The 71,207-nt window shown below is 42.4% G+C and overlaps 5 protein-coding genes across 14 annotated transcripts in view; 4 read left to right on the top strand and 1 right to left on the bottom strand.

Moving 5' to 3' along the window:
* ube2d4 (ubiquitin conjugating enzyme E2 D4) overlaps positions 1-1,123 on the top strand; it is an 11,037-nt gene extending 9,914 nt beyond the window's left edge. For both annotated transcript variants that reach the window (XM_024001692.2, XM_024001693.2), the window contains one exon: positions 1-1,123. This exon is cut by the window's left edge and continues 1,663 nt beyond it. The gene's annotated coding sequence lies outside the window, so the exon portion shown is untranslated.
* Positions 1,124-8,337: 7,214 nt separating this feature from the next.
* dbnlb (drebrin-like b) lies at positions 8,338-26,535 on the top strand. 4 transcript variants are annotated; one of them, XM_024002207.2, is made up of 15 exons: positions 8,338-8,520; positions 9,365-9,420; positions 9,863-9,975; positions 10,073-10,147; positions 10,832-10,978; positions 15,096-15,173; positions 15,340-15,491; positions 15,600-15,654; positions 15,894-15,968; positions 21,865-21,982; positions 22,334-22,450; positions 24,811-24,924; positions 25,116-25,195; positions 25,409-25,493; positions 25,732-26,535. In XM_024002207.2, exons 1-15 carry the CDS (start codon positions 8,438-8,440, stop codon positions 25,866-25,868), a joined length of 1,485 nt encoding a protein of 494 aa, XP_023857975.1. In that variant the 5' UTR covers positions 8,338-8,437; the 3' UTR covers positions 25,869-26,535. The 4 variants fall into 4 exon arrangements, with proteins under 4 accessions (XP_023857975.1, XP_023857977.1, XP_023857976.1 ...); XM_024002209.2 differs by lacking the exon at positions 22,334-22,450; XM_024002208.2 differs by lacking the exon at positions 24,811-24,924.
* Positions 26,536-32,417: 5,882 nt separating this feature from the next.
* LOC111973788 (AT-rich interactive domain-containing protein 5A-like) lies at positions 32,418-43,020 on the top strand. Its single transcript, XM_024001200.2, has 7 exons — positions 32,418-32,516; positions 36,515-36,597; positions 39,648-39,813; positions 40,027-40,079; positions 40,956-41,053; positions 41,138-41,291; positions 41,436-43,020. Exons 1-7 carry the CDS (start codon positions 32,513-32,515, stop codon positions 42,657-42,659), a joined length of 1,782 nt encoding a protein of 593 aa, XP_023856968.1. The 5' UTR covers positions 32,418-32,512; the 3' UTR covers positions 42,660-43,020.
* A 309-nt stretch (positions 43,021-43,329) lies between these two features.
* On the top strand, positions 43,330-53,642 carry LOC111974687 (DNA replication complex GINS protein SLD5). Of its 3 annotated transcripts, none has more exons than XM_024002614.2 (8): positions 43,330-43,570; positions 43,729-43,815; positions 43,927-44,040; positions 44,146-44,243; positions 44,395-44,483; positions 44,630-44,720; positions 45,054-45,158; positions 53,554-53,642. In XM_024002614.2, the coding sequence occupies exons 1-7, from the start codon at positions 43,478-43,480 to the stop codon at positions 45,148-45,150; spliced, it is 669 nt and encodes a 222-aa protein (XP_023858382.1). In that variant the 5' UTR covers positions 43,330-43,477; the 3' UTR covers positions 45,151-45,158; positions 53,554-53,642. The 3 variants fall into 3 exon arrangements, with proteins under 3 accessions (XP_023858382.1, XP_023858383.1, XP_023858380.1); XM_024002615.2 differs by lacking the exon at positions 53,554-53,642 and adding an exon at positions 52,910-52,997; XM_024002612.2 differs by lacking the exon at positions 53,554-53,642 and adding an exon at positions 45,540-45,780.
* A 3,513-nt stretch (positions 53,643-57,155) lies between these two features.
* On the bottom strand, positions 57,156-65,301 carry LOC111973718 (phytanoyl-CoA hydroxylase-interacting protein). Of its 4 annotated transcripts, none has more exons than XM_024001104.2 (5): positions 64,965-65,301; positions 60,841-61,020; positions 58,988-59,162; positions 58,718-58,835; positions 57,156-58,215 (listed from the first exon to the last, which is right to left on the bottom strand). In XM_024001104.2, exons 2-5 carry the CDS (start codon positions 61,006-61,008, stop codon positions 57,672-57,674), a joined length of 1,005 nt encoding a protein of 334 aa, XP_023856872.1. In that variant the 5' UTR covers positions 61,009-61,020; positions 64,965-65,301; the 3' UTR covers positions 57,156-57,671. The 4 variants fall into 4 exon arrangements, with proteins under 4 accessions (XP_023856872.1, XP_023856873.1, XP_023856874.1 ...); XM_024001105.2 differs by having other exon boundaries at positions 60,841-61,017; XM_024001106.2 differs by having other exon boundaries at positions 65,051-65,301.
* Between the last annotated feature and the right edge of the window lie 5,906 nt (positions 65,302-71,207).

Raw genomic sequence — 71,207 nt, 5'->3', positions numbered from 1 at the left:
GTCCGCAATAGTGCACATAGGCAATACATTTGTAACCTAGTATTCTGCAAGCTTGATTGTAGTTTTTTTTTTAATGTCACTAAAATGACCACCGTTGTGATTAATCTTGCATTAGTAATATCACATTTGAAGTAAACATATAATCCAGTGGAGGTGCTGGACTAGTTAGACTGCATCTGTCTTGAGCTATAAATTGTCTGTTGCCATGGAAAGGGAATAAAAAGTATGGGGGGGGGATAATGTGAGAAATTTGGTCATCGAAACACTTAATGGATTTAGTGAAAGATCATGTAGGTTGATTGGGGTGGAAAAGAGGTTGTAGTCTAGTCTATACTATACTGTAGCCTGGTTTGATTTAGGAGCCCGATGCATACTGTCATTATGAATTACATTTAGAATTGGTCATGAGGCTATGATTGAATATCCACTGAATACAGTCAATCATCTGGCAGTCAAACCGTTTCTTAAAAAGACTGAGGCAGTGAGTAATGCCACTGGACAAAACTTATTTCTTCAGCTTGCTTTATTTTGCTCCGTATATTGCGTTGTCTGGTTATTTATTTTTGTCATCTGTCTTCCAGTTGTCCGTTTTGTGTGCAGTCAGCCTCAATCCATCAAATGTTTCTTTCAGTATGACATCCTGGTTTGATCCAAAGAGATACAAACTGAATTATCTCATTGGTCCAATGGGTTCTCAATGGAGGTCATGATAGGCAGCTTGGCATGCTTTGCACTCTGGAGAACATTTTCACAACCATTTGTCAGATATCAGGGATTTCTTTACATTTCATTTGCCTGACACCCCTGACAAAATCTTAGCCTTAACCATAATTTTGTGTATAGATACTGTAAATTGCTATCAGGGCTTGTTTCCCCTAAAGGGAAATCAATTTCATTTTATCACTAGAGACTTGCGAATAATATGTAAATTGGACAACTAATTTTTTTCGTGTACAGCCTTGCTAACTTGAAATTCAGGACCAGCCTTCATAAATAAATGCATCTCAAATTTATAGGTATGTCATTAAGACTTCCCATAACCAATTATCTCCCCTTGCATACACATGACAGAAAATAACAATTGGGTTGTCAATTAAAAAAAATAAAACTCCTTTTTGTTTTATGTTTCTGAAATTAATTCCATACTCATTTATTGACTCATCTAAAACTATTGTAAAATATACATTACCTCATCTGTGTAGTTTTCAGTGTATATTTTTTTCTCCATGTCTGGTCTGACCGGCTGTTATCAGGGTTTTATCAATTTTGTAACAAATAATGAAATATCAGAGATTAGGGAGTTCAGGTTTCTACTCCATGGTTGCCTATACGGTGCAGACAAGACGGTTAAGAAAGAGTATGGCCAAAGAGACAACCAGCTGAAGGCCATGTTGAATTGTCCATTTTTTCAGAGACAAGTCGGTGGATTTCACGAAACACAAACAGTATGAAGACTTGAAAATGTGCTTTGTGTTCTATGGAAAACAATGAATGACGTAGAACTGACCTTCCATGAAGTTGCATTGTCCAGAGAATGCATAGAGCCCCGAGCTGATTATGCCTTTTTTACGATGCCTATAATTTAACACATTTGCCACTAGAAATGTTAAACATCCACTGAATTAGTTAGCAAGTTTACTAGATACCTACAGTAATTCATTTAGCTAACCAAACCATCAGTACTTTCTTGCCATTATGAAAATCAAATTCAACAATGTGAATCTTTTCAATACGACTTTCTTTCAAAACTATTGAATTCTACCGCGCAAATATGCATTATCGGGAAAGAATGCACTCTAGAATGCCATTCAAGCCAATCAGGAACAAGTATTCAACAATGCCATGGTGTTAAGTTAATTGAGCTAGCTGACCTGTGGCATGGCAGAAGTGGGCGATACTGAGTTTCCAGAAGTCCCACTCAGAAATAGAATTCATGTTGTAGGAACGAGCGAGAAGGATGGCGAGAAGAAGCAAGACAGGAAAAACGGCACGAGGTGCGAACCCAAACCAACTGATAGACAAGCTAAGTACTTTCTCCTTGCTGAGACAAGTGCAGGAGAGAAAAATACATGTTACGTGCCTGAATGCCCTGAGCAGTCGATGGATAGTTAACTTGAAATTGATCCTGACAAAAGTGAGGAGAAAGAACCTGTGTTATCAGGTGAGGTGAAGGTTTCTGAACCTCACCGACATGATCAGGAAAATGCCAGAGAGGACTCTGACCCAGTGGGAGTAAGATTCTTGGAGAAAGTGGATCCATCCCCTTTGGCCGATCTGTTTGTTGTATCAGGCTGAGTAAAGAAGGAGTTGGGTTCTGTCAAGTCGGTCAAAGTATCCAGAGATGGACTTGTGTAGAGTTTTTGCGTATCTGCTGCTCGTTGGGAGAGGACGCTGCTCGTTTCGAGACTCGGGATGAAAGTGGTGTTATGCTTTGCTCTCCGGAGCAGAGCTCTGAAAGGAGTGATGAAGGGTGGGGTTGAGTGTTAAGGTGGATCAACTGAAGTTGGGGATCCCCGCCTTTGGTGCGACGCAGACCCAGTGCGGTGGTGAGCGCGAGACTGAGGAGAACCGTGTCTGTTCTTTTAAGTTTTGATGCAGTGTTTTGATGTGCTTGCAGGATAAATTCATGGTAGGGTATATAACATTGGAGGCTGCTGACGGGAGGACGGCTCATAATAATGTCTGGAATGGAGTCAATGGAATGGTATCAAACACGTCAAAGATGAGGTTTCGACACTTTGTAGTCCATGCCTGATGAATTGAGGCTGTTCTGAGGACAAAGGGGGGTGCAACACAATATGAGGAAGGTGTTGCTAATGTTTTCTACACTCAGTGTAGATGGAGGTGCAGTATCCTTTTTTCCCCATTTCCCTTTTGCCTTTTTCTGTGAACAGATGTGTTATGTGAACAGAGCAAGGGGAAACCCTACTTCAGGTCTCAGAAGCAAGTGACGTAACCGATTGAATGCTATTAGGCGCGTACCCGCTAACTAGCTAGCCATTTCACATCCGTTCACTCACCCCCCTTTCAACCTCCTCCTTTTCCCGCAGGCAACCAGTGATCCGGGTCAACAGCATCAATGTAACAGTATAACTTTAAACCGTCCCCTCGCCCCGACACGGGCGCACCAGACCCTCTGCACACATCGACAACAGTCACCACGAAGCGTCGTTACCCATCGCTCCACAAAAGCCGCGGCCCTTGCAGAGCAAGGTGCAACACTACTTCTAGGTTTCAGAGCAAGTGACGTAACTGATTGAAACGCTACTAGCGCGTACCCGCTAACTAGCTAGCCATTTCACATCCGTTACATATGCACTTTCAAACTGAAAGGCAGCAATACGCAACATAGCGTCTAGTCTGTCGGAAAGCTACACGAAGAAGATGGCCAGTCTGCCTTGGTCCCCATGGCCACATTCACTTCAATCCTCCAGAAGAGGGCGCATAGTCATTGTATTTTTTCTTCATCCCTAATGGGAAGAGTGGAGGATTGGAATGTTCTCTTCACGATGTGGCGAATCGATTACCGTTTTCTCAGCAGCAGGATCTTATGCTGGCTACACGATCGCAGATACAAATAATAATAAGAGTCCCCCTACATGCTAAACTTTGGGAATATGCTTTAAAGAAATACACTTTTAAGTCTTCAAAACTTAAATGGGTCTCTTGTGCTGGGCATTGGGTTTAATACAGAGGACTGGTTACTCCAACCACTCCTTTCAATGAAACGCAATACATGGTATATGGGATACTTATGGCTTTTCTACCTGTCTCAGCTAAAGTGGGGGGAAATACTCAAAAAATGTAATAAAATGTATGCACTCTACTGTAAGTCGCTCTGGATAAGAGCGTCTGCTAAATGACTAAAATGTAAAATGTAAATGTTCTCTACTGTGACTGTGTTGTACATACCCAGCAACACTCCCCCCCCCCCCTCTATAGCGCCCCAATGCAAAATATGTAATAGACTGAACATGGATACATATTGGCTTGTAGAGTCAACCACTGCCTGACCATACCCTGCTGCCTGCCCCCTCCAGTCCCTCCACCAACACCAGACCTCAGCGACCAATTCCCTACTCTCATCTTTCTGGTATGTGTTGGAAAATTGATTAAATAAATAAAAGTTCTCATCAATCTACACACAATACCCCATAATGACAAAGCGAAAACAGTTTTTTTTAAACATTTTTGGAATTACAGAAAATACCTTATGTAAATAGTATTCAGACCCTTTGCTATGAGTCTCAAAGTTTCCATTGATTATCTTTGAGATGTTGCTACAACTTGATTGAAGTCCACCTGTGGTAAATTCAATTGATTGGACATGATTTGGAAAGGCACACACCTGTCTATAGAAGGTCCCACAGTTGACAGTGCATGTCAGAGCAAAAACCAAGTCATGAATGATCGACGGAATGCGTAGAGCTCCAAGACAGGATGTGTGTCGAAGCACAGATCTGGGGAAGGCACCAAAACATTTCTGCAGCATTGAAGGACCCCAAGAACACACATCATTCTTAAATGGAAGAAGTTTAGTTCAGTGTTGGGCCAAGACTGTTCGGGTTTTGGTCACTAGATGTCCCCATTGCACCTTTTTTGTACCTTTTGTTTTTCTTGCTCTTATTATTGTTTGCACCTGTAGGTCATTCCCTTGTTAGTATTTAAACCCTGTGTGTTCCTCAGTTCCTTGCTCAGTGTTTGTAAGTTAGCACCCAGCCCCAGCCCAAGCCTTGTTTTATTCAGATATTTCTCTTGTTGGATTTTCCAGAGGTTCTCTGGTTTAGTTCTTGTGTATTATTTGAGTAGTCTTTTGAGGTTTGTTTTTCCCTGCTGTTTTTTACCACTTTGTGGAGTTTCTTTTGTATTTTGGAGGATTTCCATTTTGTGCCTRTTGGCTTTATTTTTGGACATTGTGGATTTAGTTTCTTTGCCTGAAGATTTTGTTCTTTAATTAAACCACCATCTCTAGTACTGCTGTGTCTGCCTCATCTTCTGGGTTCTGACGATTATTAGTGACTGTTTCTCGCACCGGGTCCTGACATTTGGAACCACTAAGACTCTTCCTAGAGCTGGCTGCCCGGCCAAACTGAGCAATCGGGGGAGAAGGACCTTGGTAGGGGGTGACCAAAAACCCGATGGTCACTCTGGCAGAGCTCAAAAGTTCCTCTGTGGAGATGGATGTCCTTCTAGAAGTTTTTCCCATCTCTGCAGCACTCCACCGATCAGGCCTTTATGGTAGAGTGGCCAGACGGAAGCCACTACTCAGTTAAAGGCACATGACAGCCCGCTTGGAGTTTGCCAAAAGGCACCATAAGGACTCTCAGACCATAAGAAACAAGATTCAATCAATCTATCAAATGTATTTATAAAGCCCTTTTTACATCAGCCGATGTCACAAAGTGCTACACAGAAACCCAGCCTAAAACCCCAAACAGCAAGCAATGCAGATGTAGAAGCACAGTGGCTAGGAAAAACTCCCTAGAAAGGAAGGAACCTAGGAAGAAACCTAGAGGAACCAAGCTCTGAGGGGTGGCCAGTCCTCTTCTGGCTGTGCCAGGTGGAGATTTTAAGAGTATGTGGCCATTAAGGCTAGATTGTTCTTAAAAATGTTCAAATGTTCAAAGATGACCAGCAGGGTTGTAGAGGGTGCAACAGGTCAGTACCTCAGGAGTAAATGTCATTTGGCTTTTCATAGCCAAGCATTCAGAGGTCGAGACGGCAGGTGCAGTATGGAGAGAGGGAGAGAGTTGAAAACAGCAGGTCCGGGACAAGGTAGCACGTCCGGTGAACAGATCAGGGTTCCATAGCCGCAGGCAGAACAGTTGAAAATGGAGCAGCAGCATTACCAGGTGGACTGGGGACAGCCAGGATTCATCAGACCAGGTAGTCCTGAGGCATTGTCCTAGGGTTCAGATCCTCTGGGAGGGGAGGGAGAGAGAGAGAGATAGAGAGAGAGAATTAGAGGGAGCATACTTAAATTCACACAGGACACCAGATATAACAGACTGACTCCAGCACATAGACTATTGCAGCATAGATACTGGAGACTGAGACGGGGGGTCGGGGAACACTGTGGCCCCGTCTGACGATACCCCTGGACAGGGCCAACCAGGCAGGATGTAACACACCCACTTTGCCAAAGCACAGCCCCCACACCACTAGAGCGATATCAACAGACCACCAACTTACTACCCTGAGACAAGGCTGAGTATAGCCCACGATGATCTCCTCCACAGCACAAGCCCGAGGGAACGCAAAACAAGACAGGAAGATCACGTCTGTGACTCAACCCACTGAATTGATGAACCCCTCTTACGGATGGCATGGAAGAGCACTAGTAAGCCAGTGACTCAGCCCCCATTATTGGGTCAGAGGCAGAGATTCACAGTGGAGAGGAGCTGGCCAGGCAGAGACAGCCAGGGCGGGTTGTTGCTCCAGCGCCTTGCTGTTCACCTTCGCACCCCTGGGCCAGACTAGACTCAATCATAGGACCTACTGAAGAGATGAGTCTTCAATAAAGACTTAAAGGTTGAGATTGAGTCTGCGTCTCTCACATGGATAGGCAGACCATTCCATAAAAATTGAGCTCTATAGGAGAAAGCCTTGACTCCAGCTGTTTGCTTAGAAATTCAAAGGACAATAAGGAGGCCTGCGTCTTGTTACCGTAGCGTACATGTAGGTATGCACGGCAGGACCAAATCGGAGCGATAGGTAGGGGCATGCCCATGTAATGCTTTGTAGTTTAGCAGTAAAACCTTGAAATAAGCCCTAACCTTAACAGCTATGTTTAGCACTAACTGAAGTTTATTTAGTGCTTTATCCGGGTAGCCAGAGAGTACAGCATTGCAGTAGTCTAATCTAGAAGTGATACAAGCATGGATTAGCTTTTCTGCATAATTTTTGGACAAAAAGTTTCAGATTGTCTCTGGTCTGATGTAATTATTTTGCCTGAATGCCAAGCGTCACATCTGGAGGAAGCCTGGCACCATCCCTACGGTGAAGCATGGTGGTGGCAGCATCATGCTGTGGGGATGTTTTTCAGCGGCAGGGACTGGCAGACTAGTCAGGATTGTGGGAAAGATGAACAGAGAAAAGTACAGAGAGATCCTTGATGAAAACCTGCTCCAGAGCGCACAAGACCTCAGACTGGGGCTAAGGTTCACCTTCCTACAGGTCAACGACCCTAAGCACACGGCCAAGACAAGGCAGGAGTGGCTTTGGGACCAGTCTCTGAATGTCCTTGAGTGGCCCAGTCAGAGCCGAGACTTGAACCCGATCGAACATCTCTAAAATTTCTAAACCAGTTTTTGCTTTGTCATTATGGAGTATTGTGTTAAGTTTGATGACGGGGGGACAATTTAATCAATTTTAGAATAAGGCTGTAACGTAACAAAATGTAGAAAAAGTCAAGGGGTCTGAATTCCAAATGCACTGTATAAACCACTAGCAACATGATTTTACTAGAATACTGCCTAAAAATGACTTTATTTGTCAGGCCAAGCGATTGACCTGATGCATTTTTTTAATTTTTTATACACGTTAGGCTTATTTAAATGTAAATGTGCACTATTACCATCACCATTAGGTTAATCTAGGTTGTTGAAAGGTATGCCAGTTCATCATTGTTTACATTGTGTCTTTTTGTGTACATTTCATTTCACACTGGAAGCAAACAGGGTAAGCAAAAAAAATATGTGTGTTTTGTCTTTACAACTGATATTAAACACAACAGTACAACTGATATTAAACACAACAGTACATTAATGTATTGTTTTGGAATGACTATAATGTATAGGACTAAATGCATATGTCTATAACACAGTCCCCCTCCAAAACTACACATATTTGTTAAGTAGAGACCCTACTGAGTATTTCCCACCCCACTTTAGCTGAGACAGGTAGAACAGTTTTCTCTCTACAAGCCAATATGTATCCCATGTACAGTCTATTACATAATATTGCATTGGGCGCTATAGAGTGGGCAGAGAACGAAGTGCTGCTGCGTATGTAGGACACAGTCCGCCTCCAAAACCACACATATTTGTTAAGTAGAGACCCTACTGAGTATTTCCGACCTCACTTTAGCTGAAACAGGAAGACTAGTTTTCTCTCTACAGCCAAATATTCTCAACATATCAGTGTTAACATTGCATTAATTCATTACTGGGGGTAGAAAAATGTTTTTAAAACCATATTTTTTATTTTAATATATTTAAATGAGTTATCTACATTGCAATGTTTTGAAATGTGGGCTTTTATTTGGAAACTTGCTTCATTACCGTACGAGTGACGTCATCGTTTGTGCTGCTGGAAGGCGAGCTTCCTGTGTGCTGAGATCTCAATCAGAAGTCAATTCGATTCGGTTTTACCGCCTCTCCTCTGCGAGTAGGACGGGCTTATCACGGCTATACACAACTGTTTCAGTGACTGAACGATGGCAGTGAACCTAAGCAAAAACGGCATTGCCCTGACAAATGCCTACAAAGAGGTGGTAGATGAGAAATGCAACACCAATTGGTAAGGACCGTAGCATCGCAGGAAAGCTCGCTAACGTTATCTAGCTATCTAATTGCATCGCCATAAAATGGTGCATCCGCTATTTTTAGTTAGCTAGCTACGTTAGTTCCTTAGTTAACAGCATTTAATTTCCCTTGCCTATCATGTAAGTTAGTTAGCTGGCTTGCTTGTTGTGCAATGAGAACGAATTTTGTATCAACGAAACAGTATAAATATTATTGCCATGTTTGTACAGTAGCCAATTATACAAATCGGATGACCATGTCATGTTGTCTGCCAATTTCCTTAGCGTTTTAGCTTGCTAGTTAGCTAAGTAAGGATGATGCTAGATAACATTAGTAGCTACGTTAGCTGTTTGTTTTTATTTTGTTGATTTCTTGCAATATTTAACGTTAACGTTAGGCAGCAAATTTTAGCTAAAGAAGTGTTTAAAGATCAAGATGACCTGAATTAATTAATTAACCTGGTTTACCTCTCAAGAGGTTTATCAAACCCAGAGGGTTTCAGTCTTAGCACACTTCCTGTTGCTGAATGGGGACCAGATTCTCAGATGTTTTTTTTTTTAACCATATAATTACATAGTGTACTATTATAGGATCTCAGTTGCTCACGTTAATGGTCTGTTCCAAAGTTATGCAGTTCAACCCAGTGTCATGTTTTTGTTTGATCAGGGCACATCACCTAACCAGGATGCTATTCTGCAATAACTTTTTAAGCAGTGGCTAAGTGTTACATGGATGTTAACAATGATGTTGACAGTGTGGTAGCCTAATAAGCAGTGTAAACAACAATCTACTATTTGCAATGCTAGTGTGATCCTGTAACCAGGCATTCTTCTCTGCAGGGCATTGTACACCTATGAGGGGAACACTAATGATATCCGATTGGCAGAGAAGGGAGGTGAGTGTGGTACACAGGATCTTAGAAAGGCTCCAACATTTAAATGTTTTCCGTTTGGAATCGAGTCTGCAATGTTGTCTTAGATCATCATCACCTTAACTTATGGTGTGCCACTGAATTGCTCTCAATGCACAGTAAGGCAATTTAAAAGATGAAAGCAAAGGTAGTAAGTATTTTGCAGTAGGTGCGTCTTTTATTGTTTCAATAAAATAAGAACAATTTTCATATGTGAAAAGATAGGTAGCAAACTAATCATGTATAATGCAGGAAGAATCTTCCAGCACATACCCTGTCAAAAACGGAACATGTTGAAAGTGCCTACGGCAGTATTGTTTGCCATGTAGCCATATTGTATACAAAATGTAAGCTTTACACAGTAATGTACATTACTTTGCATAGAACATACATTCTACAATGTGCCAACATTACAATACTGTTTCAGATGGTGGACTGGAGGAACTGGTGGAGGAACTTAGCAGCGGGAAAATTATGTACGCGTTCTGTCGTGTCCAGGACCCAAACTCTGGCCTGTGCAAATACGTCCTCATCAACTGGGTGAGTGCTGTGCTACGCTCCCTTTTCTTCTGAAGGTGGCACTCTTCTGTATTTTGTAATTTAAGTTGAATGATGCTCATGAGTATTTGTGTTTCAGACTGGAGAAGGTGTGAAAGATGCCAGGAAAGGACTATGTGCCAATCATGTCAGCTCCATGGCAAATTTTCTCAAGGTATTTCATTTGGCATGGTATAGACATTTTCTCCACACAGACAACTTGTGTTTAGTTAAGGAAGAAAATCGATTGGATGCAACTTTTTGTATACACTTGTAACACTGGCCTTAACAGGAAATTAAATGTATAGCTATTGCAGGGAAGGAATAGACACCCCTGTAAGTGCCAGTAGTAGCATGTTGGTGTTTAAGATAGGGAGGACAAAGTTAATGCGTGACATGTTTATTGGCGCAACATTTTTTGACGCAGTTAAGCTATTAAAACATTCTGATGTAGATAATTTTGTGTTTCCTTCTCTGACAATCAAAGCGTAGTATGCCTAACTTAATGCACTGTTTTTTAAATGGAAAAAGGCCCAGATCGTTAGGACTGAATTTGAGCAAATCCAAACATTTTAATTAATTGCGATTAATGCCATTAACTAAATTATTTTAATCGTTTGACAGCCCTAGTTTGAGTTAAGCAGCAGTTGGAGGCTGCTTTGGGTGAAGTTGTGGTTTCTAAATCAGCTCTTGAATTATCAGTTATCATGAAAGTCACCTTGCTAACTGCATGTCAACAAATCCTATGGGTGGTGGTTGTCAGATATCAAATATCCCTCCTACGGACAGCCCTTTCATGGCCTTATCTGGAATTTGTGATGCGTGTTATTTGTAGCAAAAATGTCTGCTGTAATTCCAGGGCGCACATGTCACAATAAATGCCCGTGCAGAGGAGGATGTGGAACCTGAGGCTATTATGCAAAAGGTGGGCAAGGCCTCGGGGGCCAACTATAGCTTCCACAAAGAGTCCAACAAGTTCCGAGACGCTGGTCCCCAGGGGCCTGTGGTATGTACCAAATACAGCGTCTTATCCTTTTTAGAGATTAAAACATTTTAGTTGTGCATTATGAGTTTGTTTCATCATTTTATCAGGATCTGTGCATACATTATGTTGTACAGTGAGGCAAGATGTGTTGTGGTCCGATAAAATGCCTTCATATAGCTAATTTGTTTCGGTATTAACTTCTCTGCGGACATTTTGGTTAGATTTACTGCACAAGACTGCAGATGAACAGCCTCTGGTAAGACACGTGGCGGGGGACTATGTGTATATGTAAACAACAGCTGGTGCACGATATCTAAGGAAGTCTAGGTTTTGCTCGCCTGAGGTAGAGTATCTCATGATAAGCTGTAGACCACACTATCTACCTAGAGTTTTCATCTGTATTTTTTGTAGCTGTCTACATACCATCACAGACCGATGCTGGCACTAAAACCGCACTCAATGGAGCTGTATACCGCCATAAGCAAACAGGAAAATGCTCATCCAGAGGCGGTGCTCCTAGTGACCGGGGACTTCAATGACTTCAACCTAATTTCTATCAGCATGTTAAATGTGCAACCCAGAGGGAAACAAATTCTAGACCACCTTTACTCCACACACAGAGATGTGTACAAGCTCTCCCTCTCCCTCTATTTGGCAAATCTGACCATAGTTCTATCCTCCTGATTCCTGCTTACAAGCAAAAATTTAAGCAGGAAGCACCAGTGACTCGGTCGATAGAAAAAGTGGTCAGATGAAGCAGATGCTAAACTACAGGACTGTTTTGCTAGCACAGACTGGAATATGTTCTGGGAAAATTGTGGACCTCCACAAGTCTGGTTCATCCTTGGGAGCAATTTCCAACTGTCTGAAGGTACCACGTTCATCTTTACAAACAATAGTACGCAAGTATAAACACCATGGGACCACACAGCCGTCATACCGCTCAGGAAGGAGACGCGTTGTCTCCTAGAGATTAACGTACTTTGGTGCAAGAAGTGCAAATCAATCCCAGAACAACAGCAAAGGCCCTTGTGAAGATGCTGGAGGGAACAGGTACATTTACATTTAAGTCATTTAGCYGACGCTCTTATCCAGAGCGACTTACAAATTGGTGCATTCACCTTATGATATCCAGTGGAACAACCACTTTACAATAGTGCATCTAACTCTTTTAAGGGGGGAGGGGGGGGGTTAGAAGGATTACTTTATCCTATCCTAGATATTCCTTAAAGAGGTGGGGTTTCAGGTGTCTCCGGAAGGTGGTGATTGACTCCGCTGACCTGGCGTCGTGAGGGAGTTTGTTCCACCATTGGGGTGCCAGAGCAGCGAACAGTTTTGACTGGGCTGAGCGGGAACTGTACTTCCTCAGAGGTAGGGAGGCAAGCAGGCCAGAGGTGGATGAACGCAGTGCCCTTGTTTGGGTGTAGGGCCTGATCAGAGCCTGAAGGTACGGAGGTGCCGTTCRCCTCACAGCTCCGTAGGCAAGCACCATGGTCTTGTAGCGGATGCGAGCTTCAACTGGAAGCCAGTGGAGAGAGCGGAGGAGCGGGGTGACGTGAGAGAACTTGGGAAGGTTGAACTCAGACGGGCTGCGGCGTTCTGGATGAGTTGTAGGGGTTTAATGGCACAGGCAGGGAGCCCAGCCAACAGCGAGTTGCAGTAATCCAGACGGGAGATGACAAGTGCCTGGATTAGGACCTGCGCCGCTTCCTGTGTTAGGCAGGAAGGCAGGAATAACCTGAAAGGCCGCTGAGCAAGGAAGAAGCCACTGTTCCAAAACCGCCATAAAAAAGCCAGCCTACGGTTTGCAACTACACATGGGGACAAATATCATACTTTTTGGAGAAAAGTCCTCTGGTCTGATGAAACAAAAATAGAACTGTTTGGCCATAATGACCATCGTTATGTTTGGAGGAAAAAGGGGGAGACTTGCAAGCTGAAGAACACCATCCCAACCGTGAAGCACAAGGTGGCAGCATCATGTTGTGGGGGTGCTTTGCTGCAGGAGGGGCTGCTGCACTTCACAAAATGGATGGCTTCATAAGGAAGGAAAGTTATGTGGATATATTGAAGCAACATCTCAAGACATCAGTCAGGAAGTTAAAGTTTGGTCGTAAATGGGTCTTCCAAATGGACAATGACTCCAAGCATACATCCAAAGTTGTGGCAAAATGGCTTAAGTACAACAAAGTCAAGGTATTGGAGTGGCCATCAGAAAGCCCTGACCTCAATCCTACAGAATATTTGTGGGCAGAACTGAAAAAGCGTGTGTGAGCAAGGAGGCCTACAAACCTGACTCAGTTACTCCAGCTCTGTCAGTAAGAATGTGCCAAAATTCACCCAACTTATTGTGGGAAGCTTGTGGAAGGCTACCCAAAACGCTTGACCCAAGTTAAACATTTTAAAGGCAATGCTACCAAATACTAATTGAGTGTATGTAAACTTCTGACCTACTGGGAATGTGATGAAAGAAATAAAAGCTTAAATTAAGTAATTCTTTCTACTATTATTCTGACATTTCACATTCTTAAAATAAAGTGGTGATCCTAACTGACCTAAGACAGGGAATTTGTCACTTGGATTAAACGTCAAGAATTGTGAAACTGAGTTTAAATGTATTTGGCTAAGGTGTATGTAAACTTCCGACTTCAACTGTGTTTGAGAATGCTATTCACTGACTACAACTCGGCGTTCAACACCATAGTGCCCTCAAAGCTCATCACTAAGCTTAGGACCCTGGGACTAAACACCTCCCTCTGCAACTGGTTCCTTGACTTTCTGACGGGCCGCCCCCAGGTGGTAAGGGTAGGTTACAACACATCCACCACGCTGATCCTCAACATGGGGGCCCCTCAGGGGTGCGTGCTCAGCCCCCTCCTGTACTCCCTATTCACTCATGACTGCACAGCCAGGCCCGACTCCAACACCATCATTAAGTTTGCTGATGACACAACAGTGGTAGGCCTGATCACCGACAATGATAAGACTGCCTATAGGGAGGTGGTCAGAGACCTGACCATGTGGTGCAATGACAACAACCTCTCCCTCAACGTGATCAAGACAAAGGAGATGATTGTGGACAACAGGAATAGGAGGACCGAGCACGCCCCCATTCTCATTGACGGGGTTGCAGTGGAGCAGGTTGAGAGCTTCAAGTTAGTTTGTTGGTGATGTGGACACAAAGGAACATGATCCAAGCACACCAAGACAGTCGTGAAGAGGGCACGACAAAACCTATTCCCCTTCAGGAGACTGAAAAGATTTGGCATGGGTCCTCAGATCCTCAAAAGTTTTTACAGCTGCACCATCAAGAGCATCCTGACGGGTTGCATCACTGCATCACTACGGAGGGTAGTGCATACGGCTCAGTATATCACCGAGGCCAAGCTTCCTGCCATCCAGGACCTCTATACCAGGCGGTGTCAGAGGAAGGCTCTAGAAATTCAGACTCCAGCCACCCTAGTCGTACTGTTCTCTCCTACAGCATGGCAAGCTGTACCTGAGCTCCAAGTCTATATCCAAGAGGCTTCTAAACAGCTTCTACCCCCCTTCTACGATGCTACTACTCTCTTATTATCTATGCATAGTCGCTTTAATAACTCTACCTACATGTACATATTACCTAAATTACAGCAACACCGGTGCCCCCGCACATTGACTCTGTACCGGTACCCCCTGTATATAGCCCCACTATTGTTATTTACTGCTGTTCCTTTATTTGTTATTCTTATCTTACTTTTTATTCGTTTTTTTAATTTTCTTAACTGCATTGTTGGTTAATGGCTTGTAAGTATGCATTTCACTGTTGTAGTCAGCGCATGTGACAAATCAAATTTTATTTGTCACGAGTTTTTCAGTGTGAGTTAGTTTCCAATGTGTGGGTTGTTGTGATGGTGCAGCTGGTTGTTTACAATGACTCGTCTGCAGTAGAATCCAGTGGCTTAGTTGAGGCTCATGATTGCTGGCCAGGGCTGGAGCCAGAGAGACAAGGCAGGCTGTTTAAAGCCTGTTAACTCCCCATAATCAACCAACATGCTGCGTCAGTATTGGATCTGGGTAGGGGTTGGTGTCCAGGAGTGACAACTTGTTTGGAGCATAGGAGATTTTTGTTATTATCTAACACATTTTGTTATGACAGGGCTCTGTGTATCAGAAGACCAACGCTATGTCTGAAATCAAACGCACCAATAAAGACAACTTCTGGGCGCAGACAGAGGTAAGCCAGCTTCAACACCTTTCTCCCACTAGAGGGACTCACTGATCCTCTACAGACTTGTTAGATTTGCTTGATCATAGCTCAGCGTGTTCTGGTGTCATGCGGCCGTTATGACACATTTTACATTACCCTAACCTTGTGCTCATGGCCCGCGTGTCTGTCTCAGAAAGATGAGGAGAAGCGGCGACAGGAGGAGCGCTGCAAGGCAGACGAGGAGCGCCAGAAGCTGGAGAAAGACAGGAAGGATCGAGAGGCCAAGGAGGCAACTCTCAGAGAGAAGAGAGACAAGGAAAGGGCCTCTATGATCGACCAGCAGAAGTGAGTAAAACTGGTTAGTTCACTTAGCTGTTGGTTATCTAGCTGACCTTATTGACAGACAGGTTTGCATTGTCTACTTCCCCCTTTTAACAACCATTTGTTTAACAGGAAGTACCAGCAGCAGCAGGAAGCTGAGAGCAGAGAAGATGAGAAACAACAATGGGTGAGTTTTCTGCTGGCTTACAGCAGGACTGGCCTGCAGTCTGAGGAGAATCAGTTAAAATCAGTTCCGCTATGTGGGAGGCAGTAGTTCAGTCTGCAACATGAACCCCACCTAAATTATGTTTTTAAATGTCAAAGCACAAATTTAGGACATGATAAGATTAGCACAAGAACAAACTATACAGAACCGTTAGGTGTAGCCTCTGAGGTAGTATTCAATTATGTGGGATGCACCATCAGGAGGAGCAGGAGAAGGACTTCCAGGCAACTCAGAAGAAAGGGATGAAGCGTGGTGAATCTGTGGAGAAAGCCAACGTGAGTTAAATGTGATTGTCCAAAATCTCCCTATACCCTGTGACTCAGAACTGCTTCCCTTTTCAATGACTCAATCAAATCTGTTCTTTGCTTGAATCCAAAGTCTCCACAGTTTAACTTAGTAATTTCCCTGTCTGTACATTCTTTGTATCTTCTACATTTTCTTTAGACATAATAAAGAAATTGTACATGTTTATTCATACTGTAGATCAGGGGTAAGCAACTAGTTTCAGCCGGGGGATGATTTTTGTTTGAGCAAATGATTGGGGGGATGGAAAATAATTTGTATAAGAATTTGGACACTGCACATTGATCACAACTAAGACCAACAAGATTGTATTTCAAATCAAAGTTTATTTGTCATGTGCGCCGAATACAATGGGTGTAGACTTTACAGTGAAATGCTTCCTTACAGGCTCTAACCAACAGTGCAAAAAAGGTATTAGGTGAACAATCGGTAAGTAAAGAAATAAAACGGCAGTGAAAAATAACAGTAGCAAGTCTATATACAGTAGCGAGGCTATAACAGTAGCGAGGCTACATACAGGCACCAGTTAGTCGGGCTGATTGAGGTAGTATGTACATGTAGATATGGTTAAAGTGACTATGCATATATGATAAAGAGAGAGTAGCAGCAGCAGCGTAAAACAGGGGTTGGGGGGCGGGGGCACACAATGCAAATAGTCCGGGTAGCCATTTGATTACCTGTTCAGGAATCTTATGACTTGGGGGTAAAAACTGTTGAGAAGCCTTTTTGTCTTAGACTTGGCACTCTGGTACCACTTGCCATGCGGTAGTAGATAGAACAGTCTATGGCTGGGGTCTTTGACAATTTTTAGGGCCTTCCTCTGACACCGCCTGGTGTAGAGGTCCTGGATGGCTGGCAGCTTAGCCCCAGTGATGTACTTACTGGGCCGTACGCACTACCCTCTGTAGTGCCTTGCGGTCGGAGGCCGAGCAATTGCCGTACCAGGCAGTGATGCAACCAGTCAGGATGCTCTCGATGTTGCAGCTGTAGAACCTTTTGAGGATCTGAGGACCCATGCCAAATCTTTTTAGTTTCCTGATCGGGAATAGGCTTTGTCGTGCCCTCTTCACGACTGTCTTGGTGTGTTTGGACCATTCTAGTTTGTTGGTGATGTGGACACCAAGGAACTTGACGCTCTCAACCTGCTCCGCTACAGCCCCGTCGATGAGAATGGGGGCGTGCTCAGTCCTCCTTTTCCTGTAGTCCACAATCATCTCCTTAGTCTTGGTTACGTTGAGGGATAGGTGGTTATTCTGGCATCACCCGGCCAGGTCTCTGACCTCCTCCCTGTAGGCTGTCTCGTCATTGTTGGTGATCAGGCCTACCACTGTTGTGGCGTCTGCAAACTTAATGATGGTGTTGGAGTCGTGCCTGGCCATGCAGTCGTGGGTGAACAGGGAGTACAGGAGGGGACTGAGCACGCACCCCTGGGGGGCTCCAGTGTTGAGGATCAGCGTGGCAGATGTGTTGCTACCTACCCTCACCACCTGGGGGCGGAAGTCCAGGATCCAGTTGCAGAGGGAGGTGTTTAGTCCCAGGATCCTTAGCTTAGTGATGAGCTTTGAGGGCACTATGGTGTTGACCGCTGAGCTGTAGTCAATGAATAGCGTTCTCACAGGTGTTCCTTTTCTCCAGGTGGGAAAGGGCAGTGTGGAGTGCAATAGAGATTGTATCATCTGTGGATCTGTTTGGGTGTTATGCAAATTGGAGTGGGTCTATGGTTTCTGGGATAATGGGGTTAATGTGAGCGATGACCAGCCTTTCAAAACACTTCATGGCTACAGACGTGAGTGCTACGGGTCTGTAGTCATTTAGGCAGGTTGCCTTCGTGTTCTTGGGCACAGGGACTATGGTGGTCTGCTTGAAACATGTTGGTATTACAGACTCAATCAGGGACATGTTAAAAATGTCAGTGAAGACACCTGCCAATTGGTCAGCACATGCCCGGAGCACACGTCCTGGTAATCCGTCTTGCCCCGCAGCCTTGTGAATGTTGACCTGTTTAAAGGTCTTACTCACGTCGGCTACGGAGAGCGTGATCACACAGTCGTCCGGAACAGCTGATGCTCATGCATGCCTCAGTGCTGCTTGCCTCGAAGCGAGCTTTGAAGTGATTTAGCTCGTCTGGTAGGCTCGTGTCACCGGGCAGCTCTCGGCTGTGCTTCCCTTTGTAGTCTGTAATAGTTTGCAAGCCCTGCCACATAAGACGAGCGTCGGAGCCGGTGTAGTACGACTCAATCTTAGCCCTGTATTGACGTTTTCCTGTTTGATGTTCGTCGAGGCATTGCGTATTTCTTTAAGCTTCCGGTTAGATTCCTGCATCTTGGAAACGGCAGCTCTACCCTTTAGCTCAGTGCGAATGTTGCCTGTAATCCATGGCTTCTGGTTGGGTATGTACGTACAGTCAATTTTGGGACGACGTCTCGATGCACTTATTGATAAAGCAGTGACTGGTGTGTGTGTACTCCATGTTCCGGGAAGAATCCCGGAACATGTTCCAGTCTGTGATAGCAAAACAGTCCTGTAGTTTAGCATCTGCTTCATCTGAACACTTTTATAGAACGAGTGCTCCTGTGCTTCCTGCTTTTTTATTTTAAAACAACCAATTTCATACCATGATTACATTGAGACACGATCACATACACTACATGACCAAAAGTGTGGACCATGGCTCGTCGAACATCTCATTCCAAAATCATGGCATTAATATGGAGTTGGTCCACCACTTTGCTGCTATAACAGCCTCTACTCTTCTGGGAAGACTTTCCACTAGAGTTTTAGAACATTGCTGACGGAGTTAGTGGGTACGGCACTTATGCTTTATATACCGTGCACGGGTGGTGCTGAAATAGCCAATCCACTTATTTGAACGGTGTCCACATACTTTTTGGTGTTGTTGTGTGTACATATATATATATATATATATATATATATAATATATTATATATATATATATATATAATAAAATATAAATAATAATATATATATATATAATATATATATATACTGCTCAAAAAATAAAAGACACCTAAACAACACAATGTAACTCCAAGTCAATCACACTTCTGTGAATCAAACTGTCCACTTAGGAAGCAACACTGATTGACAATAAATGTCACATGCTGTTGTGCAAATGAATAGACAACAGGTGGAATTATAGGCATTAGCAAGACAACCCCAATAAAGGAGTGGTTCTGCAGGTGTGGACACCAACCATTTCTCTTCCTATGCTCCTCTGGATGTTTTGCGGTCACTTTGAATGCTGCTGCTTTCACTAGGGTGTAGACGGAGTCTACAACCCACACAAGTGGCTCAGGTGTGCAGCTCATCCAGGATGGCACATCAATGCGAGCTGTGGCAAGAAGTGTGCTGTTCTGTCAGCGTAGTGTCCAGAGCATGGAGGCGCTACCAGGAGACGTGAGGAGGGCAACAACCCAGCAGCAGGCCGCTACTCCGCCTTTGTGCAAGGAGGAGCACTGCCAGAGCCCTGCAAAATGACCTCCAGCAGGCCACAAATGTGCATGTGTCTGCTCAAACGGTCAGAAACAGACTCCTGAGGGTGGTATGAAGGCCCGACGTCCACAGGGTGGGGTTGTGCTTACAGCCCAACACCGTGCAGGACGTTTGGCATTTGCCAGAGAACACCAAGATTGGCAAATTCGCCACTGGCGCCCTGTGCTCTTCACAAGATGAAAGCAGGTTCAAACTGAGTAAATGTGACAGAGTTTGGAGACGCCGTGGAGAACGTTCTGCTGCTGCAACATCCTCCAGCATGACAGGTTTGGCGGTGGGTCAGTCGTGGGGTGGCATTTCTTTGGGGGCGCACAGCCCTCCATGTGCTCGCCAGAGGTAGCTGACTGCCATTAGGTACCGAGATGAGTCCTCAGACCCCTTGTAGAAACATATGCTGGTGCGGTTGGCCCTGGGTCCTCCTAATGCAAGACAATGCTAGACCTCATGTGGCTGGAGTGTGTCAGCAGTTCGTGCAAGAGGAAGGCATTGATGTATGGACTGGCCCGCCCGTTCCCCAGACCTGAATCCAATTGAACATCTGGACATCATGTCTCGCTCCATCCACCAACGCCACGTTGCACACAGACTGTCCAGGAGTTGGCGGATGCTTTAGTCCAGGTCTGGAAGGAGATCCCTCAGGAGACCATCCGCCACCTCTCAGGAGCATGCCCAGGCGTTGTAGGGAGGTCATACAGGCACGTGGAGGCCACACACACTACTGAGCCTCATTTTGACTTGTTTTAAGGACATTACATCAAAGTTGGATCAGCCTGTAGTGTGGTTTTCCACTTTAATTTTGAGTGTGACTCCAAATCCAGACCTCCATCGGTTGTTAAATTTGATTTCCATTGATCATTTTTGTGTGTTTGTTGTCAGCACATTCAACTATTGTAAAGACAAAAGTATTTAATAAGAATATTTCATTCATTCAGATCTAGGATGTGTTATTTTAGTGTTCCCTTTATTTTTTTGAGCAGTGTATATATTTCACACACACACAAATCAGATTACTTCGAGGTAGAAAGGAGTTGGAGCACTCAAAAAAAAAAAAAAAAATGCAGGATTTGATTTCATTTAGCTCTCTCTAATCCATTGTACAGGATGTGAACAGGTGACTGACGTTTTGAGGTCAAGCTGAAGTCGTACTCAGTGACCTGACCTTTGCGCTTAGCTCCTATTTATAGCCTAGTGGCCCATTGAGACACAACAATGTAAGAAAATAATGAAGCTTTGGATTTTGTATTCTTTACTTGTTCTCAGGTGGTAAACTTTTTATTATTGGCTGACCAATACTTATGTTTTTTACCACCCGAGAACAGGGAAAGAATATAAAATCCAAAGCGTCATTAATTGTAGCACAACAAATGTTATATACATGCTCAAATGCGTCTGCGGTGCTGCTTATATTGGTCAAATTATATGAGCATTAAAACTCTGCATTGCAGAACATAAGGCTGACAATAGGCCGGCCCTCCATGTACTGAGTCTGACACCCCTGGGCTAAACAATTTTCACTGTCGTCGTTTCTATAATGTTCTTGTTTAGATTTTTGGGGTCGCTGTGTTTCCGGATTCACAAACAAACACATATCACCTATGTATATTTTGACATGGCCTATTTATTAACGAGACACACTATTTCTCTTATTATTAGTAGTATTTTGTGCTACAATTTGCCATTTACCTTATGTTTCAATTATAATTTTCTTACATTGTTGTCTCAATGGGCCCTGGGCTATAAATAGGAGCTAAGCGCAATGGTCAGGTCACTCTGAGGAAGACTTCAGCTTGACCTCAATGTCAGTCACCTGTTTGCGTCCTGTACAATGGATTAAAGAGAGCTAAAATAAATAAATCTTGTGCTCCAACTAATTTCTACCTAGAATTTTGGAAGTTTTCTTGGTAAGAACGTCTCATGATTTTCATCGTTGTTGAGCACCCCTCCTTTCCTTTGTTTGCTGAGGTGTGAAGGCCCACCTGAACTCATTTTTGCATGAATTCCCCCCCCTTTTTTTCTTTTTTTTTGGGGGGGGGGGGGGGGGGCCAAAGAAAATCAATTACAGGCCAGGTTTTGCTGACCGCTGCTGTAGATTATTTAGGAGATTATGCCATTTTGCTTATCAGCAGTGAATTTCACTGGGGTGTTAAACTACTAAGAGTTCTGAGCTGAGAAGTTAAAAATCTGTCCTTCTGCCGCTGAGCGATGCAGTTAACCCTGGGGTTGGGTTAAATGCCGGAGACACATTTCAGTTGAAGGCATTCAGTTGTACAACAGACTAGGTATCCCCCTTTCCCTTCCCTTTCTATAGCTGTACAGTGGCCAGTGTGCATGTCTGACTCTCACTGTGTGTTTCAGGAGGCAGCCTCTCTGATCTCCCAGCGCTCTATGAACCCCAGAGAGATGTTCAAGCGGAGAGAGAAGGGCATGGACACCCCTGCTGATGCTGCTCACGCCCCTGCCAGCCCCCAGCCAGGTAGGCTACTAATTCCAATTCAACTGTTTGCTATTAATATGCCAAGTGTAGTTACTAATGAGGACTTTAGATTATTTGGTAAAATGTTTCTGCCATGGGTGTGTCCTAAATGGACTTGCTAGCTGTCTGTCAGGTGTGGATAAGATCAGGGGATTGTCTGAGCCATGTTGAAACATGCAGGAGGAGATTCTTATTGCATTACTCTGCCTTCATCAGCTTTAACTCATTCAGACACAGACTGTCTCGTATCACATCTTGTCTCTAGACCACATCTGCTTTGTGTTGTCTGCTCTGCTGGGTAACCTCTCCGGCCAATGTGTATGTCTGTCTGCTCTGGTGTGTGTTTCTCAGGGCGTTTGCAAAGCCCTTTTCTCTCTAAGCAAACATGTGAGCCTGAGCCGTCCCGCTCGCCCCTGCGTCAAGCCTCCCCACTCTCTGCAGGCTCTGCCTCTCCTGTCCCTACTGCAGGTCTGAGCTCACTCATACCACTGACACAAACTGACACTGTCCTATCTCACATACACACAGACAGAGAGAAATACTTCACACGTGGATGACTGTGACATACAAGAGATGTTTGTTTCGGTCCAATCTCTACTTGATGCTGTTCCCTTTCAATCAATCAGTCCAAATTATTGACTTAATGCTACTCCATTTGCTCTCTTGTTACTGCAATTTAACGTCACCCTGAGGCTCATGCCCATGATTAGTCCACTGTACATCATCATGCCCACATTAGATCACTGTAACCAAGGCCTCCTGAGTGACACAGTGGTCTAAGGCACTGCATCGTATTGCTAGCTGTGTCACTAGAGATTCTGGGTTCAAGTCCAGGCTCTGTCGCAGCCGGCCGCGACCGGGAGACCCACGGGCCGGCGCACAATTGGCTCCGCGTCATCCGGGTTAGGGGAGGGTTTGGCCGGCAGGGATGTCCTTGTCCCATCGCGCTAGCGACTCCTGTGGCAGCCCGGGCGCAGTGCACGCTGACACGGTCGCCAGGTGTACGGTGGTTGTTTTGACACATTGTGTCAAGAAGCAGTGCGGCTTGGTTATGTTTCGGAGGACGCACGGATCTCGATCTTCACCTCTCCCAAGTCCATATGGGGGTTGCAGCGACGAGACAAGACTGTAACTACCAATTGGATACCACGAAATTGGGGAGAAGAAAGTAGTAAAACAATAATAAACATTCACTGTAATCATCATGCCCACATTAGATTACTGTAATCATCAATCTCATCCAGTGTGCTTGTCTTTTTCCATGAGAGTTCAGATGGTTTAGTATATATTCCAACTAGATCAGTCTCACATCAGAATTAGATGTTCATCCATGTTTCTCAAACGTCAAAAGTGTTTAAGGTTAGGCAACACTCCTTCCGTGGCCTCCAACTGCTCTTAAACGCTAGTAAAACTAAATGCATGCTTTTCAACCGTTCGCTGCCCGCACCCGCCTGCCTGACTAGCATCACTACTCTGGACGGTTCTGACTTAGAATATGTGGACAACTACAAATACCTAGGTGTCTGGCTTGACTGTAAACTCCCATATTAAACATCTCCAATCCAAAATAAAATCTAGAATCGGCTTCCTATTTTGCAACAAAGCCTCCTTCACTCACACCGCCAAACATACCCTCGTAAAACTGACTATCCTACCGATCCTTGACTTCGGCGATGTAATTTACAAAATAGCCTCCAACACTCTACTGAGCAAACTGGATGCAGTCTATCACAGTGCCATCCGTTTTGTCACCAAAGCCCCATATACCACCCACCACTGCGACCTGTATGCTCTAGTCGGCTGGCCCTCGCTACATATTAGTCGCCAGACCCACTGGCTCCAGGTCATCTATAAGTCTATGCTAGGTAAAGCTCTACCTTATCTCAGCTCACTGGTCACGATAACAACACCCACCCGTAGCACGCGCTCCAGCAGGTATATCTCACTGGTCATCCCCGAAGCCAAAACCTCCTTTGGCCGTTCTCTGCTGCCAATGACTGGAATGAATTGCAAAAATCGCTGAAGCTGGAGACTTATATTTCCCTCACTAACTTTAAACATCAGCTATCTGAGCAGCTAACCGATCGCTGCAGCTGTACGTAGCCCATCTGTAAATAGCCCACCCATTCTACCTACCTCATCCCCATATTGTTTTTATTTACTTTTCTGAGCTTTTGCACACCAGTATTTCTACTTCCACATCATCATCTGCACAGCTATCACTCCAGTGTTAATTTGCTAAATTGTAATTACTTCGCTACTATGGCCTATTTATTACCTTACCACCTCATGCCATTTGCACACACTGTATATAGACTTTTTTTTTTTTCTATTGTGTTATTGACTGTACGCTTGTTCATTCCATGTGTAACTCGGTGGTGTTTGTCGCACTGCTTTGCTTTATCTTGGCCAGGTAGCAGTTGTAAATGAGAATTTGTTCTCAACTAGCCTACCTGGTTAAATAAAAAATAAAATGAACACCGAATGGTTAAGGTTTAGAATAGGCTTAAAACAAAAATCTTAAACTTTCTATCGCTGGATTCGAACATGCAACCATTGGAATCAGAGGCAGATGCACCCTAGCAAAACCGAAACCTACTTGAAGGTAACAGTGCTCACTGTTGCCCTTAGTGGCCGGTTTCCACATCTCCTGACATCCTCAGCCATGGATGAACGTTGACTACTGACTTGTATCACGGGTGACCTGGCTGATATATTCAGTTTCTGAATATTTCTGAGTGCATGCCTTAGTATATGTGTACATTTGTGGCCATCTGTGTGTATCTGTGCTCCTATATCATGTGTACATGTATGTATGTCGTAATAAGAACCCAGTGTGGATGAGCTCGTTGTGGATGAGTCATCCCAGTCTGAGTGCTTGGATGAGCAGGATGCAACCCCTATTCAGGATGCAGTCCCTGAGGAACAGTGGCAAGATGAAGGTGGGCCCTACTCCACATGCACCTCAGTCTGAACACAGAACAGTCATTCTTCTCATCTGTGACTCATCATGACCATTTCTCTGGACACATTTCTAAGTTACTTTGTATTCTGGATCCCTGCTGCTGCTGCCACCTGTTGGTGGAGGGAGATAGTCTTAAAAAAAAATACAATTGACCTTTTCCCCTTTCAGTGAAGGCACCAGCTCCTCCCACTCAGCACAACCATCCCACAGAGCCAGCCCAAAATGATCTCTATGAGGAGCCCCCACAGGTGAATATTTGACATGGCACATGTGAGAATCATTCCGCAAGGGTGAGGATTTAATTATAAACGGCTATAACATATGTTTTGTAATCTGAAAATACCTTCTCATTATTCAAATGCCATTCATGCCAAAAGAAGATGTAACGGGTAATATTTGCAGTTGAACTTAACACTTGAAGGGCATTCTCAGAGGTACAGCACCCCTTGTTATTCCCTCAGGTGGAAGAGAACACATTTGAGGTGCCTGCAGGGGAGAAGACGGACCGAGGTGTCTGTGCCAGGGCTCTATACGACTACCAGGCTGGTAAGCATCATCACAGCCTACTGACAATTTACAGCTGACACTCGGTCCACTGAACTGGTTCTCTATGTGAAAAATGTGTAACCGTGACGTTTTGCCCCAATACGGAGAATCAATATGAGTGGAACTGCTAGTAGGAAACTGGCAGTCTGTGAGGGAGTAGACACCGTCAAATAATACCATAAAGGATATCTGAATGGGCATGGTGATCTGAGGTATTGCTCCTCTTTTCATTCCACAGCTGATGACACCGAGATCTCCTTCGATCCTGATGACATCATTACTGGCATCGAGATGATTGACGAGGGCTGGTGGCGGGGCTACAGCCCAGACGGGCATTTTGGAATGTTCCCAGCCAATTACGTGGAGGTTATTTAGGGTCCATACCTCGCCCACTCACTAGATCAGCATATTGGAGGCAGAATAGAAAAGATCCCCCCCAGAAGAATTTGGCAGTAGGAAAACTGCTAGGGTCCAGAACACAGCAGGTCAGAAGTAACTCAACAGTGAACCCTTTAGAATAGTTTGCTGAACTGGATCTGCCACATTAAGGACCAATATATGAACAATAACCATGGGACCAGGGGTTGCACAAATCTATCCCTGTTGAAGGAAGCAATTCAATTATGTTGTTGATGTTGTGAGCCCTTAGATGGCATAGTTTAGGTTTTGATGAAAACCCATATATTGGCCAACCCCAAACTGAATCTCTCACCTTTTAATGTGATGCAGTAAATTGTCAGGCTTTTTAGATTTTTCAATTCAAGTTTCCATTGCGAACATTAATAGCACATTCCTTATAAAGTGAATCCAGTTTTGTTCCAGATATACTATTTTTGTTATTTGTAGCATTCACTCCTGTTGGGTTCAGGATAATATTTCATCGCTCACATAATGGTACCAACTATGATCTTTGGCCTTTTTTGCCTTTTCCTCAGACTAATATTTTATGTGAGTATTTCTTTGTCAGAAATTAGTTTGCTTGAAAGGAATCCTGTGTGAATTTCCAACAGTAGTTTGGTATTGCAGTGGAATTGAATATTTGCTATGCTCTCTGGGTGGCTGAACTCGAGGGAAAATAGGGGTGTAAATAATGACACAATCATATTCTTGTGAAATATATTTAAAAAAAAAAAAATATGTTTTTTAAATACAGCTGAAGTCCTGAAGTCTACATACACTTAGGTTGGAGTCATTAAAACTTGTTTTTCAACATCTCCACAAATTTCTTGTTAACAAACTATAGTTTTGGCAAGTCGGTTAGGACATCTACTTTGTGCATGACACAAGTCATTTTTCCAACAATTGTTTACAGACAGATTATTTCACTTATTATTCACTGTATCACAATTCCAGTGGGTCAGAAGTTTATTTCAAAGTCATGTTTGGAGAACTTTTTGTGACTTAAAAGAATATGGTGCCATAGTGGTGACATAATGCAGACTCACATCCCAGATTTGTATGTTTTATTGTTTAACATAAGTTGACTGCCTAAAAAACTGAGTTTAAATGTATTTGGCTAAGGTGTATGTAAACTTCTGACTTCAACTGTATATAATGGTTATGCTAAAGAGCTCATCCCCATATCCTTCCTGTTCTCTTCAGCCCCTGGAGAATTTTAATGATGGACTATTTCAGGGACCAGTTACACAAAACAAAGCATAAGTCATATTTCCTCTCTCGCGCTGTTGCCGTTTTCATATGTATCCTGGGTAGGATTGCAGAATTCCGGGTACTTTAAGTAAATTCCCTGGTTTTCCTGAAATCGTGGTTGGAGGAATCCTGGAATCAGGAAGGGCATAAACAGAAAATCTGGAATCTTCCAAACAGGATTTCTGGAAAACCTGGAAATTTATTGAAAGTTCCCAGAATTTTGCAACCCTAGTCCTGGGTACAACTAGTCTCTGCTTAACCAGTCTAGTCCTGGGTACAACTAGTCTCTGCTTAACCAGTCTTTCACAGCCAGGTCCAGCTTCCATCAAAATACAGGTCTGTGATTGGCTTAACCTAACAGAAGAGCCTTGATCAGATGCTGTTATCATGTGACAGTGCCAAAGGAGGGTAACAGGATGACGTCGTCCTCTGGAAAGTGCTTTCTCTCATTTTAATCTGTTGAAACTCCATAACCATTAGGCTATGCAACGTCACTGCTTTTTAATTTATAATGAAATCATTGTGAAAGAAAAAGTTTGTGAGACATTGTCACTTTAATTAATGATAAGGGAATTTAAGAATGATTTAAAACGGGTCATGGTCATTTCAAGGTGTAATGTATCCATGTTTTTGTTTTTCAGGAGTATATTGTAATGGAAATACGTTCGTCATAATTAAAAGAGTTAAAGTGATATGTGTTCCTGTCTTATAACATCTTTTGTAAATGTTGGTTGTTGTGGCAGCAGTAAGTCAATTTAAACATACGAGGGCGGTATGAGCTAGCTGATAGAATAGGAACAGAATTGTGTAAGGTGGCATATTGATTATTCTGAAATCTGTTTGGAGTGAAAGCTTTGGAAACTTTCAAAGAGCAGTAACTGTTTGATATTAGGAGTATCACTAATATCACAGTTAGGAGTATCACTTTGTCTCGTACAGTGCATTTGGAGAGTATTCAGCCCCCTTCACTTTTTCCACATTGTTACGTTAGACTTATTCTAAAATGGATCAAATTGTCCCCCCCTCAATCTACACACAATACCCCATAATGACAAATCAAATAACTTTTTAGACATTTTTGGGAAGAAACAGATTTACGTAAGTATTCAGACCCTTTACTCAGTACTTTGTTGAAGCACCTTTGGCAGCAATTACAGCCTTGAATCTTCTTGGGTATGACACTACAAGCTTGGCACACCTGTATTTGGGGACTTTCTCCCATTCTTCTCTGCAGATCCTCTCAAGCTCTCAGGTTGGATGGGGAGTGTCGCTGCACAGCAATTGTCAGGTCTCGTCTGAGATGTTTGATCGGGTTCAAGTCCGGGCTCCGGCTGGGCCACTCAAGGACATTCAGAGACTTGTCCCGAAGCCACTCCTTCGTTGTCTTGGCTGTGTGCTGAGGGTCGTTTTGCTATTGGAAGTTGAACATTCGCCTCAGTCTGAGGTTCTGAGCGCTCTGGAGCAGGTTTTCATCAAGGGTCTCTCTGTACTTTGCTCCGTTCATCTTTCCCTCAATCCTGACTAGTCTCCCAGTCCCTGCCGCTGAAAAACATCCCCACAGCATGTTGCCACCACCATGCTTCACTGCAGGGATGCTGCCAGGTTTCTTCCAGATGTGACGCTTGGCATTCAGGCCAAAGAGTTGAATCTTGGTTTCATCAGATAAGAGAATCTTGTTGTGCATGGTCAGAGTCCTTTAAGTGCCTTTTGGCAAACTCTAAGCGGGATGTAATGTCTTTAACTAAGGAGTGGCTTCCGTCTGACCACTCTATCGTAAAGGCCCAATTGGTGGAGTGCTGCAGAGATGGTTGTCCTTCTGGGAGGTTCTCTGGAGCTCAGTCAGTGACCATCGAGTTCTTGATGACCTCCCTGACCAAGGCCCTTCACCCCCGATTGCTCAGTTTGGCTGGGTGGCCAGCTCTAGGAAGAGTCTTGGTGGTTCCAAACTTCTTCCATTTAAGAATAATCGAGGCCACTGTGTTCTTGGGGACCTTCAATGCTGCAGACATTTTTTGGTACCCTTCAGATCTGTGCCTCGACCCAATCCTGTCTTGGAGATCTACGGACAATTTCTCCGAACTCGTGGATTTTGCTCTGCCATGGGACCTTGTATAGACAGGTGTGTGCCTTTCCAAATCATCTCCAATCAATTGAATTTACCACAGGTGGACTCCAATCAAGTTGTAGAAACAGCTCAAGGATGATCAAACAGGATGCACCTGAGCTCAATTTTGAGTCTCATAGCAAAGGGTCTGAATACTTATGTAAATAAGGTATTTATTTTTATTTTTTACATTTACAAATTGGTCTAAAAACCTGTTTGCTTTTTAAAAATCCATTTTAGAATAAGGCTAACGTTTAAAAAAAAGTGGATTAAAGTGAAGGGGTCTGAATACTTTCCGAATGCGCTGTACATGAACCTCAGCTGTGTGTTCTATAAGCAGTTTCCTGGAATGAGAGCATAAAGGTAACGGCTGGGGATTTTTATTGTTATTACCTCTGTTTCAGTTTCACAAGAACAGCAAGATTTAACATTTCCCCCATCCTGTAAGATAAGATCTCACTTAATTTTCCCTCAACTAAAAAAAACATGCCTAAAAACCTTCCATAGTCCCCTTTTTAAAAAGTAATTTAATTGTGTTACTGAAAATGGTTGAAACTTACAAGAAACCCAAAGTCACAAAACATGACAAAGAAATAGAAAAGATGTAGGCCTAGAGTGGTTTTCTAATGGTAGTATGCAAAGTGTGACTAGAAGGCCATTAGATGATACGTTCCCAGGATTGTGAGTCAAACCTGTTCTGATTGGAATGACAACATTTCTTCTGAACTGGTTCAGTTTACAGTCTGCTGACCTCATCACAACCCCCTCTGTCACTGGAAGACTGAGATGAATAGCAGGGGTTTTTCTTTACATCACATTTCTCATCTATTCTCAATGCTCAGTTTATCTTGGTATTAACTTATAGGTGCCATGAATTTTAGATCTTTGAGATTTACATATACCTATTTGAATTACAATTCCATAAGTTTCCAATTTCAGGGATAGATTGACAAATACAATGTATATGTTTTGTAAAGAAACAGTTAATCTGGTGGTTTGTAGAATCATTTTGCATTCTGTAAAGATTCACTATGACTCAGTGTGAACAGAACCCTCCTGCGAGGTCCAATGTATACTGAACAAAAATATAAACGCTATATGTAAAGTGTTGGTCCTGTCTTTCATGAGCTGAAATTAAAGTTCCCAGACATTATCCATATGAACAATAAGTTTATTTATTTCAAATTTTGTGCACAAATTTGTTTACATCCCTGTTAGTGAACATTTCTCTTTTGCCAAGGTAATCCATCCACCTGACAGGTGTAGCATATCAAGAAGCTGATTAAACAGCATGATCATAACACAGGTGCACATTGTGCTGGGGACAATAAAAGGCCACTCTAAAATGTGCAGTTTTGTCACACAACACAATGCCACAGATGTCTCAAGTTTTGAGGGAGCATACACTTGGCATGTGGACTGCAGGAATGTTCACCAGAGCTGTTGCCAGATAATTTGATAATTTCTTTACAATATGCCTCCAACATCGTTTTAGAGAATTTGGAAGTACGTCCAACCGGCCTCACAACCGCAGACCACGTGTATGGCGTAGTTTGGGCTAGGGGTTTGCTGATGTCAACGTTGAGAACAGAGTGGTTGGGTTATGGTATCGACAATGAACACAATTGTATTTTATCGATGGTAATTTGAATGTACAGAGATACCGTGACGAGATGCTGAGACCCATTAGGTCATTCATCCGCCGCCATCACCTCATGTTTCAGCAAATGTTTCATGTTGCAAAGATCTGTACACAATTCCTGGAAGCTGAAAATGTCCCAGTAATTTCATGACTTGCATACTCACCAGATATGTCACCCATTGAGCATGTTTCGGATGCTCTGGATTGGCGTTTATGACAGCGTGTTCCAGTTCCTGCCAATATCAACCAACTTTGTACAGCCATTGAAGAGGGACAACATTTCACAGGTCACAATCAACAGCCTGATCAACTCTATGCGAAGGAGATGTGTTGCACTGCATGAGGCAAATGGTGGTCACACCAGGTACTGACTGCTTTTCTGATCCACYCCCCTACCTTTTTTATAGGTATCTGTGACCAACAGATGCGTATATCTATTCCCAGTAATGTGATATCCATAGATTAGGGCCTAATGAATTTATTTCAATTGACTGATTTCCTTATATGAACTGTAACTCAGTAAAATTGTTGTGTTTATATTTTTGTTCAGTATATATTCCTGATCTAACAAACACTTTTACATCGAGCTAAAAGTGCATGTTTTCATCAGCTTAATACAAGTAAATTGTGAATTCAACATGTGATCACAATCTGAGTCAAATGAAATATTTGATCAACTCATATCAATATCTCAATTGCACAAACCAAGAAGAACAGTAATATAGTTATGACATGTTTTTAACCAATGCATGTGACCAACTGTAAGTTCTGTGAAATTGCTCAACACTTGCCCAAGTCATTAGTATATAAAATGTAATTCTATTTCACCAATCCTTATTTCAAACAGCAGTGAAACGGGTGTTTTGTCTTTAAAAAAAAATCCCTCTGAGATCCGGCCAGCCAACTGATAGTTTTGTTATTTTGACATTTAAAGGTTAAACATATATCTAAATGTCATACTCTATCTGCAACAAGTGGAAGAATTTCACTGACTTTTGAAACTTCTAAAGCAAATCTGGATAAAATAGTTTGTTGCACCAATATTGACAGTTGCATTTGATTTGATAGGTTTTTGTTAAATACAGCCTTATTTTCCAAATTCAAAGTTTATGTATAGATATAGATTATGATTGGCCAAATTATTCCCATGGATGAAATGCAAATGTGTGGTTTTGTTGAAAAGATCAGAATGTCAGATAATCATATTTTTATGACTATTCAGACAATATGTTTCTTTTGCTATTAGTTCAACATGTGCACTTATATAACGATAAAATATATAATTCGTTTTTGTTTTTACATCTTTGTAGCCTAGTCTAGTGAACTCATTACAAATTGCCTCAGGTCATCAATTTGAGAAAGGCTACATGAGAGTAAACAATTATTAAAACTGATTCAATGTACCTTGAGACTACTATTGGGGTTTCAGAGAGCTGCAACTCCCAGAGTCTAAAACTTCAACTCCCAGACTCACTTGCTGTAGTGGAGACATGACCAACCAATAATAATCCATTGACAACGTCTTATTTCGAGGTGTGCTAAATTAGAGAAGCTTCTTCAGTAAAGTGGTGCTGAAACAAAGTAAACGTTCTTCAAGTCGCGAGTCAAAGGATTATTTTGCAAATGGGTAAGTTGTTTTTCTTAACAGTTTGGAAGTTTATTAATCCTGTTAAGCACCATCGGCTTTTATTATTTTAGCTGGAGAGGAATCAACATGTCTTGTCAAAAGCACACACTTAGTTATAATGATGACGTAAGCTGCAAATTGTGGCACTGTTTAATCATTTATTTCAACGTTTGCAGTTAGACAACAGCCTATTGTTTTTTGTAACGTCGATCACACATTTACGTTTTAATTAGACGAAATAAAATGTGATGGGAAGTTGTGAAATGGCACTTACATTGGGTAGGCTATTGTAATTCATGCATGATGCAAGTTAACTGACAGAACGTTTTTAATAGAGGCATAAAAACATACATGTACATATAAACATGACATCATTTTCTATGCAAAGGGTACGATTCTTAATGTTATTTGTATTTTAAATACATTTTATAAAACATAAAATATTTACAGTACCAGTCAAAGTTTGGACACACCTACTCATTCAAGGGTTTTTCTTTATTTGTACTATTTTCTACGTTGTAGAATAATAGTGAAGACCTCTTTGGTAAGCCGTCATTGTTCCCGAGTGGCGCAGCGGTCTAAGGCACTACATCTCAGTGTTAGAGGCGTCACTACGGACCCTGGTTCGATTCCAGGCTGTATCACAACCGTCCGTGATTGGGAGTCCCATAGGGCAGCGCACAATTGGCACAGCATTGTCCGGGTTTAGTCGGTGTAGGCCGTCAATTGTAAATAATAATTTGTTCTTAACTGACTTGCCTAGTTAAATAAAGGTTCAATATTTTTTTTAAATAAACATCTAAACTATAAAATAACACATGGAATCATGTAGTAACCAAAAAAGTGTTAAACAAATCAAAATATATTTTATATTTGAGATTCTTCAAATTAGCCACCCTTTGCACACTCTTGGCTTACCCTCAACCAGCTTCATGAGGTAGTCACCTGGAATGCATTTCAATTAACAGGTCTGCCTTGTTAATTTGTGGAATTTCTTTCCTCCTTAATGTGTTTGAGCCAATCAGTTGTGTTGTGACAAGGTATGGGTGGTATACAGAAGATAGCCCTATTTGGTAAAGACCAAGTCCATATTATGGCAAGAACAGCTCAAATAAGCAAAGAGAAATTACAGTCCATCATTACTTTAAGACATGAAGGTCAGTCAATCCGGAACATTTCAAGAACTTTGAATGTTTATTCAAGTGCAGTCACAAAAACCATTAGGCGCTATGATGAAACTGGCTCTCATGAGGACCGCCACAGGAAAGGAAGACCCAGAGTTACCTCTGCTGCAGAAGATAAATTCATTAGAGTTAACTGCACCTCAGATTGCAGCCCAAATAAATGCTTCACAGACTTCAAGTAACAGACACATCTCAACATCAACTGTTCAGAGGAGACTGCGTGAATCAGGCCTTCAGGGTCGAATTGCTGCAAAGAAACCACTACTAAAGGACACCAATAATAAGAAGAGACTTGCTTGGGCCAAGAAACACGAGCAATGGACATCAGACCGGTGGAAATCTGTTCTTTAGTCTGATGAGTCCACATTTGAGATTTTTGGTCCCAACCGTCGTGTCTTTGTGAGATGCACAGTAGGTGGGCGGATGATCTCAGCATGTGTGGTTCCCACCATGAAGCATGGAGGAGGAGGTCTGATGGTGTGGGGGTGCTTTTCTGGTGACACTGTCAGTGAATTATTTAGAATTCAAGGCACACTTAACCAGCATGGCTACCACAACATTCTGCAGCGATACGCCATCCCATCTTGTTTGTGCTTAGTGGGGCTATCATTTTTTTCTCTCACCAGGACAATATCCCAACACACCTCCAGGCTGTGTGTAAGGGCTATTTGACCAAGAAGGAGAGTGATGGGGTGCTGCATCAGATGACCTGGCCTCCACAATCACCCGACCTCAACCCAATTGAGATGGTTTGGGATGAGTTGGACTGCAGAGTGAAGGAAAAGCAGCCAACAAGTGCTCCGCATATGTGGGAACTCTTTCAAGACTGTTGGAAAAGCATTCCAGGTGAAGCTAGTTAAGAGAATGCCAAGAGTGTGCAAAGCTGTCATCGAGGCAAAGGGTGGCTACTTTGAAGAATCTCAAATCTAAAATATATTTCGATTTGTTTAACACTTTTTTTCCATGTGTTATTTCATAGTTTTGATGTCTTCACTATTATTCTACAATGTATAAAATAGTAAAAATAAAGAAAACCCCTTGAATGATTAGGTGTGTCCAAACTTTTGACTTGTACTGTAATTCGCCACTAAGCAGAAACACTTGACATACATATTTCAAGCCAATATAGAAATATAAGGAGCATTCCTAATTACTGGCTTGGAGAAAGTAAGTATTTAAATAACTGATGGGCTGATAAAACTGGAACACTGGTCAATTGCAATGTATCATGACTTAAAGCTGGAATCCTTAGTTTCTACATCCATTTTTGGACATATACATTAATGATATATACCCATTGATTCTTGAAGAGTATAAACTTCTAAATTGCTCATGATCTTAGTTCAACTTTTGTACCACATCAGAAACAGAACCCAAAATTCAAGTTATACCCCAATGTTTGTAAACAATGTAAATATAAACATGATTAAAACTAAGGTTGATATCATGGATGGTCAGTCCTTGCATCCATAGCTCTGCCTATGAATTTGAGTGGCTACATTTCTCCAAGGCCATCCCACAGCTTTTTACCAAAACGTAGATGGAGTGACTACTGTTATTGTTTCAATTAAGGATTCTAGCTTTAAGCAGGTTAGTATAAACTAGATTAATTTGCATGAGATATACTAAGTACTTCAATTTTCTGTGTACACAATCACAATTTACTCTGCCACAATAACGTCCCTTTTCCTTCCAAAAATGTCCTTTATACATTGACTAATGTACATATTTGAACAAATGAAATGGGGAAGTCGAGAGCTTGGGAATATACATTTCTATCTGCAAAAAGATTATTCTGAGATAATTGGCTTTAAAGTTCTGAACCCTCATTGGTTTGAATGGTGTCAGCAATTTTTGTCTTGTATTATTTTGAAAATAACAACATGAATTTGGGTATTTAGAGTACTATATAGGTGGAGAACATTGAAAAGAACAAGGCTATGGCAACAAAATGTTGACAAATTCAGATATAACCTTATAGTCCAAGGTCTCAAAGTTCTATGGAAAGCATGATTCAAGCTGATTTCGAAAGAAAATTGTATATTGGGTTTGCAGACAAGTGATCTCAATTATGTTTGGTGGGCTATTGAAGAGACTGCTACTCTCCTTGAGGAAGAGGTTAGAATGTGGGTGTTCAATGACAAATGCATTTGACTTTCAGTTGTCATGGCTGAACATGGATCCATTTGCTATCAACTTCAGCCTTTAAATCTTTTAAATTTGTATCAGTACTAAGGCTATTCTCAGGCACTTAACATGTTATGCCTGAAAATTATGTATGTGTTTGGGGGGGGGGGGGGGGGGGGCATCATTTGTATTGCCTTGAGTTTGGTGTATGATCATTTGATCATCAAAGTATGCAAATTAAATACTGAAAATAAAACTGCCTTTTACATTACATTTTGCATTTTCATTCACATGTTGTAATGCTTTCATATCAGGCAGGGTACCACATAACTGCGGTTAGACTCATAAGCAGGAAGTGGTGTTGTAACCATGTGGCTTTATATTAAAACTGCATTTTCTTTCGTTGTTACTGGAGTGTGTTAGCTTACAGAATATTCAGTGATAGATCACACGTATACTTGTTCTTGCTGCTGGCACAGGACTGGAAATGCAATCATAGGTGAACCAAAGCATCAGCTTTTCACATAGGTAGGGTTTCATTGCATCTTGTTCTGGATTAAATGGCCTGACTGAGGATGCATGGAACATACACCATTCTTTGCTTATGGTAAACAAATTGCCCATATGGAGTGGAGGGTGTGTGCTCTGGCCTAGTTGTGACTGTCTTTTCTCTGTGCCTTGTGGCAGTATTTGATCCTGAAGGGGAGCGAGACACCAGTCAGAGACCAGTCATGGAGGAGGGCAGAGGTGTGGAGGGGACACTGAACCAGGTAAGACAGGACAGGTCATATATGACTCATATTGACTCCAGGCAGCTTGAGACACTTGGCTGTCTTTTTCTGCATGAATTTAGAATTTACATCCACATTGGAAAGAGAGAGTTCCATTTTGATGTGCGTCTGCAAGAACACATTCACTTCCAGTATGTTTACAACCTTAATTTCTTGTGTTGTGTGTTTCATTTCCCCCTGCTTTCAGTTCTCTATTTCTTCAAACATCAAATTAGCATGTCAAGTATTAGGCTCCTATAAAGGGATACATTTTTTTCTGAAGAGTTGTTTGTTTCTTCTTCATTACATACAGTACATATTCTTTACATGTCTCTGATATGTCTGACTTCATGTGTGGGCATACAATATGATAACAGAAATATATGGAAAAGGGAATGCGTTACATTATACAAATAACACATTTAATTGAAGTTGTTGTTATTGAGGAGTGTATTTATATGTTTACTTTTTGCACATGTTCATTGTTGCATACACTCCTCAGAAAATCCTCATCATCAATGAAATAATATTGCTAACCCCCTGGGCACACACTGGTTGAATAGACATTGTTTCCACGTCATTTCAATGAAATTACATTGAACCAACGTGGAATAGATGTTGAATTGACGTTTGTACCCATTGGGAAGTGGCGCCATGCAATATCACATCTGATCGTTTTATCTTATTCCTCAGATCAGTAATCGGTAAAGTGATTATTTAATGTTATAGTAAGTAGGCGGTGTCTCATAGAGCGTGAAAGAATATACATTTCTCTCTACAAACAGAAACTGGAGTTCCACTAGACACAGTTCTGGTAATTGAAGATGAGAAAATAAAAGTTAGTGCAGAGATGCATCAAATTTCCAAGACATTGCTGTGAGATGAAAGCCCAGTGGTTTCTGTGGTGACAAGTGGCCTGTCGATAGCATCAACCCGGCACGCCACCAACAATCATAGTGAGAGTCTTATCGACACATTGACGACAACATTTCCTACGCCCTTTTCCAAAATGTGAATGTGGTGGAAATGTAGATGCTGTTTACTGACAGTCTTTCACAACGATATTCATGCCTTATTTTCGTGTGGTTAACTATGATGATTGTATGGTGGGCTTTATGACTCGGACTGCAGTCGTTTCCTGTATGAAACCTATGTCGCGTAGAGCTGACTGACATCTCTCTGTTTTGTGGTCCAGCCATGGATACATTTATTCAGTATAGTATACAAATAAAACAATAGGCTTATCTTCTAATATGTACTGCTTACTGTAAAAATTGTTTCATCACATTGTTCAGTAGTCATATGCAACACATGGATTAAGTTTTCAGAAAAATACTATTTCTGCTTTTCTGGAAATGTTGCCCTATATGACTAATCCATATTCCAGTCATACATGCTTTTGCTTTGTTCATAAGAACTTTGCATTGTATCTTTCATCTCATTGATTAGATTAGATGTGAAGATGGCTGTGTGTGGAACGGTTATTCTACAAATTTGTAAAGCACTTGTCCTAAAATGACTTTGAAAATAACCTACTACCCAACGTAAGTCATGGAAATGTATCCATAGCAAGAGAGAGAGAGCTGGCGAGAGAGTAGCAGCTGGCCAGTCAAGGCAGGAAGAAGACGAAAGCGAGAGAACATTGCATGGTGCTGGAGGAGGCCCATTGATAAAAGATAGGGTGTTATAGCTGGGAACCGTGTCTATGGGACAGCTGTATAGAGCTGTGAGTCAGTCAGGGCTATCCCAAATAGGGGCCTACATCTTCACTATTACTCACTACTGGGTCCTGCTTCTCGGAACCAGTAACCACAGAGAGGAACCTGATTCAATATGAAACTCTGCTTAACAGTTGCCTACAGCTCAGCATACGCCACAGAAACAAAATAGTCTCTGTATTCGGTCATTTGGATTGGGATATTGTATTGACATACAGTATTTCATTTTCTGCTCTCATTTGAGAGCAGAAATTGTAATAAAAAATATCAAACTTGTACACTATCAGTCCATAGCTCTGTGCAAATTCAACCTGTATGCTTGTGCACAAAACTGATATAATCAGACATTGTCCCTTTGAGAATTTTGACTGTTGCCAAAAATAATAGTTTTACTTTTCAAATATTTATAGTACAAATTATGATGACACGGTGTCTGTAGTTTTGTGAATATCAGCTTCCTATACCTTGGTAATTTTAGTGTCAGTTTGACCAGTTTGAAGTGTCATAGACACTTCTCATCCCAATGAATGCATTGAATGTAAGGACAGTAATCTGTTCAGGGCTTTATTTCTGCATGCCTCTACTGTTTCATTTCTCATTTGGTATTCACCGCATTTTGTGACTTTTCCCTTTTCTACTCGTTTGTGTTTGGTTTGTGTTTGCTTACACAACGTTTTTACAGAATAAGCTCCAAGTTCAACATAATAATCAAATCCTGAAATATGCCTCTGAAAACTACTGTGTATGCTGGACCAAGAGCTCGACTGATCATTTCAAACAGATAATTGCAAATTCATTTTAACCTCACTCTTTTTGCATTCTCATGGAACATATTCTAATCATGTGAACTACTTGCTAGGCTACTCAGTCTTTTGTAATTTCTAAATTACATTCATGACGTTCACTTTCATGTCAGTGGAAAATAAATGTATAACAAAGGGCTTGTGAGTAAAGGCTTTGGTGGGAAAGAGACCTTTTCATACTGTATAAAGAGCTCGATATCTTCATATTTGTTATTCAACTAGACATCCTTGTCACCAGGCTGATAATCAGGTCTAGACCGAAAACCCCATATGTCTGTTGGTTTCCCTTTATACAGGATGTATGGTTACTTATTGAAAGTGGTAAAGCCAACTCTGTCATGTTCTGAATGTTTCACTTGAAATTCTAGTTGCCCAAGAAAAGACATTGAGATCATTTAAAAAAAAAAGTTTCCTAATGTATGATTGGTTTATTTTCTTCTTGCAGTTCTGTTTTGAAGACTTATATGTTCAGTAATAGTATGCATCCATATAATTTGGATTTACATCTATCTGATGGTCTCTACCGTAGAATTCTGCAGCGATGGAGATTTCTGACTCAGACAGTGAATGTGAGGAGCCTCCCAGGTCTAGCCCAATGGAGACAGAGGAGAGGTCCTTCATAGCCAGTTTGCACTGTTTCATGAAGGACAGAGGCACACCCATAGAGAGGATACCACACCTGGGCTTTAAGCAGAGTGAGTCCATGTTCAAAGGATTTAGCCATAGCTTTATTACTCAATCTCTATTATATAGATACGTTTTCCCTGCTCCCCAGATCACCTCAATCTTTGGGGTAGTTTGTAAATGCATGTGTTAAGACAGATTCATAGGTAATGATACAATATAATATTAATTATAGAACTGTGCAATGTCCCCAATGTTCAAATGCATATGGTTTCTGCTCGCAGTTAACCTGTGGAAAATCTACAAAGCTGTTGAGAAGCTTGGCAGTTACGACTCTGTGAGTACACCCATATAGTACAGTTCTATATTTTCTACACTTGACCTGGTTGATGATCACACAGAGATGGCAGTGGCAGCTACTCACATTTTTTTATGTTGCGAAAGAGACCATGCAGCTTAGCTTCTTGTGTGGAACATTTATCTTTAGTTGACAGGATGTAAACATGACCATACCCACCACATTAAGAGCAGAGTCCACACTGACTGCTGAATGAAGTTTCCACTCTGTGGCATGTGTACACACTCAATGCGCTGAGAGAGGAAGGGTTTCTATGAAATGCCAATTCAGTTCACAGGAGCTTAGCCTATAGTAAGACATTGTTCTCTATTTTAGTAATGGGCCAATCATCTCCCTCCATGTAATCTATTCTTTTTTTTGTGGTACTTATTACCCCATTTTCTCCCCAATTATGTGATATCCAATTGGTAGTTAGTCTTGTCCCCTCGCTGCAACTCCCGTACGGACTCGGGAGAGGCGACGGTCAAGAGCCATGCGTCCTCAGAAACACAAACCCGCCAAGCCACATTGCTTCTTGATACACTGCTCGCTTAACCCGGAAGCCAGCCGCACCAATGTGTCAGAGGAAACACCGTACAACTGACAACTGAAGTCAGCATGCATGCGCCCGGTCCGCCACAAGGAGTCGCTAGAGCACGATGGGACAAGTACATCCCTGCCGACCCGGGTTGTGGTGACGCCTCTAGCAATGCAGTGCCTTAGACCGCTGCGCCACTCGGGAGGCACCCTCCATATATTCTTAATATAAAAAGACAGATTAGACAGTCGTATACTTTACCTCAAATTAATGCATAATGGTTCTGGATGAGGGACTTAGAGGGATGTGTTTTCTCACTATGGTGTGTTTTCCAACAGGTGACAGCACGACGGCTGTGGAAGAATGTGTATGATGAGCTGGGGGGCAGCCCAGGCAGCACCAGCGCTGCTACCTGTACCCGCAGACACTATGAGAGGTGAACACTGCTCCAGATAACCTGTCTTCAATTCACTCCATCTCTGCCTGTTTTCATTGTGTAATTTCTTTGTGTTCAATACAGGCTTGTTTTACCCTTTGAGAGACAGTTGAGGGGAGAGGAGGACAAACCTCTGCCTCCAAGCAAACCACGCAAACAGTACAAGAGGAGCCCTGAGGGAAGCAAGTCTGAGGGCAAGAGGAAGAGGCCCCATCTGGAAAAGGAGACAGACTCTGAGGTACTTCACTTTTCACCTGTTCGTGACTATTGTCATAACAAAGTCACTGGTTGTTTTCTATTACTCCAGCCTATGATTGTCATACAGTTACTGTACCCCAAACTGTACGACTGGAAGTGACCTCTCCATGTTGTATTATTTCAGGGCCAGCTACACTCTACTCCATCGTCTCCATGGACCACTCCAGCTGAAAGGCTCCACCCAGACCGTCCTCCACCAAACAATGAGACTACCGTCAGTGACGACCTCTCTTCCTCAGCGTACTCCCTATCCCAGCCAGGTCAGGTCCAGTCTGCTGCTTCAGACATCATCTCCCCTCTGGAGAAGAAGAAGCGTATGGCCCAGGCCAGCCTGAGTCAGTCCCAGGACTGTCAGAGCCCCAGACAGGAGGACCGTAAGGGCAGGCCCTCTGTGATCCACTGCTCCCAGTCCCCAGGGCTGGTACGTTCTAGCCGGACACGCACTACCTCTGAGGGCTCTCCTCTCCCTCCGTCCTCCTCCTCTTCCCGTAGCCCATCCCCCTACTCCATCTCCTCTGAGGACTGTCCAGCACTAACTGAAGAGAGGCCCCCAGTTCCAAAACCAGAAGTACCTCTTCATTTTTCCAGCAACCCTATATCTGCCTGTAGTGGGGTCAACAAGCCTCAGAGCTGCAGCCCTGATGTCAAGAAATACGTTGGCTTCCCTGGAGGACAAAGAGATTTCCCTCAGGTCAGACCTCTACCGGGTGACACAGTTTCTATCAAAGGTCAGAGTAAAAACTCTGTATGGAGCCCTGTCTGCAATGGGAGTAACAGACGTCCAGCTCACCAAATATCCCCACCAACGTCCTGCACGTATACTGTTAGATCTTGCTTGGTTCCATCCACCTCCAGTTTCACTAAAGTTTATCCCAAATCTATGGAGCCTTTGCGGCCTATACCCTTTCGACCAGGTTACACATTCCATCAGAACCCAAATAGGCCCATGTTACATGATAATGATCTGATCTATACTAAGAAACTACATATGGTCCCTCGACATTATCAGACAGAGAAAAAGTCCACGACAATGTTGCCCAAGCCACTTCCAACGCAACAACCTGTATTCCACTCTAATGTCAGCATACCAGTGTCCTACCTCGTCCCAGCCTATGACAGGACAAGGGGAGACTCTAGACAGAAGCCACCTGTACACCCATTCTTTCTATCCACCAACAGACTGCCTCAGTCCCAGATCAACCCTATGTACCGTCATGCCACAACGGGACACACCCATGCTTCCCCTTATGAGCCTGCTCTCTACTCCTATCCCTATTCCATTCCTATGTTGAATCCCCATACTGGATACAGCATCACTGGTGTACATTATCCTCAAACTAGGCTGTGATAGCCCAGCCTAACTCTCTCAGAGCTTATAGACAATGTGACAAGTCAAATGGAGATAATGACAGTACCTGCTTCATTCTAAACTTCTAAACTTGACTCGAACACAGCTGCATTCTGTGAGTGATCAACAGAGAAACGTTGTGTTGTGATTATTATCCCGAGATGGGCTCCCCTCTGTGGCAACTGACAGAATTGCACTAATACAAAGGACAAGTCTTTCTGTATTTGTAACAATAGCCTTCGGGTTTACTGCTATGTATGTTTTTTTATGGTATGATAAAATAATTTTACATGGAAATAATATATGAAACAACACAGATGTAATTGTTCATTATTTCTGAATAAAATCTAAAATAATTCCTGTCTGATCCTGTTCTGCATTCTTTGGTAAGTAAATAACCATGGTAATTTGTAATTTTCTACATTTATTTGAATTAATTGAGGGGACATGCAGCACTTAATCCATGGAAAGTAGACCACTGTATTTCATTAATGCCAATAAACACATGCCCTTTTTGCAAATAATAATAAAACATTATTTTGTAAACCAAACACTAGGACAGAGATTATGGAGGCATTTGTTTACCCTCTCTGACTGCGCATTTTTTGCGCATGTTTGAACCTCTACAGACGTCATCACGCACTGCTTTCGGTTGGCGCGAACTTTAACCGGAAGTGTGGGATTCTTGTGTCGGAGGAGGAGGTTAATGAGCTGTCGATGTCATTTACAGTGTTGTCTAGATATAATGTAAAAAAGTAACACTCTGCGTATCTAGTTTAATAGAGTACCACATTTTGTGTAGGCTATGCAAGTATAGGATGTCGGATACGTTGTCTGATGATGCCAGCGGGGGAGATGATGGCCAGGAAGATGTGATGACTCCAGCGGAGCTGATTGGGAAACTGGAAGAGGTAACGTTAGCGAGCTAGCTAATTAGCCATGTTCACTAAAATACTGTAGCCAGACCGATATGTTTTGCAATGCACGGATCCTGTCAAAACAAAAACACGTATTTAGCACTGCTGCTCCTCTATGTAAAGTGGACTTTGTGTATTCCTCTGTCACCCAGGCCTGGCTGAATGAGAAGTTCTCTCCTGAGCTTCTGGAGAACAAGTCAGAGATGGGAGAGTGTGTGATGGAGCAGCTGACTCACATGGTAAATGGTGGTGGGGTTCCTCAAGTAACTGAGGGGTGCAGCAGCTGTCTCAGTAAGCAGTGAGGTACCAGTAATAACAGGACTTCTATGTTGTGTTGTCTCAATTGACAGGAGGCCAACCTGCAGCGGGTTAGGAGGGGTGATGTGAAGGCAAGTGTCCACCGCATGGAGATTGACAGGATCCGCTTTGTCCTCAGCAGCTACCTCCGCTCTCGCCTCCAAAAGGTAATGCCAACAACAACCCAGCATGATATGATCTTCTAGTGAGAGGGACTATAAATCAGTGCTCAGACTGACACCTTTCTCTCTGGTCCTCTGTTGCCTGTGTAGATTGAGAAGTTTTTCCCACATGTGTTGGAGAAAGAGAAGTCTCGAGTGGAGGGAGATCCTTCGTTCCTGTCTCCAGAGGAGTTTGCTTTCGCCAAAGAGTGCGTGTTATGGTGACGTGTTGCGGTTTGCAGTTACAATGACCATCCCTGAAGGAAGGTCATTGAGTTGTTTGGATGTCATATTTACTTATATTATTATAATAATAATATGTTTGCAACATTAGTGATGTATTCCCTCTCTTCCATTTAGATATCTGGCCAACACAGAGACCTATCTGAAGGCTGTCGCTCTGAAACACATGCCCCCCAATCTACAGACAGTGGATATGCTGAAAGCAGGTGAGTCCTGGCAAGATGTTTAGATGAGCTATTCCAATATTCAAATGACTGCTTGTAAAAACTATCAGTGGCATAATGTTCATGGATGGAAGCATTGTATTCTCTTGTCACGTGATTAACTTCAATGTCAAATGAAATGTTCCCAGTACCAGAGCCCTGTCTGGACTCCTTTGTGTTCCTACGTGTGAGGGAGAGACAGGAAAACATCTTGGTGGAACCTGAGACAGATGACCAGAGGTACAGTATCACATATGATCATTGGACTGATTGATTGGTGCTACAGCTTAGAATAGGCTTACTACCTATCTCACTTTGATGATAATGTGTCAAGAATATAAGTTTTCTTGATTACTGTTGTGAAGAGGAGCACATTGGAAGTTATTTTGCAGTATTCTGTAGATCCAGAAGGTGGCAGCATGTGTCTGTATATAACATGTTTTTTATTGACTGTTACTATCCTCAAGAATATCATACAAGCTTACTCCACGGACACTGTATTCTTATTGATTGAAATGCCCGGTCGTTTGCTAAGAACTCCATTGAATTTTCTGGTCCAATATTTTCTTTCAGAGAGTATGTTGTGGATCTTGATGTGGATTCTCAGCATCTGATGCGGTATCGCGCTATAGCACCCCTGGTTTCAAGTGGAGCAGTACAGCTAATTTAACTGTCAAGGTACTCAATTTATAGGCCACACTGATTTCCCTCATATCTTTATATATGACATACACACACTAATCCACACACTAACACACTAATATGTTGAAGTGTGCATTATTCAAATCCAAATCTTTCATAATAGACTGTTTTGTACTGTCATCATTTTTGTTTTTTTGCCATCACTTTTTGCCCTAAACATGGTCTCTTGGGAACTAACTAAGCTGGAAATTCTCTCTTAGAATGTTTGCTTGAACAGCATATTACATGTTCAACAATGAGGCAATTTGCCAGTGAACTGCAAGAAAATCGTCACTTAGGCCGGGTATTATGTTAACACGTTTGCACAGATCGGTCTCTGTAATAGCATATACTTCCTCTATTTGGGCTATGTTTTAGGAGCCTCCTGTCCTTGGTTCAGATGAGGTTATTAGTCTCCAACTGTGATGGTGGATGACCGGAGGAACACTGACTCCCTTCATTGAACATTAACTACACTGATTGCAGTACATTGAGGAAGGTGATATGGACATTATTTGTGGACTACCAACTCGTCAAGAGCGGGGCATTAACTAGAATGTCTGCAAATATATTACTGACTTGTTGAAATGTTGCGTACCTGAGGACACATCTCTCACATGAAGCCTGCTTATAATTGTAATGATAATCATTGGATCACTTAGGCTATAAGTGAGAGATACTTTTGGTGTGAGGATGACACAGGAATACATGAATGGCACTTCATGGTGTCTACGTGTATGTAAAAAGGTTGAGGGGTACATGCATGCCATTGCCAAGCATACATTTGTATTTTGCATGCTGTTGCTGCCTTGGCCATATATGATTTAAATTCTGGGTTTGTAAACCATATCAATTGTTGATACCAATAGAATAAATCTGTAGATTTGTTTAAAGACTGGTATTAATATTTTTGACACCATGGTATTTAAGTCTAAGAAATAGGACCTTGTCCCACATTGCCCCTAGTTATGGTTAGTTAAGTTATGGTTAATCAGCCATAAACTGTGCACCAATGGTCCACAAAGACACCAGCTGTTCAGGAACATGTCTGCATCATTACATGTATTACTTTTACACACATCCAACGACCCCCCCCCCCCCCAAGAATACCTCCTTTCTTTTCAAGTACATCAGTAAAAACATAGTGACCATTCATGATAAGACATACATTTTTATAGTTTAACCAATTATGATGGTAGAATGTTGAATCATAAGTTGCCATTGTTGCTGATCATGAAGGGCTTGTGAATGAGAACTGTACTTGATGCAAGACATAGCCCCTGTTTTAGGAGTCATGGTTCTTTCCCTTATTAGGCTACATCCGGTTGAGTCAATGTCAGGTCAGGGTTGGTTCTTTATGGCTCGTTGAAAACAAACAACCCTGGGTAGTAATTGCATCAGCGTCACAGTATGGGGAATTGCAGCTCATCCTCTTCTAAATAACTAGGTCATTGAGTCATACTGTGTACCGAGAGAGTGCGTTCATTTTGGTGGGAAAATTTGCTGCATCACTTTGCTTTTCTCTGTAAGCAATTCAAAAGTGATAGCTGTACATCACATCCATAGTTTAACTATTCACCTTACTATATGCCATAGCTGGCGAGAATGGTTATGGCATGGTCTGAATGATTCGATCATAATAATGATAGGATGGCTTACACTTGGCTTACCAAGTTTAACAGCTGAAACAAGTGCTCGCACACACACACACTTGCCATATCAGTGAGCTCATGGTCTTTGAGACATTTAGCTACATGACGTAGTACCTGCCACAGCATCTCATCTGGAAACCTGATCTGTGCAGTTGTGTTAATATACTGAACAAAAATATACTGAACAAATATATAAAACGCAACATGTAACAATTTCAAAGATTTTCCTTTTCATATAAAGGAAATCAGTCAATTGAAATACATTCATTAGGTCCTAATCTATGGATTTTACATGACTGGGAATACAGATATGAATGTGTTGGATCAGAAATCTTGTCAGTATCTTGTGTGACCACCCTTTGCCTCATGCAGCGCAACTTCTTCGCATAGAGTTATCTGGCTGTTGATTGTGTGAAGTTGCTGGAAATTGGCGTGAACTGGAACATGCTATTGTACACGTCGATCCAGAGCATACCAAACATGCTCAATGGGTGACATGTCTGGTGCGTTTGCAGGCCAGATCTGGGGCATTTTCAGGTTTTAGGAATTGTGAACAGATATGTGCTTCTACATCTGCATTGCTGGCTGTTTGGGGTTTTAGGCTGGGTTTCTGTACAGCACTTTGTGACATCAGCTGATGTAAAAAGGGCTTTATAAATACATTTCATTGATTGACTTGCGTCATGGGGCCGTGCATTATCATGCTGAAACGTGATGGCAGCGGATGAATGGCATGACAATGGACCTCAGGATCTCGTCACGGTATCTGTGCGTTCAAATTTCCATCAATAAAATGCAATTGTGTTCGATGTCTGTAGCTTATGCCAGCGCAACCATGGGCACTCTGTTCACAATGTTGACATCAGCAAACTGCTTGCCCACACCATACATGTGGTCTGCGGTTATGAGGCCGGTTGGACAGACTTCCAAATCCTCTAAAACGACATTGGAGGCAGTTTATGGTAGATAAATGAATGTTCCGTATTCTGGCAACATCTCTAGTGGACATTCCTGCGCTCCCTCAAAACTTGAGACATCTGTGGCACTGTGTTGTGTGAAAAACTGCACATTTTAGAGTGGCCTTTTATTGTCCCCAGCACAATGTGCACCTGTGTAATGATCATGCTGTTTAATCAACTTCTTGATATGCCACACCTGTTAGGTGGACGGATTATCTTGGCAAAGGAGAAATGCTCAATAACGGATATAAAATAAAAAAGAAATCTCAAAATTTGAGAGAAATAAGCTTTTTGTGCATATGGAAAATTTCTAGGGTAATTTATTTCAGCTCATGAAACAATGGACCAACACTTTACATGTTGCGTTTATATCTTTGTTCAGTATATATTGGCAGAAGCACTTCCTTGATGAATAGCTACGTTGTGATAAATCATGTGGGTTTTGTGTCACACTATATTGATACATTATGGAACCTCTTGGCATGAGGAATGAGTTATGATTCCTGAAGGGAAAATGTATTCATTGATTTTACTAGCCACCTAGCTAATGTTAGCCACAACAAATTGTTATTCGTAACATATCATGCGACTTGCAAATTTGTACCATATTGCAATTCGGAACATTTTGTACGAATTGCATTTCGTAACATTCGTGTCATACGAAATGGAGGGAGACAGATGTACCTTTACTATGTTAGGTCTAAGCAGTGGTGTAGTGGAGGGTATATGCAGGTATATGCCATATACCCACTTATTTTTCAGTGAGCATTGCTTATACTAATTTCTTAATCCCCACGATGCGTATCAAAGTAGTGTTGTGGCGGTATATGCTGTATCAATGAATAAGGCTGATAGAACAGATCAGAATGTTTAGCTTAATTTTTATTAAGTATTATTTCTTCACATTTTAGGCACAGCAATACACACAGAGGGGAAGGCCTACGCGCAAAATTTCCAAAATGCGCTTTGTGGAAAACGGCTTTCTAAAATATCCACCACTTATGCGAGGGGAGGATTAAAGATGCAACAACTATCATGTTGCTAATATGAATAGGATAATGCCTTTCACAGCTAGATAATAAAAGAATGAACCAATAGAACAGGAGAACGCACATGAGGAAGTATTTATAAAATAATTGCCCCCACGCTTCTATGGTGGGATTTTGGCTATAGGCTAGTTTGTAGCAAGGTACAAACAATTAAGGAACAGGAAGAATATAGCGATGCTAATGATAGGCCTAATCATACTCTGGTACTGTAGATGGAAAGGCTTTCCCAAAAACCTTCTCAATTAAATGTTAACTAGCTACAAAGTAGCCTATGCCTACCTGGCAGAATGATATCATGATTATTTGCATCGATCCAGTGGCCATTTGTTTTGCAAACTCCATCTCATGTGCTACAGAAACACCTCTAACTAAACAGTGCTAGGTGCCTGTGCACTTTAATTAAAGGTTAACTACACAAAACAAATTTCCAGGGGTCTCCTGATGTGGTTTAAGCATTATTATGGACTTACAACATCCAATTTTGTTGCTGTACTATTAACAAAGTATGACTTCAAGAGCAAAAACCTGAGGTAAAAAAAGGAACACTTGTGAATTTCTGACCCAGTTGACAGCCTTATTTATGTTTCAATAGTAGACCTACTAAACTCAGCAAAAGAAGAAAAGTCCTCATTGTCGACTGCGTTTATTTTCAGCAAACTTAACATGTGTAAATATTTGTAGGAACATAAGATTCAACAACTGAGAAACAAACTGAACAAGTTCCACAGACGTGACTAACAGAAATTGAATAATGTGTCCCTGAACAAATGGGGGGATCAAAATCTAAAGTAACAGTCAGTATCTGGTGTGGCCACCAGCTGCATTAAGGACTGCCGTGCATATCCTCCTCATGGACTGCACCAGATTTGCCAGTTCTTGCTGTGAGATGTTACCCCACACTTCCACCAAGGCACCTGCAAGTTCCTGGACATTTCTGGGGGTGAATGGCCCTAGCTCTCACCCGCCGATCCAACAGGTCCCAGACGTGGTCAATGGGATTGAGATCCGGGCTCTTCGTTGGCAATGGCAGAACACTGACATTCCTGTCTTGCAGGAAATCACGCACAGAACGAGCAGTATGGCTGGTGGCATTGTCATGCTGGAGGGTCATGTCAGGATGAGCCTGCAGGAAGGGTACCACATGAGGGAGGAGGATGTCTTCCCTGTAACGCACAGCGTTGAGATTGCCTGCAATGACAACAAGCTCAGTCCGATGATACTGTGACACACCGCCCCAGACCATGACGGACCCTCCACCTCCAAATCGATCCCGCTCCAGAGTACAGGCCTCGTTGTGTAACGCTCATTCCTTCGACGATAAATGCGAATCCGATCATCACCCCTGGTGAGACAAAACCGTGACTCGTCAGTGAAGAGCACTTTTTGCCAGTCCTGTCTGGTCCAGCGACGGTGGGTTTGTGCCCATAGGCAACGTGATGTCTGGTGAGGACCTGCCTTACAACAGACCTACAAGCCCTCAGTCCAGTCTCTCTTGTGCGTTCCTGGTGTAACTCGGGTAGTTGTTGTTGCCATCCTGTCCCACAGGTGTGATGTTTGGATGTACCGATCCTGTGCAAGTGTTGTTACACGTGGTCTGCCACTGCGAGGGCGATCAGCTGTCCGTCCTGTCTCACTGTAGCGCTGTCTTAGGCTTCTCACAGTACGGACATTGCAATTTATTGCCCTGGCTACATCTGCAGTCCTCATGCCTCCTTGCAGCATGCCTAAGGAACATTCACGCAGATGAGCAGGGACCCTGGGAATCTTTCTTTTGGTGTTTTTCAGAGTCAGTAGAAAGGCCTCTTTAGTGTCCTATGTATTCATAACTGACCTTATTTGCCTACCGTCTAAGCTGTTAGTGTCTTAACGACGGTTCCACAGGTTCATGTTCATTAATTGTTCATGGTTCATTGAACAAGCATGGGAAACAGTGTTTAAACCCTTTACAATGAAGATCTGTGAAGTTATTTGGATTTTTACAAATAATCTTTGGAAGACAGGGTCCTGAAGAAGGGACGTTTCTTTTTTTGCTGAGTTTATTAGCCTAATGCTCAGCACAGCTTTTAGGTCATTCATATTATGTCACTGGGAGCCTTTTTTCATTTATTTTATTTAACTAGGCAAGTCAGTTAAGAACAAATTCTTATTTAGAATGACGGCCTACCAAAAGGCAAAAGGCTTCCTACGGGGACTGGGATAAAAAAAAACACAACATGACAACAACACGGTAGCAACACAACATGGCAGCAGCACAAAACATGGTAAAAATAACATTGGGCACAGACAACAGCACAAAGGGCAAGAAGGTAGAGACAACAATACATCACGCATATCAGCCACAAGTGTTAGTGTGTCCGTGATTGAGTCTTTGAATAAAGAGATGGAGATAAAACTGTCCAGTTTGAGTGTTTTTTGCAGCTCGCGCCAGTAACTAACTGAAACGAACTGAAAAGAGGAGCGACCCAGGGATGTGTGCTTTGACGACCTTTAACAATGTGACTGGCAGAATGGGTGTTGTATGTGGAGGATGAGGGCTGCAGTAGGCATCTCAGATAGGGGGGAGTGAGGCCTAAGAGGGTTTTATAAATAAGCATCAACAAGTGGGTCTTGCGACAGGTATACAGAGATGACCAGTTTACAGAGTATAGAGTGCAGTGATGTGTCCTATAAGGAGCATTGGTGGCAAATCTGATGGCAAAATGGTAAAGAACATCTAGCTGCTCTAGAGCACCCTTACCTGCCGATCTATAAATTACATTTCCGCAATCTAGCATTGGTAGGATGGTCATCTGATTCAGGGTTCGTTTGGCAGCTGGGGTGAAAGAGGAGCGATTACAATAGAGGAAACCAAGTCTAGATTAACCTTAGCATGAATAGAATGACAGTTTACCGTCTAGCCATACTCCCAAGTACTTGTATGAGGTGACTACCTCAAGCTCTAAACCCGCGGAAGTAGTAATCACACTGGTGGGGAGAGGGTTATTCTTCTTACCGGACCACAAGACCTTTGTTTTGGAAGTGTTCAGAACAAGGTTAAGGGCAGAGAAAGCATGTTGGACACAAAGAAAGCTTTGTTGTAGTCATTTAACACAAAATCCGGGAAGGGGCCAGCTGAGTATTAGACTATCATCTGCATATAAATGGATCAGAGAGATTCCTACTGCCTGAGCTATGTTGTTGATGTAAATTGAGAAGAGCGTAGGGCCTAGGATTGAGCCTTGGGGTACTCCATGGGTGACAGGCAGTGGCTGAGACAGCAGATGTTCTGACTTTATACGCTGCACTCTTTGAGAGTGATAGTTAGAAAACCAGACCAAAGACCCATCAGAGACACCAATACTCCTTAGCCGGCCCACAAGAATGGAATGCTCTACCATATCAAAAGTTTCGGCCAAGTCAATAAAAATAGCAGCACAACATTGCTTAGAATCAATGGCAATGGTGAGATAATTTAGGACCTTTAAGGTTGCAATGCCACATCCATTACCTGAGTGGAAATCAGACTGCATACCAGAGACAATACTATAGACGTCAAGAAAGCCAGTCAGTTGATTATTGTCAAGTTTTCCAACACTTTTGATAAACAGGGCAAAATAGAATTTGGCCTTATAACAGTTAGGATCAGCTTGATCTCCCCCTTTAAATAAAGGACACACTGTGGCTGCCTTTCAAGCAATGGGAACCTCCTCAGAGAGGTGAGACAGGCTCTGCGCCAGGCCTCTCTTTCACCGGACATTTTTAGCAAAATTAGAGTATACTCACTTCTCCAGGCACTACTACATCACTGGGACTAAGTCCAGGTACGGCCCAAGGAAATGGGGTGTTCTCCAGCATTTCTTTGAGACATAAGTGTGGTAATTGCATTGTTATTTAAGGCGTTTTAGCATAGGATATTTTTCATGCTTATTGTATTTTTCTTTCATGTAATTGGGAGAACCAGGAATAGACGATTGGGAGAAAGTTTAGCCTATACACATCTCCTTTAACATTCAATCATCTTTATAGTGCAGTGTAGTTGCACTATACACAGAGTACAAAACATTAGAAACAACATCCTAATATTGAGTTGCACTCCCTTTTTCTCTTAGAACAGACTCAATTCTTCGAGGCATGGACTCTACAAGGTGTCGAAAGCTGGCCCATGTGGACTCCAATTCTTCCCACAGTTGTGTCAAGTTGGCTGGATGCCCTTTGGGTGGTGGACCATTTGTGACACGGGAAACTGTTGAGCGTGGAAAAACCCAGCAGTGTTGCAGTTCTTAAGCCTTTTGTCTTGCCCATTTACACTCTGAATGATAAACAATGTCTCAAGGCATACAAATCCTTCTTTAACCTGATCCTCCCCTTCATCTACACTGATTGAAGAGGATTCAACAGGTGACATCAATAAGGGATCATAGCTTTCACCTGGATTTACCTGTTCAGTCTATGTCATGGAAAGAGCAGGTGTTCCTAATGTTTTGTACACCCCAGTGTAGTTCACCACTGATAGCATATGCATTCATACTTTGTTTCCCAGTCAATAACAGATCTAGAACTGTACCCTGTGGATAGTAGAACACTGGTATGTTATGAATGTGCAGTAAATTAGAAAACCATACAATGTTATCTCTTCAACATATTGTTGTCTGTTGAACAGAGAAACTGTAGGTGACCTAGTTTTCTTTGACATGTAAATATATTCTGAAAGTCAGGTGTGGAAAGTGTTATGTGACATGATATGTCTCAGCAGGTCCCTGCTGACTACTGGCATCCTAGAGGAGGAGGGACTGGGGGGAGAGTTAGTCTGGAGAGTTCACTGGCAGAAGAAAGCTTGGACCTGGGCCCACCGGCCCAGGTCTTGGTGGAACCACGGGTCGATCACCATGGCCAGGAGTAGAGGCCAGGATTATTGGAATTGTTTCCACAATATCAGTGAAGGTTTGAATTTCTGAAAGCTGCTCGAGCTTCAACACCCCATCAGCAACAATCAATATCTCTCTGCAGCCTCATATAACCAGCTGACTTTTATTCATGACTCATAGTCTGTGCTTGACCATTTTTGTATTTGTATGCTTTTATGTGTTTTTATTGTTAGGTTTTGGGCTGAGTAATGACTCCTATGACTTGTTCCAATTTAGATCTGAGTAGAAATGGTGATTGGTGTTAATAACATCCAGTGTTATGAATAGTAGTAAGGACCAAATTAAGTAACTCCTCCCACAAAATAAAATGTGTCCGTTATTGACAGGCTTAGAGTGCTACCATGTAGGAATTGTAGGCTACCTATGGAATGAGGAAGAAATGAGTCATAAAACCCATCACTATTGGCTAAGAATGATGAGTAAGGTTAACCTCATTGGTCAGGAGAGTAGGGAAGGTGGGATACACCAGATGGCATGATGATTAAGGAGGTATATAACGCAGACACTACTGATACTAGGTGCGTACTAGTTCAGCACCAGTAAAGAGAGAAGGAAAAGATAACAACAGGATGATTTCAACTTTTTTGAATAAACTAAGTTAGTGTTTTTAAGTTGACTATTGCAATTACTGGTCAAATGTTCTTTTGATAGAGAAACAAGTCTTGTTGTAACTCACCATATAGAGGTCCAAGGCTGTTCCATAAAAAAAAAATCTAATTGCATTGTAGTCTTGACATACTGTATATGTTAGCAAATACTAGAACCGATATGTCCATGCAGATCAATGTCTTAGGCTATGTATCTCTGAGACTCAATGCAGTGTTTACCCTATTTTCTAGAGTGTCATTCAAGCTGAAGTCTATGCCTTTATGGTCTTCTTACTACAGAAGATATCCCCAAACAACAGATGATGGCCTGTACAATGTATGAATGGCTATATGATCATGATGCATATGATTTATCAGTAAGCTGTAGAAGATTGTTCTTTGCTTTATGACCTTCATCTTTATCCTTCAAAGGGTATTATAGATGTTGGGTCCTCTGGTCATGGCCGTAAGGCTGTGCTGGAGCCAGTGTCCACCACTGTGCCAGCTGTTCTGTGCATCCTCTCTGAAGCACTTGAGACCCTGCATCAGAACCTCCGTGCCAGAGCAGCTCTCCCAGAGCAGGCTAAGACCTACAGCACTCACCCCAGACAGACCTGTGCCTCTGAATGGGAGTGGTGAGGATGAAGTCAAGGCTAAGAGAAAGCATGTGATTTTCACTGACTCTAAGGGTTGTCCCTAACAGCAGCCAACATATTCTATTAAATGGTGGAGTGGATGTACCCACTGTCATCACGCCCAGAGAGGCGGCGCAACACGACAGAAGGTGGTTCTAGCTGCACTGTCAGCAAATCTATTGAGGAGAGCAGGCTGCGACTGGGCTTCCCACAGCCCTCTGCAGACTTCCAGTGTTTCCGTGCCAGGCTGAGGGAGGGCATGGTTCTCCTGGGGAACTGCAGTGTGAAGAACCAGAGCTTCCAGAAGGCTGTGTGAATCCGCATCACCTTTGACTCTTAGCACAGCCAACAAGACGTGCCCTGTGCTTTCCTGAAGGAGCGCTATGGTGGACCTGACACAGACCTCTTTGAATTTGACATCACCCTGCCCATGCTCGATGAGAAAATCAAATTCTTTGTTTTATCTACCTGATGAGTACAGCACCCCATTCTGGGACAATAGCAATGGACAGAACTACAGCATGTTTGTCTTTGACAAGCATGAGGCACGCTGTGGGGCATAATCTAGACAACAGAAAGACTGCATTAGGCTACACTGAACTTCACCGTAAGGCATAGACCCTCATCTTCACTAAGTTCATCTGAGGTGAACTGTAATATGCTAAAATGTGAAAGACCTTTTCTTATCAGCTAAAGTAAACTATTGTTCTGTTTTTCATATTTTTCATTGCTTGCACTGCTTGCTCTGTAAATTGCATTCTGGAAGAAGAGTCATTAGGATAGAATAGTCACTAGGAAATTGTAGATGGGTCTGGTTATTCAGTTTCAAACATGCTCACCGAAAGCTAAAATTATTTGTAATATTTACAATATGGCTGGAGGGAAAGCCTGAGATTCTCTACAGTCTTCTATACTTCTGTCAGTGTGCAGTGCACTTCCTCTCTGACCAAGTGTTGAGTAACAGTGTTGAGTAACTGCCAGGTTTTAACCAAGAAATAGTGCCTCATAAACACTTACTTACGGTTGTCTGACTGCTAATTTCAGTGTCCATGTGACTGCTGTAGACAGGATATCCCAGAAAAGTTTGATATCCTGAGTACATCATGGAATACTGAAGTGAAAAAATTATATCGAACAAAAATATAAATGCAACATGTAAAGTGTTGGTCCCATGTTTCATGAAGGGTAATATGGGATCTCAGAAATGAGTTTACATCCCTGTTGGTGAGCATTTCTCCTTTGCCAAGATAATCCATCCACCTGACAGGTGTGGCATGTCAAGAAGCTGATTAAACAGCGTGATCATTATTACACAGGTGCACCTTGTGCTGGGGACAATAAAAGGCCACTCTAAAATGTGCAGTTTTGTCGCACAACACAGTGCCACAGATGTCTCAAGTTTTCAGGGAGTGTGCAATTGGTATGCTGACTGCAGGAATGTCCACCAGAGCTGTTGCCAGAGAATTAAATGTTAATTTCTCTACCATAAACCACCTCCAAAGTCATTTTAGAGAATTTGGCATTACGTCCAATCAACCTCAGAACGCCAGCACAGGACCTTCACATCCGGCTTCTTCACCTGTGGGATCGTCTGAGACCAGCCACCCTGACAGCTGATGAAACGTGAGGAATATTTATATCTGTAATAAAGCCCTTTTGTTGGGAAAAACTCATTCTGATTGGCTGGGCCTTGCTCCCCAGTAGGTAGGCCAGTCTCCCAAGTGGGTGGGCCTATGCCCATGGCTGCGCCCCTGCCCAGTCATGTGAAATCCATAGATTAGGGCCTAATGAATTTATTTCAGTTGACTGATTTTCTTGTATGAACTGTAACTCAGTAAAATCTTTGAAATTGTTGCATGTTGTGTCTATATTTTTGTTCAGTTTCAGATCCCTCAAAGGAGAGTGAGTGTGAGCTAATCTTATCCCAGTATTGTGTTCTCTGGTGCCCACATGACTAAAGCCTGTTATCAGACACTATAGGGAGCAGGCATTGTTTCTATTGAATTATGCTTCCATTGATCTCGACAGCCAGAGACATATCATTACTTATCGACTAAAAGACAAAAGGAAAGATGACAGAGGCAAGCTGTGACTGGACATCCTGACCACTGAGAATGGGTCCCTGTGTACATGATTCACAGCTACTGTGTGACTTTCACAGGAATCATGACACATTCGTTGAGGGCATTGGTTTACCAAATGACATCCTACAGTCAATTCAAATCTTTATTATTCACTTATCATGAGATTTAACGGAATAACATCATGTTTGAAAGTTTTCAAATAGAAATGAAATTGACAGTGTGTTTTTAGGCATAAGACATCTTGGAATCCTCTAAGACCAACAGGTACTGTAAGGAGAAGACAGAAATGTATATCTTACGTAATGTTATTTGACAAATACAACGTGTACATCTCAGCTTTCTCCAGCAGTGGAGGAGCTAATACAGATGGCCCTTTTAGTCCACTTGTCCTAAAGACACATTTACATGTGATGATTGATGATACATGGAGATTTGCAATTCTAGTAGTGACGGGGAGGGATGGGAGAAGCAGCATGCACATACCCCAAGAGTTGGGCTGTCCCAGTTGTGTTACTGTCCCTTACACTACTAGATGGATTAAATCACTCAGCCCATTTCTCAGGTTATTTTTGTTGTTGTTGCAACGATGGCGATATACATCCTCACTGTTCTCTAAACCCTGTCAGTCCAGTCAGTTCTCTCAGCGGCCCACACTGATGTTGCACACCTTGCAGCTGGGGTCCTTCTTGGCGTTGGCCGTGGTCTGGCTCATCTGGTGGTGGCCACTGATCTRCASCACACTGCCCTGCTCCAGATYRAMCGGCTCTGTGTASAGCACCTCCAGGATGACATCACTGGCGTGGCAGAACAYGGMSTCTTCRCCRTGCCTCTGGGYGGGGATGTATGTCAGGAAGGGGTTGGCAGTCAGGTCCAGCAGGGGGAGACTACTACGGCAGAAGTTATCCCCCTCTGAGCCAGAAGGGGCCAGTACCAACACCACATAGTGATAGGCTGTGTACATACAGTAGAAGTCAGCAAAGTAAAGATTGGTGTTGGGATTCAGCAGGTTCCCGGCCGGGATCTGGAAACGCAGGGGGCCGTAGGGGGAGTCGTTTGGAGGAAGACCTGTGTCAAACTCAGTGTTGCAGCTGAGGAAGACTCCCTGCAGTTTGCTGTTGATAGGGGAGCCGTGACTTCCACTATTGTCTTTCAGGGCTGGGCGTATCAGCCCCCCACACTCAGTTCTAACAGAAAAGGAGAAACATTTTGTTATTGAACTTCACAAGTACATTTACATTTTAGTCATTTAGCAGACGCTCTTATCCAGAGCGACTTACAGTAGAGTGCATACATTTTTATTACATTTTTACATACTGAGACAAGGATGTCCCTACTGGCCAAGAGCAGACGCTCTTATCCAGAGCGACTTACAGTAGAGTACATACATTTTTATTACATTTTGTTTTACATACTGAGACAAGGATATCCCTACCGGCCAAACCCTCCCTACCGGCCAAACCCTCCCTAACCCGGACGACGCTATGCCAATTGTGCGTCGCCCCACGGATCTCCCGGTTGCGGCCGGCTGCGACAGAGCCTGGGCGCGAACCCAGCCCAGCCTGGGCGCGAACCCAGAGACTCTGGTGGCGCAGCTAGCACTGCGATGCAGTGCCCTAGACCACTGCGCCACCCGGGAGATACATACCTATACGTGTGTGTATTTACAGAGTATGGTATAGTACTGACCTGACATAGTGGAAGTAGTCAGGGTGCTGGTTGCGATAGAACACAGAGAACCGCAGCAATCTTCCAGCAGAACCCTGTGCTTTACCAAGGAGCTGTTTGAGGTGGTCCATGGCATAATCTGTTTCATACGAAAACAGTCAGTTATGAAGTTCCTGGTTCAAATCCTTTGTAAGCATATTCAATTGAATCAATACTCTACAGCAGGTCATAAGGCCTGCATTACATTGGTAAATGTCCTGCTATAGAAATCGATGTACTTCTATGACATACCCCCTGTGCAGAACTCGACCACCTGGCTCCAGTCAGACACCAGGTACTCTCCGTCTGCCTGTCTCACTGCAGTCTGCACAGCAACACAGTACTCTGTCCGTGGGCTCAGGAACCAATGACCTCTCACTGCCATGGGTAAAGGCACTGCCTTGGCCACCAGTTTGGTGGGCACATCCTGTTGGGTGAAACAGGGATACATGTTAATTCATGTGACTCATCAGTTGAATTACTAGAATACAGCGTTTCATAGGTAAAAATAGGATTGGCAGTAGGTCTAAATGCTTTATGTAAACACACTCATGGATTATACATTTCTTTAGCATATTCTGGTACAAACTGGTCTAGTTAAGCTACTGTATATCTAACCAAATTAGTTGCTTTGTTTTGGCCAGGGCCTCTAAGAAGCACAGCTAATTAAAACAAGCTCACAGGGCCCACATAACCATGGCAACCATCCTGGTGCAAGTTTGTTTGTGTTGCTTTGATTTCCCAGTGATAGAAACACACTTCCAACCCTGAACAGCTCTGTACAACATAAGTCAGGGGCTTTTGTAAAGGCATTTGAATATTATATTAAATAGAGAACTGTACCAAAGTAGGTATTCAAGTATCTAATGTGTGGATAGAGTAGGGTTGATGTAAGAAAGGCTCAGAAACACCCATCAGGAATGACTGAGCATACCATCTTTCATTTCAATCATTCAAATTCTCCCTCTGTCATAACTTTCTATTTCATGGTTATTACGATAAGAGTTAACCTCAAGTAATAGCCTAAGGTCCTTCCAACAGTAAATAGATTGATTCGGTTTTAGTAGCAGATTGAATCTGTTGTAGTCCCATGTAGCTCAGTTGGTAGAGTATGGTGCCAGGGTTGTGGGTTCGATTCCCACGGGGGACCAGTACGAAAAAAGTATTAAAATGTATGCTCTCACTACTGTAAGTCACTCTGGATAAGAGCGTCTGCTAAATGACTAAAGAGTAAATGTTATAGTGCATCATTTCAGTCTGTTTGGAAGGATCCCATTGTAAATAACAAATGGCCACTTAATTTTCTATTTCAATCGTTCTTGTATTTCAAATACTGATTGCAATTAGCTAGGTCTATATTTTTGGACTCACAACATGATGCTGAGAGAAAGAAAATGAAGAAACAAATGGGTAGTATACAGAAAATCAGTTCAGTGACTGGTCTGGAATAAAATCACAGTTCATAGTAAAGAGAACAGAGCTGTAGTTTTTAGGCTTTGTCCGTTTTTTGGCCATTCAAAAGGAAACGAATGTGCCCATGAGTCACTTGCCCAAAGCTATTTTGCAGCACAAGATTCTCATTCTCCTCTACTGGAAGTGACTTAAAGGGCACTACCACTGCTCTCTGGGTTGTAACTGCTGCAGAGTCAGATACACTCATTACTAGGCTTTTATCTGTTGTTCTGCATAGACACTGTCTCATGCTAGGCTATCTTGGGTTATATCAAAACATATTACATCACGTTGCAGTGAAATGTCTATTATTGGAGACCAGGACATGGAGGGATTAGAACACAAGCGGTTGGTGGCACCTTAATTGGGGAGGACAGGCTTATAGTAATGGCTTGAACGGCGTGAATGGTAACAAAAACATCACACACATGGTTACCATGTGTTTGATACCATTCCATTCACTCCATTCCAGCCATTATTATGAGCCATTCTCCCCAGCCTCCTGTGATGAGAAGTAAAGAACATGGATCTAGACAGCGGGAGTCAGAGTCACTATCGGTGGAAAGAGTAATAGTCATTGAGTCAAGGGGGAAGCCTGGGGGGCCTGGGGAGGTTTATGAGGGGGAAAAGCAGTGACAGTCTGTCAGACACACCCTGTGTTTGAAGCGGTTGGGATCCCCGCCCTCTTTGCGGCTCAGGTCTATGAAGAAGTGTGTGGCCCTGGCAGTATCCTCAGGGGTCATGTCCCAGGCGATGCGGAAGGAATCGCAGGTCACCTCACATATCTGGATATTATTGGGGGTGGAAAGGGCTGTCTCCATTGTTGTTAGCTGCTGAACAAGAAGAGAAAGGAGGGTCATATGATGGGATTAGATTAGATTATTTATTTATTTTTGAATTTATTTGGGGTAACAGACATACAAGAAAATGTACAATGTGGACCCAGAGGATATCACTTAAAAGTTTTAATTAAATCGCTTGTTTCCAAAGTGGTCCTCGGTGGTAAAAACAATAACACACATAATGATTAAAAGGCAAGACAAAATTACAAACAACCATAAAAATTACCCATATTTATTTGGCATTTCGATCTAAAAAACAATCTATTCATTGCACATCATACATATCATTCAAATGAATACATCTGACAGCAGTAGGGGGGGGGGGGGCACAAGGGGCAGTGCAGTGGTTTCTCTTACTTAGACAACCTTGTACAAATGAAAACATTAGCCTTTTTCTTTGCTTGATCACCAAGGGGAGGATATGCCATAGACAAGTGCCTGTATAGTAAATACCTCTGGGTACAGGACTGTGACAACATTGTGACTTTTAGTACTAATGGATGAAACAAGATGTCACATAGCTTGGCTGTATTGACTGTTGGATTAGTTACACATTTTCAAGTCCTGTTCATGCCTGGGAAAGTGTAAAGCATTTAGACTTATTTCATAATCCACCAACGGCAGTCTCCTGGAAACCAGGCAGATTTGACTCCTGTGTTCACTATATCCTCTAGCTTCACATCACCTAATTTTCCTAATCTGCAAATCTGAGGAAATGGTCCTACAGTCATAGAGTTTTCCTTAATTAGGGAAAGTTAAATTAAATCTGACTCATAAGTTCTGTTAATCATCTTTGATTTAATTTATTTCCAATTGTCTTCAGAGCACTATGAAAGCTGAGTAAGCAGGAAGAGTGCAGCTCAGGGAAAATCTTGGCATCTGAAGTGTTGGGATAAATAGAAAAAGTTAGACGTAACACCATACGGTTATCTATGGTCTTATTTATTTGCCAATAACAGCCAGGGGATCCAGGCTGGTGCACATAGCCTTGAAGACTGGATTGTGTGTAATCTGTGGGTCAGCCTATTGTGTTTGATTAGCTGTCCCCTTTCCTGAATTGATGATGCCATGGATGTGCCTTCCAGGGGGAAAAATGCATCTTCCTCTCCGTTCCTGCCTGCTGTGAGTATGAAAGAAAGGCATGGGAGGCATCAACTTGTCTACTCTTGCTGTTTCCTGAGAGGAATTATCATTGTATAATTATTTTAAAAAAATCAATTGCCAATATTGCTTATAATACAATGTAGCTCTTTTTAATAACCCTCTCATCCTTCATTACCTTACATGTACTATTTTTCTCCCATTTCATAATGCCAACAGCTTTGCACCACACAAACACGCATAACATATGGCCCATTCCCCAATTATAAACCCGAACACACATAACATATGGCCCATTTCCCCGATTATAAGCCCAAACACACACACCATATGGCCCATTCCCGATTATAAACCCAAACACACATAACATATGGCCCATTCCCCGATTATAAGCCCAAACACACACACCATATGGCCCATTCCCGATTATAAGCCCAAACACACACACCATATGGCCCATTCCCGATTATAAACCCAAACACACATAACATATGCTGTAACAGTAAGATGCTCAGCAGTATGCTGCTAGCAATAAACAGTAAGTTGTACAGCCAGTATCTCTGCTATATTGTGTGCTGCTTGTGTATTAGTGAGAGTGGATGTTACAGTGAGTGGATGGTGGAGAGATGGAGTGTGTGGTTTGTGTTAGGTTGGCTGTGTCACACATGGGTGAACATGATGGGTGGTGCTGTACTGCATCTGCGTACTGTATGTGGCCTGGAGAGGTGTTATGTTCTGGTCCACCTCATGATGGACATGCTGCAGCGCAGCAGCTCATTAAAGCCGCAGAGCTGTGAAACGTCTGAGCTATCTCGTTTACACGGGGCTCGGGAAGCTGGTTGTGGCACCACACACATTCCCTCCCTGGGTCTCCTGTGTTACCCATCTGCTGCCTGCTCCTCTCCCTCTCCTTCCACACACAGCATTTAGGGCAAAAGGAGATTCTCATAGGACACCCATCAAAGCCTCATTATCTCTAGTCGTGCTTGTACCACTTTCTGACTAAATATGTCTGAACACAGTTCAAACGCAAGTTCCCCACATTATTTAAATAGTCCTGCATGCACTCTTAATTATTTATCAGTATGCAAACAGTGAGAGAGAATCCATGACACTGTGAGTCCACTCCAAATTTAACTGGCCATAAATCAGCTAATTAGATTTGTAAGAAGAAAACAGACTATTGAGCTTTACATAGATCAATTGCATTATGGGGTAAAAATTTTGAAAATTCATATGTTGGCCTCTGATCTTTGATAGTAACACATTTTACAGTTTTGCTCACTTTGTTATGTAAAGCTGTAATGTGTTCACAGAGGGAACTGCAAAGGGCATATTACTCATTCTCCATTGATGTAGAACCCTGATACATACATTACACTCAGAAAAAAGGGTCTCAAAATGGTTCTTTGACTGTCCCCATTGGAGAACCCTTTTTGGTTCCAGGTAGAACTATTTTGGGTTCCATGTAGAACTCTCTGAGGAAAGGGTTCTACATAGATCCAAAAAGGGTTCTTCAAAGGGTTCTCCTTTGGGGACAGCCAAAGAACCCTTTAACCACTGTGCTGTGACAGTGTTGTGATGAATGTTGCTGCATACAGGGGCGGCAGGTAGCCTAGTGGTTAGAGCGTTGGGTGGATCAAATCCCCGAGCTGACAAGGTAAAAATCTGTTGTTCTGCCTCCTGAACAAGGCAGTTAACCCACTGTTCCTAGGCCGTCATTGTAAATAAGAATTTGTTCTTAACTAGTTAAATAAAGGATAAATAAAAATACACTGAATAGTAAGAAAGCAGCTCCATGCCGGTGAGACATTTTTCTACTAGTGCAGTGGTTATCAGGTGCAGATAAGACCAGATAAAAGTCAGATAATGCATCCTAAGGGGGAGTGTCATACATAAGTGACAGTCAGTTGACTGAGGTTGAGGAAGTGAAGCGATGGAGAGGCAAGTGAAGCGTGCGTTCTGCTCTGGATCAGATCATATGGAAGAGGGAACGTATGATCTCAAATGAATTGTATCCTCTGTCTACACCATATGATCTACTCTACACTGAATCACTGTGTGTTAATCACTGGCAATCATCGTGTGGTAATCATTATCCTATCAACAAAAAAGATCGTATTTACGCAGTCGTTCTTGTAATCTCTCAAAGCTTGTTCGTGATTGTGATTGACTGTTTAATCCAAATTTAAGCCAGGTTATTAATGACACTGGCAGTTATAGTCAGGTCTCCACTAATGTGCTGATGATAATCACACCTGCATTGCGAACAGAACTACATTTTCTCAAATAGGATCCTATTTACACAGTGGTTCTTGTAATCTCTCAAAGCTTGTTCGTGATTGTCTGTTTAATCCAAATTTCAGGCAGGTTATTAATGACACTGGCAGTCATAGTCAGATCTCCACTAATGGGCTGATGATAATCACACCTGCATTGCGAACGGAACAACATTTTCTTAAATTCTAAATACCTGTACCACTGCTGAGTTCATTGACTAGACATTATAATGCTGACAAATAGCCATTTCCAAGATATGCCTGATAGCATAATATGAGGATTCCTTATACCTCAATAATAAGAAACTCAAACAAGCATTCTAGTACTAACCTCACATTATCAGTGGATCAATGGATCTACATAGTGTCAAACAGTACCTGTAGAATGCCCTGGTAATAAGCATGGAAAAATAGACTATGCAATTTCAAGCATATAAACAAACATACTGTAATTCTGCTTACGGTGGCTCAACAATAGCTGTTGTTTAACTTCTGAAGACTTGATGCACGAGGAGACTGACTCAAAAATAGTTAGAGGGAAATATATAGCCTTACCTCCGTGTGGTGAATAAGTGTCTTTGTAAAAAGTGCAATAGGTCCTTAACCAGAGAAGATAAGTGGAGAAATCTATTCTCTCAGACCTCTTTCTTTTCTTCTGCAGTCGATGATAGATCCCCAGGAAAACCGATTAGGAAGTGAAATGAACACTCTCACTCTCTTTCCTTCTCTCTCTCTCTCTCTCACTTGCTCTTTCTCTCCTCGTGCTCGCTCTTCCTCTCTGTCTCCTTTCTCTAGCTCACTCTCTCTCTACCTCACATGCTCCCCCCTCTCTCTATTCTCCTCCTCCCCTAGCTGGGTTCTGAGAAGGATGTTTACTTGCCTGCTGTACAGCTGCATCGCCTAAAGTGGAGCAACTGCTGATGCTGAGAACACAAACAAGAGATTTGTAACTGAGGTGCTTGAGCAATTGTTACTCACCCACATTAGCAGGAACATGCTGACAAATGGTAACAGAATTACACATCACTGACCAGCATGCTCCTAGTCATGGGACAGCAGCATTATGTAGCAGACAGTATTAGCTGACATTCTGAGAAATCATCCTACTACACTGACTCATGAGAAACATTCTTTTTACGTCACTTCGATACAGCTACGACCGGAAGTTACTTTTTGTAGCAGGTTAGGAGAATTAACGTAGCAGGTTAGGAGAATTAGGTTAAGGTTAGGAAAAGGTTTAGGGTTAGCGAAAATGCTCTCTTAACCTGCTGCAAAAATGCTCTCTTAACCTGCTACGAAAATCACATACGGTCGTAGCTGTATCAAAGTGCTGTGAAAAGAGTGTGTCTCCTGACGCGTACTGGATTTCAGAGGACTCCAATGCTCCCATTGCCATTGCCATACTTTCAGGAGATCTGCTGAGGATGCATGTAGCTCACAATATGCTACGCCATATGGGCATCCTCCACAGGACATCCACCCTTGTCCATCGATGGGACAGGAAGAGACTGGTACTGGATGCCTGCAAATCAAATGATTATTGATAATAGAGATGTGCCTGGGCACAATTAAAAAAAAATGTCGGTCCGGATGTAAGTGAAAATAGCAACCTAATTGTTTGAGTAAATAAAATGAAAATACTCATATTGCTGCAGGCGTAGGCCTATATTTTGGTAATCTAAGGCTTAAATAACGCATGTGGTCATTGAATCATAAAGACAACATAGGACAAAAGGGCATGTGGAAAAAGCTGTGTAGACAGCCTTGGGTGAGGTGATCTAGTGCATGTTGTACATTCATAAAAGCTGTTCATCCTCTCTAGGGCATTGGTGACTGAATACTCTGTTTGCTGGAGCATTGTCTTTAGAGATACCCCCTGAGTTATTACCTAGCACCAGGGTTTTTTATAGGGCTAGCCAGCCACAGTTCACTGATTCCATCAAAATGTAATTAAAATACAATCATCCATCATTAGACATGCCAGGCAGCCATGCAAGGGCAAGATGGAGGTGGCGGGGACAGCAGGGACACCTAACAACTAATTCAGCTGAGCCAAGAACATTTTATTTGTTCATTTTGTAGCTACATCCCAGCTAATAATTATAGGGAGAGAAAACGTTACCTGGAATATTCCCTTAATGTTTGAGTGTCCAGTTTATTTTTTGTACATGTTTTGGTGTTAAAGTTAGGAGGACATTCCCTTAATGTCAAGCAGAACTTATCTAGAACATGGTTATAATGTTCTTAAAATATACAACATTAATGTTCTAGATGTGTTTTATGGGATTGCAAGAACATTAACGTGTCCAGTTTCTGAGGGTTAGGAGAATATTCCATCAATGTTCCACCAAACATACACAGAACATGGTTGCCATGTTGTCAGAATTTATAATATTAATGTTCTAGACACGTTTCATGAGACGTTGCAAGATCATTAATGTGTCCAGTTTCTGAGGGTTAGGACAATATTCCATCAACGTCCCACCAAACATAAACAGAACATGGTTGCCATGTTCTCAGAAAATAAGATATTAATGTTCTAGACAAGTTTTTTATGTGAACGTTGCAAGAATATTTCTGTGTATCAGTTGTCAGGACGTTGCCTGATGGTCCCAAAGAAACGTTCTCTCCCCCCAAAAAATGACATTACACATCACGCCTTGTTAATGTTGCCAAGCCTATCAAGGCCCTGAATGGTGATCCGCTGATCCATTCACAACTCTTTTTGTCTATTGGCAATGTTAGGGATACTCACACACACACAGTGCTTTTAAGATTTGGGTATGTAATTTCAGGTGGAAATTGAAAAAAAAGGTCCTATCCTTCATATCCATACAGTGTTTTCAACTTAAATATTTGCATTGAGTATGTTCATTTATACAGTAATTATTATTCAACATGTTGTCACCTGGGATTTGAATGCACAAGCTCTTGGTTCACGTCACTCAGATCTTCCTGCTACGCCACCATGTCTGTGTTAGTTATCAGTTCGTTTGAACTTTTCTCTCATCATTCATTTGATTTACTTATTTCAGCAATTTAAGAGCTTTCTGTATAAATCTCAGCTCTGTTAAAATAAAATATTTGATTGATCATAGAGATTCAGGAGTATCATTGAAACAGGTTAATATGCCACACCAACATTAGACAAATAGAGAAAGCCCTTCATTTACTGAAATAAGTCAATAAAATCAATGATGAGAATAGTCAGATTAACTGATACCTGATATGGCCTTGGTGGCGTAGCAGGAAGATCGACGGACAGTAAACCAAGACGTTTTTGAGTTCAAATCCCAGCCGATGACATGCAGAATAATAATTACTGTATACATGCACCATGTAATCATCTATGTCAAATACAGTGTATGTAGGTGGAAAACACTGTATGTTAAAAGCACTGTGTGTGTATCCCTAACCTTGCCAACAGACAAAGAGCTATGAATGGATCAGTGGTTCACCAATCAGAGCCTTGCTTGGCAACAGTAATAAGACCTGATGTGTAATGAATTTTTCTTTGGGCCTATAAATGTTCTCGCAATGTTCCCATGAAATGTGTCTAGAACGTTAATATATTATGTTCTGTGTATGTTTGGTGATACGTTGATGGAATATTCTCTTAACCCACAAAAAACTGGACACATGAATGTTCTTGCAACATTCCCATGAAACGTGTCTAGAACATGAATATCTTAAGTTCTGAGAACATGGTCCCACGTTCTGGGTAAGTTCTATTTGACGTTAAGGGAATGGTCTCCTGGAAATGTTAATGACCTAATGAGACTCGAAAAGGAATGTTCTCTAAAGTTGTGAGAATGTCTGTTGTCAGCTGGGAAAAGCCGACTGCAAATTTAGTAGTATGCTTGTCAGGCTATTATTATGTTTTCATGCAATTCATAAACAATATAAAAATAACACACCAAATAAAAAACAAATAGTTTGTTTATAAATAGTATATTGATCTATGGCTGTGTAAATGTATATAGCCATGTTGTGTCCATTGAATTAGGCTTACCAGATGATTGTACAGTAGGCTACACACACCTCTATGCAAAACACGAAAGGTGCAGCACGAGGAAATCCAGCGCACGCCCGGATCCTGTTCATCTAACCCATGTGAAATAAAAAAGACTGCTCAGAAGTGAGTGATATACTGTAGGGGGACTGGTCGACAATTACATTGGTACAGTCGTGGACAAAAGTTTTGAGAATGACACAAATATAAATGTTCACAAAGTTTGCTGCTTCAGTGTCTAGATATTTTTGTCAGATGTTACTATGGAATCATGAAGTATAATTACAAGCATTTCATAAGTGTCAAAGGCTTTTATTGACAATTACATGAAGTTGATGCAAAGAGTAAATATTTGCAGTGTTGCCCCTTCTTTTTCAAGACCTCTGCAATCTGCCCTGGCACGCTGTCAATTAACTTCTGGGCCACATCCTGACTGATGGCAGCCCATTCTTGCATAATCAATGCTTGGAGTTTGTCAGAATTTGTGGGTTTTTGTTTGTCCACCCGCCTCTTGAGGATTGACCATAAGTTCTCAATAGGATTAAGGTCTGGGGAGTTTCCTAGCCATGGACCCAAAATATCGATGTTTTGTTCCCCGAGCCACTTACTTATCACTTTTGTCTTATTGCAAGGTTCTCCATCATGCTGGAAAAAGCATTGTTCGTCACCAAACTGTTCCTGGATGGTTGGGAGAAGTTGCTCTCGGAGGATGTGTTGGTACCATTATTTTTTCATGGCTGTGTTCTTAGGCAAAATCGTGAGTGAGCCCACTCCCTTGGCTGAGAAGCAACCCCACACATGAATGGTCTCAGGATGCTTTACTGTTGGCATGATATAGGACTGATGGTAGCGCTCACCTTGTCTTCTCCAGACAAGCTTTTTTCCGGATGCCCCAAACAATCGGAAAGGGGATTCATCAGAGAAAATAACTTTACCCCAGTCCTCAGCAGTCCAATCCCTGTACCTTTTGCAGAATATCAGTCTGTCCCTGATGTTTCTCCTGGAGAGAAGTGGCTTCTTTGCTGCCCTTCTTGACACCAGGCCATTCTCCAAAAGTATTCGCCTCACTGTCCGTGCAGATGCACTCACACCTGCCTGCTGCCATTCCTGAGCAAGTTCTGCACTGGTGGTGCCCCGATCCCGCAGCTGAATCAACTTTAGGAGACAGTCCTGCCACTTGCTGGACTTTCTTGGGCGCCCTGAAGCCTTCTTCACAACAATTGAACCGCTCTCCTTGAAGTTCTTGATGATCCGATAAATGGTTGATTTAGGTGCAATCTTACTGGCAGCAATATCCTTGCCTGTGAAGCCCTTTTTGTGCAAAGCAATGACAGCATGTGATTCCTTGCAGGTAACCATGGTTGACAGAGGAAGAACAATGATTCCAAGCGCCACCCTCCTTTTGAAGCTACCGGTCTGTTATTCGAACTCAATCAGCATGACAGAGTGATCTCCAGCCTTGTCCTCGTCAACACTCACACCTGTGTTAACGAGAGAATCACTGACATGATGTCAGCTGGTCCTTTTATAGCAGGGCTGAAATGCAGTGGAAATGTTTTTGGGGGATTCAGTTCATTTGCATGGCAAAGTGAGACTGCAATTAATTGCAATTCATCTGATCACTCTTCATAACATTCTGGAGTATATGCAAATTGTCATCATACAAACTGAGGCAGTAGACATTGTGAAAATTATTATTTGGCCACGACTGTAGAAGCTTTGATCGTTTTTTTTTTTTTACAGATTTTTACAGATGGCTCCAAGCACCCAGATAGTTGTCGTACAGGAGCGAGCGTTTACATTCCTGAACTTGATGTGGAGATAGGCCTATGTTGAAGACTAACAGATTAACTGTCTGTATACTCAGTTCAACTGTTGACAATAGTAGCTGCCCTCCAGTGAGTGGAGGACGCTCAACCTGTCAGAATAGCAGGATGCTCAGATTCCCTGTCTGTATTGAATAGAATCTAATAGGAGGGACCTACTATTGGAGGCATTAATATTATTATGGAGAATTGAGAGACTGGGTATATTAGTGCGATTCTGCTGGGTCCCAGTCCACTTGGGAGTGGGTGTAACAGATGTCCAGCGAAGACTGGTCTTGTCACCAGCGTAACAGATGTGATTGTACTTCATACAATCACGAAATAACTGAATGAGCAGGGAGTTAATGTGACCATTACAATAAGAGCATGCTAGCTAACTCCATCTTACAGCAATAACATGCAAAAGCACATCCCACAAAGCCCCCAATATCTAACAGCTATCATACACAACATACTGTATATATATAAAATCAATTCAAATTGTAGTTGTCACATGCGCCGAATACAACAGGTGTAGTAGACCTTACAGTGAAATGCTTACTTACAAGCCTTTAACCAACAATGCGGTTTAAAGAAAAATACGTGTTAAGAAAGTATTTACAAAAATAAACTGAAGTAAAAAATAAATAACAGAGCAACAGTAAAATAACTGTAACGAGGCTATATACAGGGGGTGCAGGTACAGAGTTGATGTGCGGGTGCACAGGTTAGTCGAGGTAATTTAGGTAATATGTACATGTAGGTAAAGTGACTATGCATAGATAATAAACGGGGGGGGGGGGGGGGGGGTCAAATGCGCCTTTTCACTGCTGACGTTGAGACTGGTGTTTTGCGGGTACTATTTAATGAAGTTGCCAGTTGAGGACTTGTGAGGTGTCTGTTTCTCAAACTAGACACTCTAATGTACTTGTCCTCTTGCTCAGTTGTGCACTGGGGCCTCTCACTCCTCTTTCTATTCTG

This window comes from Salvelinus sp. IW2-2015, linkage group LG15 (assembly GCF_002910315.2).
Source record: "Salvelinus sp. IW2-2015 linkage group LG15, ASM291031v2, whole genome shotgun sequence".
Classification (NCBI taxonomy): domain Eukaryota; kingdom Metazoa; phylum Chordata; class Actinopteri; order Salmoniformes; family Salmonidae; genus Salvelinus; species Salvelinus sp. IW2-2015.
This window is presented reverse-complemented; position numbering and strand designations above follow the sequence as displayed.

Coding starts and splice junctions, on each gene's coding strand:
- dbnlb (XM_024002207.2), top strand. CDS start 8,438: ATGGCAGTGAACCTAAGCAAAAACGGCATTGCCCTGACAAATGCCTAC. Junction 9,976..10,072: donor AATACGTCCTCATCAACTGG/GTGAGTGCTGTG, acceptor TTTGTGTTTCAG/ACTGGAGAAGGTGTGAAAGA. Junction 10,979..15,095: donor CTGGTCCCCAGGGGCCTGTG/GTATGTACCAAA, acceptor TTGTTATGACAG/GGCTCTGTGTATCAGAAGAC.
- LOC111973788 (XM_024001200.2), top strand. Junction 40,080..40,955: donor AGCTTGGCAGTTACGACTCT/GTGAGTACACCC, acceptor GTTTTCCAACAG/GTGACAGCACGACGGCTGTG. Junction 41,054..41,137: donor ACCCGCAGACACTATGAGAG/GTGAACACTGCT, acceptor TGTTCAATACAG/GCTTGTTTTACCCTTTGAGA.
- LOC111974687 (XM_024002614.2), top strand. CDS start 43,478: ATGTCGGATACGTTGTCTGATGATGCCAGCGGGGGAGATGATGGCCAG. Junction 43,571..43,728: donor TGATTGGGAAACTGGAAGAG/GTAACGTTAGCG, acceptor TCTGTCACCCAG/GCCTGGCTGAATGAGAAGTT. Junction 44,244..44,394: donor GAGTTTGCTTTCGCCAAAGA/GTGCGTGTTATG, acceptor TCTTCCATTTAG/ATATCTGGCCAACACAGAGA.